This window comes from Rhineura floridana, chromosome 7, assembly GCF_030035675.1.
Source record: "Rhineura floridana isolate rRhiFlo1 chromosome 7, rRhiFlo1.hap2, whole genome shotgun sequence".
In the NCBI taxonomy this organism is placed as follows: domain Eukaryota; kingdom Metazoa; phylum Chordata; class Lepidosauria; order Squamata; family Rhineuridae; genus Rhineura; species Rhineura floridana.
In genome coordinates this window covers 115,094,264-115,166,352 of record NC_084486.1, presented here as the reverse complement: position 1 = coordinate 115,166,352, position 72,089 = coordinate 115,094,264, and the positions used below count along the sequence as shown (strand labels likewise).

At 40.8% G+C, this 72,089-nt stretch overlaps 1 long non-coding RNA gene across 1 annotated transcript; it reads left to right on the top strand.

Annotated features, from left to right (window-relative positions):
* Nucleotides 1–32,164: 32,164 nt before the first annotated feature.
* Nucleotides 32,165–39,413, top strand: LOC133388506 (uncharacterized). The gene is made up of 3 exons (XR_009763838.1): nucleotides 32,165–32,382; nucleotides 37,323–37,431; nucleotides 38,808–39,413. It is a non-coding gene; the product is annotated as an uncharacterized LOC133388506 (long non-coding RNA).
* The last annotated feature ends 32,676 nt before the right edge of the window (nucleotides 39,414–72,089 follow it).

Sequence of the window (72,089 nt, the reverse complement as noted above, 5' to 3'; positions counted from 1 at the left end):
TGTCCATGGGCTTTGAATTCCTTCCCATAGATTCATATCTGGAGTCTGTGGCTTGGCTCACTTCCTTGGGTTACCTACTTTGTAGCTCTTTGCTGTGGATTTACTAATATTACTTTGGCCTACCAGTAGTGTAGTGGCAGATTCAGAAGTGCAGAGTCCCTTCACGATAGTCACAGCCACCCACCCCGTTTTTTGCTGGTGGATTGAGAATGAGATCCTTGTTAATGCTTTCTCCCACAACAACAGACATCCCTAGGAGCCAAAAAGTATGAGAGTATTAGCTACTGAAAGAGTCTTCTCAGTGACTGGCTCACCTCCTTTTACTCTGATTGGCTTCAATCAGCAGGAAAGGCAAGGAAGCATGTTAGAAGACTCTCCTCAGTGGCTAACACGCTCCCCTTTCATGCTGATTGGCTTGTAGGATGCCAGAGATATAGGGACCCTGCTGGGATCCTGCTCCAGAAAAAGTTTGGGGTTGAAGCCCCCCCCAAGCCCCCCAGAACTATACCCCTGGGGCCTACACCCTCTCGGCCTCAGTGTTTCTCATTGTATAAAGGATTAATGTTTTATACAATGTCTACTAAAGGCTGAATTCCTTAATAATATGCTACAGATATATGATCTGATGTGCAATCTGCAACTGAGCTCCCCTCTTCCAGTATGTATTTTTAGTTCTTATTTTGTGCTTGTGACATACACTCTGTTCCGTGATAGGTTGATTTGGGTCAGGATGGAGAATAATACATTTTTTTAAAAAGCAGCAAGCAACAGAGTGGTCTTAATTATAAACAAAGGAGAGATCTCAATTATTCTGCAATATGCAAAAATTAGTGAGGAATTGACAGAAACAATTAATTGGGCTGTGTAATTGGGTTTATAGCATAAACACCAGTCAAGTGTGAGCCAATCCAGGTTTTACTTTTCAGCAGGTATTACTAATGTAACAATAATGCATAGTACTTTAGAACATTTCAGAGATATTGGGTTGTATTGAATCCTAGTTCTGCTCAGAGTAGACTCATTGAAATGAATGGGCATGACTAACTTAGGTGCATTAATTTCAGTGGTTCTACTCTGTGTAGAATGTAGTTGGATGCCATCTATTATCTTGTAATTTTTTACAATGACCCTTCAAAAGCAGCTTAGTATATTTCAGGTTGTGTGTGTGAGAGAGAGACTTGTTTAATAAAGGAATCCAGTCTGGGTCTGAAGAGCACTGGGGCAGTGTGGAATGGTGTTGCATCTGAAGATCTGCTGGCTTATGACAGCCAGGGCAAAAGGCTGGGACCTTTTGGTAAACCAGTTCTAGGCTGGCATAGCTGAAGGGCCTGAGGATCATGCTCATCAGGGGATCCATGGGGCTTTAGATCTAGCAGTTCCAAAACTTCTCACGCTGTTCCTGCCCAGAAACACCCTGTTTCAAGGCTTTCTGCTTCCTATAACTAATGTTAGTTCTCCACCCAAGGAAGCAATGCTGGGCCCTATGCTGGGGCCATTCCATGCAACTGGCAAGACTCCTCTCCACTGATGTAGGAGGCGGTAAGCTGACTATGCACCTAGGGAATGGATGAAATGGTCAATTTTGGTTTCTCTCACTTTTTCATTTTTCTAATCTTAACCACCACATTTCTGCATCTGTTTGCATTTTAAAAAGTCCTCATGAAAATTCATCAGCAGTATGCTGTGCATTTCTCTTAATATATATATGTATTTTATACACAATTTTGGTTAATATGGGATCAAAATTGAAGGGATCCCCGGGCAGTAGCTAGACCCCATTGCAAGGTCAGAAACCTGTTGTTTTTTCCTGCTTATCTGAAAATCTCATAAATTGACATTTCAGGTCTCCTAACTCCAATATAACCTGATGTTGAAGCAAGATTTCTGTGACTATCAGAACACAAAGAGGGAGATATGGGGCAGAGCTCCACTCTCTCCCACCCCCTTCCTGATTGGTCACTGGGCCATGTGACCTCCCCCCTCCCTTTAGGGCTCTACCACCTTTGAAGAAAGGAGGGGTGGAAGCAAACGTGTTCTCATTGAGAGTGGAAACAGCAATGGGGTTAACACTAGACTATGCTGCAGGGTTGTTGTAAAGCACTTTTAAGTCCTGGCCACCTTGTCAACTGCGTTTAAAGATGTTTTCAAAGTTTTTTTAAAATATGTTTGTAAGATTTTTGTTTTAAGATGTTTTTAAATATGTTTTGTTTTAATATGTTTTGAAGTCTTTTGTTTTTAAGTGTTTTTAAGTGTTTTTAGTGTGTTTTTACTGCTCTGGGCTCCTTCTGGGAGGAAGGACAGGATATACATTTAATAAATAAATAATAAATAATATAATGCACACTTTCTCAACCTTTGGGTCCCAGGTGTTGCTAGACTACAATTCCCATAATTTCTGACCATTGGCCATACTGGCTGGGACTGATGGGAGTTGCTGTCCAACAATATATGGGAACCCAAAGATTGGAAAAGGCTGATATAATGCATTTGTATATGTTACTTTCATTAATATATGCGAGCATATATTTTATTTTTATGCACGTTTGCCCCTAATATTCTCATTTCTTTACACTTTGTTGAAGGACCACATCATAAAATTCAGATAAATGTGAACTTTGAAGGATAGCTGTGGATCCCACATTGTTTCAGGAAGTGCAGATTATAGAGATTCACATTAAAATATGAACTGAACCACATTTCCCCTCCATCTTTACCATCAAACCCTATTCATAGGCTCGCCATAAGTCGGGATTGACTTGAAGGCAGTCGATTTCCATTTTCAAACATGATTGCACAGAAATAAATCCCACTGAACTAATTCTTTTTACAAATGATCAATCCCACTGTCCCTTCTCCTCCCTCCTATCCCCTTTTCTGCCCCTTCCCTCCCCCTTCCTTTGCCCATCCCCCTCCCTCTCCCCTTCCAATCCCCTTCTTCCCCCTCCCCTCCCTCCTCCCCATGGTCAGTTTTACCTATCTTAAGCATGATTGCATGGAAGTAAATACCATTGAACTCTATAAGGATGCAAATGATCAAACCTGCCCTCCCCTGCCCCTTCTTTTGCCCCCTCCAATCCACTCCTTCCCCTTCCCTTCCCCCTCCTCCCCCCATGGTCAGTTTTACCTATCCTAACCATGATTGCATAGAAGTAAATCCCATTGAACTCAATAAACATGCAAATGATCAGACCTGTTTTTCCCCTTCTTCCCCTCTCCTCTCCCTTCCTCCTCCCCTCCGCTCCCTCTTCCTTCCTCCTCCCCTGCCCACTCCAGCCCTCTCTCCCTCCCTCCCCCTGGTCAGTTTTACCTATCCTAAGCATGGTTGCATGAGAGTAAATCCCATTGAACTCAATAAGCATGCAAATTATCAATCCATTCTCAGCAAACTTGCACAGGGTCCCATTTTTTACCTCCCAGATTAAAAAACAGGGAAATTCACTAATAGGCAAAAGACCTTGTAGTTTAAGAACATACCTATAGCCCACAGATATTTCTATCAAACTTTAAAAAGCAGGGAAACTGGGCAGCTATAGTGAATGCACCATGGGAGCAGGAGACCTGACCTCCTCTCTGAGATACTGCACTGCCCTACAAATTGGTCAAAATGCAAACACAATTTGGTTCGGTCTTTCACAATCCAATCCACTTGCTGTGTAGCTTGGAAGAATTTGGTAACATGTGCCTCTGAGCATATGGTGAGTGGTGGCAACACCTGCACTCAGCCCAAATAATAGAACACATGTGCTGTGCTGATCTTGTTTAAGCAGGGAGGAAACAACATGATTAAGTCAGTTGATATAGTTCAGATGGTCACTTTAAATATGTCTGATTTACTTTGCAATTTTAGTGAAGTTTCCTATAGGAATGTCCCTCCGTGGCACAGAGTGGTAAGCGGCGGTAACGCAGCCTAAGCTCTGCTCACGCTCGGAGTTCGATTCCAATGGAAGGAGGAAGTCACATCTCCGGTAAAAGGGGTCGAGGTACACTCAGCCTTCCATCCATCTGTGGTCGGTAAAATGAGTACCCGGCATATGCTGGGGGGTAAAGAAAGGCCGAGGAAGGAACTGGCAATCCCACCCCATATATACGGTCTGCCTAGTAAACGTCACAAGACGTCACCCTAAGAGTCGGAAACGACTCGCACTATAAGTGCGGGGACACTTTTACCTTTTTTCCTATAGGAAATCATTTTCTTTTGTTTCTACTTCTGTGATTGTGTAAGTACAGCAACACTTTGCAAAATTTACACTAAAAAAACTGCAAAAACTGTGGAATAATGGCACTGGCTATTCTGCAGAACAGTCTCCAGTGGACATCAGGAGTGTCTCAATTTGCACAAAATAAAACAGTGGGAGGTGAAATATATTCTAGCAAAATTCTAGGTGTGCTCTATGTTTTTAATTGACCTTGCCCACCTTGCCTTAAATGAAGTGGTTTAAATATAGCAGGCTGAAAACAAGCATCCTCTTTTTTCCAACAGCTAGCGCCATTGCTGAAGTAGCAACATGTAATCAGTCTGATTTTACATCAGACTGCAGTTTCAGATTCAACTATTAATGCACCCAAAATAGAAATAGAACATAACCTCCAATTTGAAACACAAAAGGCTGTCTTCACCATCATATCACCAGGTCCTTGAATGAGTGGTTGTGGGCCAGCTCCAGACACTCTTGGATGAGACCGATTATCTGGATCCATTTCAGTCGGGTTTCAGGCCTGGTTTTGGCACAGAAACAGCCTTGGTCACCCTGTATGATGACCTTTGTCAGGAGAGAGACAGGGGGAGTGTGACTCTATTGAGTCTCCTTGATCTCTCAGCGGCTTTTGATACCATCAACCATGGTATCCTTCTGGGGAGACTGGCTGAATTGGGAGTGGGAGGGACTGCATGGCGGTGGTTCCACTCCTACTTGGCAGGTCGGCTCCAGAAGGTGGTGCTTGGGGAACATTGCTTGGCACCCTGGACTCTCCAGTATGGGGCTCCGCAGGGGTCTGTCCCCCATGCTGTTCAACATCTACATGAAACTGTTGGGTGCGGTCATCCGGAGCCTTGGAGTGCATTGCCATCAGTATGCTGATGACACGCAGCTCTATTTTTCCTTTTCATCTTCTTCAGGTGAGGCTGTCAATGTGCTGAACCAGTGCCTGGCTGCGACAATGGACTGGATGAGGGCTAATAAACTGAGGCTCAATCCAGACAAGACTGAGATGCTGCTAGTGGGTGGTTCTTCTGACCAGATGGTGGATGTCCAACCTGTCCTGGATGGGGTTGCACTCCCCCTGAAGGAGCAGGTTCGTAGCTTGGGGGTTCTCCTAGAATCATCTCTGTCACTTGAGGCTCAGGTAGCCTCAGTGGCACGGAGAGCCTTCTACCAACTTCGGTTGGTGGCCCAACTACGTCCCTATCTAGACAGGGATAACCTGGCCTCAGTTGTCCATGCTCTGGTAACCTCTAAATTAGATTACTGCAATGCACTCTACATGGGGCTGCCTTTGAAGATGATTCAGAAACTGCAGCTTGTGCAAAATGCAGCAGCCAGATTGGTAAAAGGGACCAGACGGTCCAAACATATAAAACCGATGCTGGCCCACTTGCACTGGCTGCCTTTATGTTTCCGAGCTCGATTCAAGGTGCTGGTTTTGACCTATAAAGCCTTACACGGCTTGGGACCACAATACCTGATGGAACGCCTTTCCCGATACGAACCCACCCGTACACTACATTCAAGATCAAAGGCCCTCCTCCGGGTGCCTACTCCAAGGGAAATTTGGAGAATGGCAACAAGGGAGAGGGCCTTCTCAGTGGTGGCCCCCAAATAATAGAACGACTTTTCTGATGAGGTGCGCCTGGCGCCAACACTGTTATCTTTTTGGCGCCAGGTCAAGACTTTCCTCTTCTCCCAGGCATTTTAGCATGTGTTTTATATTGTTTTAAATTTTTAAATTGTGTTTTAAATTGTTTTTTAAAAGATGTATTTTAAATTGTATTTGTTTTTAGTTACTGTAAACCGCCCAGAGATCTTCGGCTATGGGGCGGTATACAAGTATAATAAATAAATAAATATGACATTGACCAATAAAAAGGCTTTGAAATTAATAAAAATAAATTTGACACAGATTTCTAGGATGAATAATGAGGGAAATAAAATTTTCTAGATTAAATTCTCTGTAGAAACAGTAGTGACACAGCAAAGAAGCAAAGTAAAAAGAACACCAACACACATACAAAAAATATAATTCTCCATCTTTGGAGATGTCAGGTGTTGCTCAGAAGCACATGTTACCAAATTCTTCCAAGCTGCACAGGAACTGGATTGGACTGTCAAAGCCCAACCCAAATTGTGTTTGCATTTTGACAAATGTGTAGAGCAGTAGAATATCTCAGAGAGGAGGTCAGTTCTCCTGCTCCCCTGATGCATTCACTAGAGCTGCCCAATTTCCCTGCTTTTTAAAGTCTGATAGAAATATCTGTGGGCTATAGGTATGTTCTTCCCCCTCTAGGATGCACACCTTAACATGGTGAGGGGGTTTGAGAGTGTTGAAGAAGCTGAGAGCAATGCCATCAGGAGTCTAAGCTAAGAAGCTAGACTCCTAGCAGGGGCACCCAAGGCGGAATGGTCAAAGCTGAAACACCAGACTAAGATGCATCCAAAGTCAGAGTAAACCACCTCTGAATATCTCTTGCCACGAAAACCCTATGAACAGAGTATCCAAAATGCAACACAAGATAGTGCTGGAAGATGAGACCCCCAGGTCAGAAGGCACTCACCGAGCTACTGGGGAAGAACAAAGGACAAGTACGAGTAGCACTGTGACTAATGACTCAGCTGGGTCAAAGCCAAAAGGAAGCCCAGAGGCTGATGTGCACAGAGGCGAAAGGAGAGTCTGGAGTTGTACAATTTACACAAAGGAACATGGAATGTGAGAAGCATGAACCAGAGAAAGTTAGATATTGTCAAGCAAGAAATGGAACATATCAACATTACAATATTTGGAGTGAGTGAATTAAAGTGAATGGGAATGGGACAAAATACAATTTTAATAACATCCCAGAAGAATATAAAGATCAAATAAGGAACAGGTTTGAGACTTCAAACTTAGTTGACAGAGAACCAGAAGAACTATGGAGTGAAGTCAGAGACATTATCAGGGAAGAATGCAAAAACACAATACCTCCCGTTAAAAAGAGAGAAAGACCTCAATGGATGACTGAAGAAACTCTTAAAATGGTTAAAGAGAGAAGGAAGACAAAAGCAAACGGAGACAGAAGCACAGTCAGAACCCTAAATGCAACAATACAATGACCAGTATGTAGGGACAAAGCAAACTATTACAATAGTTATTGTATAGAAATAGAAAAGGACAACAAAATGGGAAGAACAAGAGCCCTATTCCAAAATATTAGAGAAATGAAAGGGAAATTTAAACCAAGAGTAGGGATGTTGAATAATCAACAGGGGAACACACTGACTGACCAACATTAAATAAAAGGAAGATGGAAACAATACACTGAAGAACTCTATAAAAGAGATGCAAGGATGACAGATTCATTGATAGAGGAACCATATGATGAAGAACCAGAAATTTTAGAATGTGAGGTGAAAGCTGCTCTTAAAATACTTGGAAGAAACAAGTCACCAGGAACAGATGACATACCAATAGAGTTGCTACAAACTACTGAGACGGAATCTGTCCAAATTTTGACAAATATTTGTCAAGAAATATGGAAAACTAAACAATGTCCCACAGACTGGAAGTGTTCAATATACATCCCAATTCCAAAGAAAGGCAATCCCAGGGAATGCAGTAATTATCGAACTATTGCCTTAATATCCCATGCAAGTAAAGTAATGCTCAAGATTCTACAACAAAGGCTCTTACCATATACGGAGCAAGAAATGCCAGATGTCCAAGCTGGATTTAGAAAGGGAAGAGGCACCAGAGACCATATCGCAAACATACGTTGGATAATGGAATGGACCAAGGAAATCCAGAAGGAAATCACCCTGTGTCGAGAGGCAGAGCTGGGGTCCCGGGGGTCCCGGGGAGTTGGGAGAAGAGGATTCAGATGGATGGCAGAGGGAAGGGGGAGGAACTTTCCCCCTTTGGAGTGAAGACGAAACAGAGGAAATGCCAGTGATAGGGTCACCTAGCAACGGGGAGCCTGAGAGCTCTGGAGTTTCAGAATCCTCCCTGGACATTCCCACGCCCCCCTTCTCCGCAGCTCAGAGCAAGAGGGAGGGCTGCCCACAGCAGAAAAGCGGCGAGACAGTTTACCAGGCAGTTTACCATCAGCTCCTCCCCTATCCCCCATAGTGGAATCGGAAACTTCAGAAGAGGAGGGGGTGATGCTTTCCCCCTCACCGCGCACACGCAGACAGCTGAAAAGGCAGGAGAGAAGGGGGGGAAGGCGGGCAGTACCTGAGGGGCAGTTAAGGAGGAGCGAAAGGTTGCGCACCCATTTGGCCCCTTCTTAAAGAACAGGCGGGAAGCAGCCCCTTGCTCTGTCAACTTTCTCCCAATGCCGCAGGACCTGTATCCCTGTATTGCTTCATGAGAAGACGCAGTCTTTGCTTGGACATTACCCTAATAAAACACGAATTACTTACAACCTCTGGTCTGGTTCCTGAGTCTCACCCTGGGCCTGACACCCTGTGCTTTATAGATTACAGCAAAGCGTTTGACTGTGTAGATTATGAAAAACTATGGAATGCTTTAAAAGAAACAGGGGTGCCACAGCATCTGATTGTCCTGATGCACAACCTATACACTGGACAAGAGGCTACTGTAAGGACAGAATATAGAGAAACCTATTGTTTCCCCATTGGAAAGGGTGTGAGACAGGGATGTATTTTATCACCCTATTTGTTTAATCTATATGCCGACCATATATGGAAAGCGGGATTGGACCAAGGTGAAGGATGTGTGAAAATTGGAGGGAGAAATATCAATACTTTAAGATATGCAGATGATATCATATTACTAGCAGAAACCAGTAATGATCTGAAACAAATGCTGATGAAAGTTAAAGAGGAAAGCACAAAAGCAGGACTACAGCTGAACGTCAAGAAGACTAAAGTAATGACAACAGAAGATTTATGTAACTTTAAAGTTGATAATGAGGACATTGAACTTGTCAAGGATTATCAATACCTCGGCACAGTCATTAACCAAAATGAAGACAATAGTCAAGAGATCAGAAGAAGGCTAGGACTGGGGAAGGCAGCTATGAGAGAACTAGAAAAGGTCCTCAAATGCAAAGATGTATCACTGAACACTAAAGTCAGGATCATTCAGACCATGATATTCCCGATCTCTATGTATGGATGTGAAAATTGAACAGTTAAAAAGGCAGATAAGAGAAAGATCAACTCATTTTAAATGTGGTGTTGGAGTAGAGCTTGGCGCATACCATGGACGGCGAAAAAGACAAATGATTGGGTGTGAGAACAAATTAAAGCAGAACTGTCACTAGAAGCTAAAATGATGAAACTGAGGTTATCATACTTTAGACACATAATGAGAAGACATGATTCACTAGAAAAGACAGTAATGCTTGGAAAAACAAAAGGGAGTAGAAAAAGAGGAAGACCAAACAAGAGATGGATTGATTCCCTAAAGGAAGACCTGAACTTACAAGATCTGAACAGGGTGGTTCATGACAGATGCTCTTGGAGGTCACTGATTCATAGGGTCGCCATAAGTCAAAATCGACTTGAAGGCACATAACAACAACAACATAGGTATGTGCTTAAACCGTAAGGTTTTTTGCCTTTTAGTGAATATAATAGGTGGCTATGAAGCTTTTGCATTAAACTGTTATGAGAAATTCTGGCCTTGGCTAATGTGCTTTCAGTAATGTGATTTGGGTGGGGAGGACAGAGATAGAGAATGGGCATGGGTCCATTATGCAGTTGCATCTGGGAAATAGCCAGCTTCCTCTGTACTCTTGCTATTGTGGAAGGGAAAGAAAAGAGGTGATGTCAATCTGCAACTGTGTTCATCTTGCGTTGTATTTATAGCTGCATGTCAGAGAAACACCTGAGAATTGAATAAACATCCCTCCATCATAAATCAGCCAGTAAACTGAAAGAGATAGCCATACCCAGCTTTGTGGAAAATATTATGTCTGTACCTGCCACATTGTGGAAAATAGGGTTCTGTTTTAAATAATAAGTTACAGTGTACCAAATACATATACCACACATCATGTTTGAGCTGAGGATGCATGGTAATGTATGTTCCTCTGTGAAAATGGGATCTCCGGGGTGGGCTAATTTTTCTGTGATTGTTTATTGTTTCTGATTGCCCTACATAGTTTTACGCCTGCATTAGTGTTGACTGCATTGTATTTTATTCTGTAATTATATTGTATTTTATTGAATTTTAATATGTGGCTTCGGCCAGATAGGTGACACAAAAATTAAATTTATTATTATTATTATTATTAAAGATTGCCTGGATTCTACATCCTATGGTCTAAGAAAACTGGCTCCTAATTCCAATAGCAAGCTAGCCAGTTATGGTATGCTCTCTCTCTCTCTCTCTCACACACACACACATACACTCTCCATTTTCTAGTCACATTACAAACAGCCTGAACCAGTTCGGATTCCAGAGTGTAACACTGATGAGCACTTACTGAAATTAAACTTTGGTACTAGTTTTTCTCTCTTACAGTCCAATCCTACTCATGTCTACTCAGAAGTAAATCCCACTGAGTTCAATGGTATTTACTCCCAGGTAAGTGAATATAGGACTGCAACTAGAGATGGGGGAGAAATTTGATCAGTTCACACTTTCTGGAACAACATAAGAACCAAAATACAGCCATCCTTCCAAATTTTCACTTACCTGAATTTTGTGATGCAGTTCTCCAACCGAGTAACGTTTACAAAAATGCATATATTATGGGAACGTGAACATAAAAATGAATATTAGTTAAAATACAAAATGTGTTATATTACTAGAAGTTGCTTGTAAAAATGTGTACATTAATCAAAACTGCATACAAAAATGTGTTTATTAGGAGAAATTTGCCCTAAAATGCTGAAGAATTTTCATGAGGATTTTTTTTTTAAAAAAAATTGCAGATTGCTACAGAAATGTGAACTGAATTTAAGACTGGAAAATAAGAAAATGAGAGAACCAAAATTGACAGATCTGTTCATCCATAACTGTAGCTTTAGCTGTGCAAGTGATCTAGCACATAAACCAAGCTGGCAGATATATTTAATTTCTCTTCTGTAGAAAAGGAACAGCTAATATTTTGTTTCAACCCATCCTTATAGAGGAGAAGTCATAATATCTGGTAAACATGCATAATGTCTGGTATCTAATAATCTTCCTCACAAGGCCTAGTAGAGTAGGATGTGGTGATAGCTCATTCAAGGAGACGAATAGTTTGATTTCCTGTATTCACAGGCAAAGCCTTGGCCTTGAAGACAGTTTCCTAGTTTGAGCCTCCTTATGTCTGTGAAGCCATGGTTTGGGGCATCACCGGTGCATACATTAATCACCACTGAATTACAGGATGGCAGCAGGGAAGGCCCAGCAAGTTGTCCTACTGGGACAGAACACTTTCGACAGGCTGTTTCTCTGCCAGCATGGAAAACTTTCTGGATAGTCACCAGCATTACTTTTGTCTTGTAGTTCATTACAACATCATTCTGAAATACCATAGACTTTGTAAAAATTATTGCATTCTTTTCCAAAAACCAAGAATTTTATACTCTGTGATTGATTTAAAGTAACAATAAAAGCGCATGCTAAATTTAAAACACTGTTCCGAGACCTCCTGTTGCTGTTTTTTAGATGACAGACTCCATTTGGTGCTGACTGTCCTTCCTTCTTTAAAACAAACATAATCCTCACACTTTTAAACTTTTAAAAGTCAGGTAGAAAGACTTTTTGGCAGGGTGAGCAACTTGGGTTATGGGATATAATTATCTCAGTTTCCTCCTCTTAAATCTAATTGGGGAAAAAATAGAAATAAGAATTGTAATGAAACAGTAGTTGAATTAGGACATAAATCAGGCAAATATCCATGGACATTCATTATGCAAAACTAAGCTATCTTAAAATTCTGCTTATGCACATTCATTATGCATACATACAACATACACTTCTCCTATGAAATATATTCACTGAACTAATAATTGCTTAGGTAGGGATGGGAGAATAATTTGTTTGGTCTTTGTTTTGCAGTGATCCGACCCAATCCGACACTCCCAATCTTGCTTGCAGATCAGAATCCATTTCCCAGTAAGCAGTTCTCTGGATTTTGCAATCCACTTTTGATGCAAAAAAGTGTACACATAAATATTTATCCTGTAAAAGATGCATACAAAATGCATGTTCAGCTGGAGAATACATTGCAGTGTATGTCTTTGTACTTAAAAGCAAACATTTCATGTAAAAAGTGTGCATGGAATGTGTACAATGGGACAAAAGAGATGGAAATGCACACAAGGGGATGGAATGGGACAGAATGTTAGGTAAGGGGAAGAAACGGGATGAAATTGACCTATGACTGAGTGCCAGCAAGTCTGAAATGGAACAGAGTTAACTGCTCAATCTATCCTTAGCCTCAGGTTTGAAAATGATTCCGGGGACTCTTCAGGTGAAAGTAAATGTTGCAGAAAAGATAGGTTTGCTTCCCCAGATGACAACCCCATGTTGAGGTCCAGTCTTAAATTCCATTAATTCTGGTACAACAAAACTCGACACCATTATGCTTTAACAATTCCCCAACCCTGCCACACAATAATATGGAGCTATAACAGATAACTGCACAGTGTAAAGATATCAGGCCACAAAGTAGGTTGTGCTAGTAAAAGTGGAAGGAGCAATGAGTGTGACTCTTATCTTTGTACAGTAGGCTACATTCAGAAAAGTCAGGGGTTTGTACATGCACACATATTTCTCCACACACACACCCATCAAATCAAGCAAGATGAATTCAGGACATGTTCTAGCCATGAGGAAGCACTTGAGGATGGCATGGAGCAGGGTCACTGAGGGATGTGGCCTAGTGGGACAGTCCTGAGGGCTGGAATGAGAGTCCAGGAGGGGCGTATTTGGCCCCTGGGCCTGAGGCACACCACCTCTGATGTAGAGTGTGTTCTATCAGTCTTGAAAATAAGGCTCTCATCCCAATTACTAGATCACAAAAAAAAATTAATCTCTTGTTTGTCACATATGCCAATGCTTGCTTGCGTTTTTAAAATACCAGGAGCTTCTGCCCTTGTATGATTCACACACCTAACAGAATAGGAACCCCAGGCATCCCCACCTCCTCACCAACTTGCCCCCAGTGCCTCCAGATGTTGCCATGTGGCAGGTGCCGCTGGCCTGCATGTGCTCCTCAGGCACTCTCCTAACCTCACCCACCAGCCTTGCCTGTTCCTCGGCAGCTTGTCCAGCCTTCTGCCCCCTGCTTCCACCCCCTCACCTTGCCCCTTGCCACCTCACCTAGCCTAGCCCCTATGCCTAGCCTAGCCTCTGTGCCTAGCCTAGCCTAGACTCACTCATCTCCCTCCCTCGCCTCTTGCCAGCTTGCCACCACGGCCCTGTTGTTATGTGATTGTTGTGTGACGGCAGCCCAAGAAAAATCCTATATGTATGGAAGCACAACTCTTTGCCAAGAAATGAGTGGCTGTTTAACAAGCCCATTGTATACAGCTAGGTTCATAGGGTGTGAAGTGTGTGTTTAAAAATGTGTTTTATTAACTAAATTTGACTAGGCAATGTTGAGGGCCTTTATGTCCTCTTAAAGGGGAGGGGTGTTGTATTAATTAAATATAAACAATTAAATGAGACACCCCCAAAATGCATTTAACAATTCTGCAAACTAAATCTAACAAGATTAATAATTCAGTGTAGTTGCAACTCTAAGGTATACACAGCTTTTTCATACTAAATTATTTATGCTGGTTCACACATTAAATGGTACATTCACACCATGACTTACTTTAAAACACCAAAATAGTTTTTCCTTCTCCTACAACCAAGTGTGAAATGAATGATGCAAAGGATATGTTTATCAAGGTTTCCCCCCCCCCAAAAAAAAGAAATCGTTGACTGAGGCTCTGTGCCTTTAAAATCAATGAATGAAATGGCAGGGCTAGACTGGGAAAAGGTAGAAAACATCTAGAAAAGTTATTCTAATGAGTCAAATGCAGACATTTATTTTGATACCCTTTAGCTTGTTATTAAAGAGTAATTATGTCTCATAAAAGACAAAGACATTAATCATGAAAATGTAGCAACAAAGCTTCAGTTCTGATCCGTATAGTCCAATGGCATTGCAGTATACCATTTCGATTGCCTACATTACAAGAAAATAAATATCATATGAGGATCTGGCAGCTTCTAAAACCCAATCTTGCCATGGCCATTACATTTTTTTACTCAGATTCAGAAAAAAAGAGTACAAAATTCACAATTACTGTGCAATCCTGTACATGTCTATTCAGACTTAAGCCCCACTGACTTCAATGGAATTAACTCCCAGGCAAGTGTGTACAGTTGCAGATTTAGTGTGTCAGTTTTGGAGGGCACATTAACTTAGGACTGTGTACTTTTAAGGGGGAAGTGGCAACTTCTACACACTGCTCTTCAGAACTGATATGCTATACATAGATTTTATTTTCCCCATTACTACATACCTTGCAAAGTGTAACACAACTATATAAACTGATTTTAGCTGAAGATGAAAATATATCTTTCTACCCCCCAACCAAGTAAACTGACAAAATAATTCATGCTAGCTCATTCCTCAGAATTCCACTTAGGCTCCATCTGTATAATTTTGTTGTGATGTGACAGCGACTTCCTCATAGCCTGGTTCTCCCCTGCTGTCCTGAACCATAACGGAAAAGTAAATATCTTTTTCATAATGTTATGGGATATTTATGTTTTCTTTTCTTCTGTTTATATCCTGCCTTCCTTTCATTATGGAACCCAAGGGGGCTTACAAATACGTCTCAGGTGGTCAGACTTCTTGGCACTCACCAGATCCAGACCGGCTTTTATCAGCGGGGGGGGTGGCCTCATGTGTCTTCAGATGACACCTTAGGGTAATTATGACACTTGTGTCCCAGAGATTCATGAGGAACCAAAGGCTGCTGAATTTATTTATTTATTTATTTATTTATTAGATGTATATCCCACCCTTCCTCCCAGTAGGAGCCCAGGGTGGCAAACAAAAGCACTAAAAACACTTTAAAACATCATAAAAACAGACTTCAAGATATATTAAAACAAAACATCTTTAAAAACATTTTTTTAAAAAGCTTTAAAAACATCTTTTTAAAAAAAGGTTTAAAAATATATTAATTCCAACACAGAGACAGACTGGGAAAAGATCTTATACTGAAAACACTTGTTGAAGGAGGAAGGTCTTCAGTAAGTGCCGAAAAGATAACAGAGATGGTGTCTGTCTTTTATTTAAGGGGAGGGAATTCCAAAGGATAGGTGCCACAACACTAAAGGTCCATTTCCTGTGTTGTGCAGAACGGATCCCCTGATAAGATGATATCTTCAGACAGCTCTCACCTGCAGTGTTTGACTGGGTATGTAAGGGATAAGACGGTCTTTCAGGTATCTTGGTCCCACGTTGTATAAGGCTTTACACACCAAAACTAGAACCTTGAACTTAGCCTGGTAGCTAATAGATAGCCAGTGCAATTCTTTCCACATTGAGGGGACATGTTGGCCATGCCCTGCCCCAGTGAACAGTTTTGCCACTGCATTTTGCACCAGCTGCAGCTTCCACACCAACCTCAAGGGTAGCCCCAATAGAGTGCATTACAGTAATCCACCCTGGAGCTTATCAGTTCATGGACAACAGTGGTCAGGCTATCCCAGTCCAGAAATGGCTGCAGCTGTCTTACCAGGCGAAGCTAATATAAGGCACTCATAGCCACTGAGGTCACCTGAGCCTCTAATGACAAAGATGGATTTAGGAGCACCCCAGGACTACGGACCTGCTCTTTCAGAGGGAGCACAACCCCATCCAAAGCAGGAAATTGACAAATTATCCAAACTCAGGAACCACCAATCCACAGCGTTCCCATCTTGCTAGGATTCAGACTCAGTTTATTGGCCCTCATCCAGCCCACTACCGAGTCCAGGCACCAGACCAGGGCTTCCATGGCCTCTCCCGATTCAGATTTTACAGAGAAATAGAGCTGGGTATCATCAGCATACTGCTGACACCTTGCCCCAAAGCTCCTGATGACTGCTCCCAAGGGCTTCTGTGATGTTCCTGCTTATAGTGTAAATATGGTAAGTGCTGTTTATATAGAAGACATATGGTAAGTGGAGTGAAAGAGGAGGGGGAGTACATGAGCAGTAGAATGCTGGATGATTGGCTGAGCATTTGAATAGCTGGGAGTATAAATGGAAGAATGACAGTTGAACCTGGGTGGATGTTGGGAGTGTGGAGAAAGAGGTGTTTGAGGGTGGAGGTCAGGAGTGTGGAGAAAGAGGGAGTTGGAGTTCTGATTATTTATTTATTTATTTATTAGATTTTTATACCGCCCGACTAGCAACAGCTCTCTGGGCTGTGAACAACAGAAATACAATAAAATCACACAGTATAATACAGCAAAACATATAAAAATAAAACAATCTAAAACAATTACAGTGAATATAAAATTAAATGAACTTAAATTAAAATTTAATAATAATAAGTCAAGTACAAAACAGGAATAGATGAAACCATATGCTTGTGAAACATTCTGAAACTAATCTTGTTATTTCTGATATTTAATAAATACTTATTTGGTTTATCAAAGGCCTGATCCTTGGCTGGGGGATATACATACCAGAAGGGAGGGCAAGGTAATTACCAAGGCTGAACAGAAACAGTATCTAATGGTGGCAGCGGTGAAGGGAGGAATAATAACAATTCAAGTATCCAGAGCAACCCAGAGTTGTATGCGTTATCTATAAAGATACAAGGGGGTTGGGAACAGCATAAGCACGCAGTCACAAAAGTAACCAGCTAGAGAGAGACTCAGGCAAAGTCTCTGGGAGTATTGGTTATGGGACGTGACTAGTGGTGCTGCCTAGCAGGGGGATCTAGTGAGATCTGTGCTAGAGCGGAGTGAGAAACCATATAAAGGATGGTCCGGACTGGTGGTATCCCTGGTGGTGCCTAGTGAAAGGCAGTAGCCACAAGCAGGTGGGAACCTGACAGGGAGAACCAGGGGAGGGCGTCACATGTGGTGGCTGTAGCGGTGGGATACGAACAATAGAGAGTCCCTAAAAGTGGTGTGGCTAAAAGAAATAACAAATAAAGATTACTTGTGAGAGTGACTGGCAAAGAGTGTGTGGCAAAGTGCGAGTGAACTCCTAAAAACATGGCTGAATATATAAAGATGAAAAGAGAGGAGCTGGTGGAGAAGTGCATAACATTTAATTTACCTGACGAGGGTAAACGGGTAGATGAATTGTGAGTAGCATTGATAGCATTCACATCTGTTCAACAAAAACAACCTGTTGGAGAAGAGAAACCAGAAGGGTACTCAAGCAATCCCGCTTATATAGAGTATTTGAGAGAGAAGTTAAAGTTGGAAACTGAGAGATTGAGGATGGAAGGTGCAGAGAAGGAAAAACAGCGGGAGTTGGAAATTGAGAGAATGAGAATGGATACTGAAAGGATGAGAATGGGGTTTGAGGAGAGGGAGAAGCAACGAGCATTGGATGCTGAGATACAGGTGGAAAAGTTAAAATTTGAAAGAGAGAAGTTTCATTCTGATGAAACAAGAAAGGACAGAAATGAAACCAAAGTAAAGGTTACACCAAAAGATTTTGCGGTGTTTGAACCTGGACAAGACCCACAGATTTACCTCAACACCTTCGAAAAGGCAGCTCAGATGTGGGGGCTACCGGAGGATAAATATATGCAATATTTATCAAATCTGATCAAAGGGGAATTGGCAGAGGTATACCAATATTTCCCCTCAGACAGGCCCGTCACATATGCCAAGTTTAAAGAGGCAGTGTACAAAAGATTCAGACTGGGACCTGACTAGTTTAGGAAGTTATTTCGAAACTGTCAGATCCAAGCAGGGAGGTCTTTTGTTGAACTGGGAGCAAAATTGATGGACATATTTGGAAAGTGGATGGGAAGTGCCAAAGCTCAGTCAGTGGAAGAGGTGAAAAGCCTCATGATACTGGATCAATTATTCCATCAGTTACCACCAGAAATAAGGCTCCTTGTCAAAGACCGATCCCCTACATCTGTTCAAGAGGCCGCAGAGTTGGCAGATCACTTTGCCTCCAATAGAACTGGCTGGGTGGGGAAAACATCAAGAGAGTTTAAACCCAGACCATATAATGGTGGCAGAAAGGATGTGGTACCACAGCGAGTGAGTCCTCTAATAAAGTCTGAAGGGCACAGGACACCCCAGAGTGGATCTGTGTACCCTAAAATGGAGGAGAAATTATGTTATAAATGTGGTAGACCGGGGCACCTATGTTTTCAATGTGAGGTTGCCAACCCCATTGGTAATCCTGCTCAGGGAAGGGCAGTGAAAACAGAACCAAGGGAGTTAGAAACGAAGAAGGTTCAGTTCTGCCAGATAAACTGGACAAATGTAAAAGACTTTGATTCGAGTCTGAGGGAAGAAGTGAGTGTGCAAGGGGCAAATTATTGGGCATTGCTTGATACTGGTGCCGCTCAGACGTTACTGAGGCCAGATTTGATAAAATCTGAGGAAATATTACCTCAGGAAACGGTGACAATCCAAGGAGTGAGGGGTGAACCAGAAAGCATACCCATGGCCCTGATAAAATTAAAGTGGAGAGGAAAGGAGGAAATATGTAAAGTAGGTATTAATGCCCAGCAACAAGAACCAGTGATACTGGGAAGAGATGTTATGGGGGCACAAGGAAAAATATACGTGGTGACCAGACAACAACTTGGCAAAGCAACAGAAACCATGTTAACAGAGGCCGAAGAAAACAGGGTGGAACCTGTTATCGAGCCTAAGGTCGCCATAGCAACCCCTGGCAGGCCTGCTAAAAGAGACAAACTGTATCAAATGGTCTCTAGTGAAGAGGCAGAGCAGTTCAGGGAAGAGCTGGATAAGGATGCAAGTTTGAAGCAAATGAAGGACCAAGCCGTTACACAAAAGATTCCCTTTACTGACAATCTGAGGAATCAAATTGTGTGTGAGAATGGGATTTTATATAGACTGTGGATGCCTGCTGAGAGAGAGAATGAATGTGAACCAGTGAAACAATTGATGGTACCTAGCAAATACAGAGCCAGATTGCTAGAGGTAGCCCATGATGTCCCATGTGCAGGGCATCTTGGAATAAAGACCAAGAAAAGATTGGCTGCACACTATTATTGGCCAAATATTTCTAAAAACGTAAAACAATATTGTTTATCTTGTGACATATGCCAAAAGGTGGGGAAAAGTGGAGTAAAGACAAAAGCACCATTGAAGCCCCTTCCTATAATAGGACAACCCTTTTATAGAGTGGGAATAGATTTGGTGGGCCCTTTTTCCACACCCATAAGGCATGGCAAGAAATATCTATTGGTGGTGGTGGATTTTGCCACCAGATACCCAGACGCTGAAGCACTAAGATCCGTGGAAGCCCCTGTAGTGGCAGAGGCTTTATTAAAAATCTTTATGAGACTGGGTTTCCCTCATGAAGTGTTGACGGATCAAGGCAGTGTATTCATGGGAGAAGTGATGCAATGTATGTGGAAGTGTTGTGGTCTAAAACATTTAAAGACAACTACTTACCATCCAGCAACCATTATCTCTACCATAGATCTGTGTAAAGGATTTTGGCAGATGGAATTAGACGAGCAATCCAGAGCCAAAATTGCCTTCAGTACACCAGATGGGTTATATGAGTTTGTGACTTTACCCATGGGACTAAGGAACTCACCAAGTTCTTTTCAGAGACTAATTAATACTGTGTTGCGAGGCATGTCAGATTTCGCAGTGGCCTATATAGATGATGTGGCCATTTTCAGCAAGTCGGTGCCTGAGCATGTCGAACACCTGACAGCAGTATTAGAGGCATTTAAGAAAGCAGGGCTAACAATAAAAGCCAAGAAATGCCAGTTTGGGTTGAATGAAGTGATCTATTTAGGACATAAGGTGGGGAGTGGGAAAATAACCCCCTTATGGAGCAAAGTTGAGGCAATACAATCGTGGCCCATCCCCTTAACTAAGAAACAAATTAGGGCATTTTTAGGTGTGGCTGGTTTTTACCGTAAATTTGTAAAAGATTTTGGGGAAATCGCAACCCCCTTGCATGAGCTAACAAGGAAAAAGTGTGCTGAGCGTGTGGTGTGGACGGATGAATGTCAAAAGGCTTTTGACCTTCTGAAGCAAGCCTTGTGCCAAGGGCCTGTATTAATAGCACCAGATTACGAGCAACCATTCATCGTGGCTACGGATGCGTCAGAGCTAGTGCTGGGAGTCGTCTTGCTACAAGAGAGAGGAGGCACCAGACATCCAGTGGCGTAACTTAGTCGCAAGCTGACATCGAGGGAGAAGAATTATTCGTCGGTCCAAAAGGAGTGCCTAGCCGTCGTGTAGGGACTGAGCAATTTGCGCCCATACGTGTGGGGACGAAGATTTACAGTGACGGCGGATCATTGAGCATTGTTATGGTTACAGACTATGAAAAATCATAACACTATGCTGCAGAGGTGGTCCTGGGCTCTACAAGATTACCAGGTGGACTTCAAGTTCATAAAAGGCAAGGACAATATATTGGCCGATGGACTTTCAAGGCAGGTGGCTGGGACTGCAGTGATGTGACCCAGACGTGGGTGCAAAAAAGACATTTTCCCCAAAGAGACTTGTTTTTTATTGTTAACGCGTCACATGAATCCTAGAGCAGGAATAATACTTTGCTGTTATTTTAAGGGGGGGGGAAATGTGATGTTCCTGCTTATAGTGTAAATATGGTAAGTGCTGTTTATATAGAAGACATATGGTAAGTGGAGTTAAAGAGGAGGGGGGAGTACATGAGCAGTAGAATGCTGGATGATTGGCTGAGTGTTTGAATGGCTGGGAGTATAAATGGAAGAATGACAGTTGAATCTGGGTGGATGTTGGGAGTGTGGAGAAAGAGGTGTTTGAGGGTGGAGGTCAGGAGTGTGGAGAAAGAGGGAGTTGGAGTTCTGATTAATAATAAGTCAAGTACAAAACAGGGATAGATGAAACCATATGCTTATGTATAATTATAAAACTAATCTTGTTATTTCTGATATTTAATAAATACTTGGTTTACCAAATGCCTGATCCTTGGCTGGGGGATATACATACCAGAAGAGAGGGCAAGGTAATTACCAAGGCTGAACAGAAACAGTATCTAATGGTGGCAGCGGTGAAGGGAGGAATAATAACAATTCAAGTATCCAGAGCAACCCAGAGTTGTATGCGTTATCTATAAAGATACAAGGGGGTTGGGAACAGCATAAGCACGCAGTCACAAAAGTAACCAGCTAGAGAGAGACTCAGGCAAAGTCTCTGGGAGTATTGGTTATAGGACGTGACTGGTGGTGCTGCCTAGCAGGGGGATCTAGTGAGATCTGTGCTAGAGCGGAGTGAGAAACCATATAAAGGACGGTCCGGACTGGTGGTATCCCTGGTGGTGCCTAGTGAAAGGCAGTAGCCACAAGCAGGTGGGAACCTGACAGGGAGAACCAGGGGAGGGCGTCACAGCTTCATAGAGATGTTAAACAGCATGGGGGACAAGATGGTACCCTGTGGCACCCCACAGCACAACTGCCAGGGGGCCGAAAGACAATCACCCAATGCTATTCTCTGAAAATGACCTTGGAGATAGGATCGGAGCCACTGTAAAACAGTGCCTCCAATACTCATCTCACCAAGTTGGCCCAGAAGGATACCATAGTCAATGGTATCAAAGTCCGCCAAGAGATCAGGTAAGAATAATAGAGTTGCACTTCCCCCGTCCTTCTCCTTATAAAGATCATCCATCAGGGTGACCAAGGCTGATTGAGTCTCATAACCAGGCCTGAATCCAGTCTGGAATGGGTCAAGATAATCTGTTTCATTCAAGAGTACTTGCAGTCACTGCGCCATAACCCTCTCAATCGCTTTATCTAAGAAGGGGGTGGTAGTTGTTGCAAACCAATGGGTCCAGGGTGGGCTTTTTCAGGAGCAGCTGTATCACCGCCTCTTTTAGGGCTGCCGGAACCACTCCCTCCCGCAATGATGTGTTTACTGCAAATTGAACTGGCTTTTCATGCTCCTCTGTGGTTCAGAGTTGTAGCTAGTTAGCATGTAGAATTATAGGAAGTATTATACAGATAGATAGATCACCTTGGTTTATGTAAACAAAGGCTGAGGTAAAGTTGCTCACTCTACTTTGGAGAAAGCTTTCATGAAAAAGTACTCTTCTTTTCTGACAATTTTTCAGCACAGCTTCTGACACTGAATGGTTGTCCATCAATTTACACTGCCCCCTTTTCCTGCCTCTTTCAATGGTTTTGTTTGCCTTCAGTGACATTTTCAGATAGCCAACTCTGGCAATTGTGGTGTCATGATGTCATTTTATTCAGTATATGATCTTTGATTGGCCGGGATCACCTATTAACTGGCTGGGAAGTGGCTATTTTTTCAATTGCCTTTGCCCTCAGTGATGTCATCATCAAGCCAAACCTATGTAGCATAGTAACAGAGGGAATGGCTTTATACTGAATACGACCATTTGCCCATATAGCTCAGTACTGACAGACAGTAGTTTTTCAGAATATCAGACAGCAATCCTTCCCATTTCTACCTGGAGATGCCAGGGATCAAACATGGGACTTTTTTAATACAACGCATGTATTCTAACTTTCTAGGCCATCCTGAATAAATGTTGACCCAAGTATATGCCAACATACATTTCTTTACTGAAGAGCATCAAGGAATTTATAATTGTTAGGTAATACATTGGGGTTCTATTTTTCAGATCCTGGCATTAAACAATAGTGGTTCTGTTCTGTTTTGCATCTGTCTCCAACACAGTATAATCCTCCAACTTTAATAGTCGCTTCTTGTATTCAGTGCCTAATGTTTAGGCTGACTGGGCATTCCAAATGAGCCTATTCAAAGAATTGTTAATGTTCAAGTCATAAAGCTAACAGTCTGTTTTATAGCAAAAGGCACAGAGAAAGCTGTTTCATGGTTCATCTGCTTTTGTACAAGGAAGATTTTTTTCAGTCAATGCAAATCTGTATACTGTATTTTTAAAAACTGGGTTAAATGTGTTTATGTCGCATCTGCGCTATACATTTAAAGCAGTATACCACTTTAAACAGCTATGCCTTCCCCCGAAGAATCCTAGGAACTGTAGTTTGTTAAGGGTGCTGAGAGTTGTTAGGAGACCCCAATTCCCCTTCCAGAACTACAATTTCCAGAGTGGTTTAGCAATCAATTCCACTTCCCAGTGAACTCTGGGAATTGTAGTTTTGAGGCAGGACTTTTTTTAGCTATGTTGTTCTATGCATTGTTGAATGAGGTTCACTTGGAACTGTCACTGTCGGCCTTTCAATGATTAGCGAAGAACAGACTGTTCATGAATGCTTTTGGCATAAGTGGAACCTGATAACTGTTCAGACCGATTGGTTGATTTAGACTGATGTTTCACTGTCTGTAATGGTTGTTGAATAACTTGATTCTCTTGATATCTGTTGGTTTTTTTAAAAAATATTCAATTATAATGCATATTAACTGCTTTGGGGTCTTTTAGATTGAAATATGGGATATGAATACTTGGAAAAAACAAATATATATGTTAAGGGGAATGTAAATTGATGGGTGAATGTGCATAACAACAAACCATTGTGCACGTTCTGTAGGCCTCATGGAAAATGTACACATAATAAACTGATGAAGAGGGAATTGTGCACATTGTCAAGCTACAGGCAGAGCATTTAAATAGTATCAAGTTCTTGGCTTTTCTCATGAGTCTACCTTCATTTTTTATATATTTACCAAGGCCAGTACTGTACTGCAGGATATTTGGATTCTTACTCATAGTTACTTCACTTTTCTGCAAACCTTCTTTATAAATAAATACTGTTGTGTTTGGAAGGTACTTATTTTTGTCCACTATATTCTTTGCTTGTTCAATACATGCATGACTGGAAGTCCTTTCTAAACAAAAAGTAAATTATATGCTGTCACTGGAAAAAGGCTGAATTCCGTGGAAAAGGCTCCCAAATAACAGAGTGAGAATGACCACAATATATTTTGTAAATCACTTTTCTAGATGCAAAAATGGTACTTTTGCTTTCTGGAACAAACTGTTCAGCTAAAGTAAGCACACATGCATCACAGGAAAAAACAAATCTCAGTGGAGGCCAAGAAATACATTTAAGAGAATACCATATCTAAACCTGTTGCTGCTGCCCTTAATTTGCTTATATAATATCCTGAAAGTGGAATTGAGCATGTAACCAAAACTAGGACTGGTTTCACACTGCACTTTATTCCATTATTCCAATGATTATTCCAGCCTGATAATTTGTGCATTGCATTTGATATTTCACATAACATAAAAGCTAGTTCCAGAAATCTAGTGGAAGTTTAGTGCTCATTTTCATGATAAATGATTCCAGAAATTATCCGTTTGTGAGCTTGGGACCCTGGAACATCATGGGAGTTTTGTGCTAACTGCAGCTACTCACATGATAGCCATCCCAGGACCCAATGCGTTCCCTCTTTTTATGCTTGCACCATTTTTTTTGCCCAGTGAAAATTGTACCAGTACACTGTTGTAGGCACAGGTAGCAGCTTCTCCTTCCTCTTTCTCCCACGCACCCCATTTCCAGACACTAAATTGCACAGTGAATTATGTGGGAAATGCAGTGCTCATGTGTATAACGGATGAGGGATGAAAACAAGACATTGTTCCTTGAAGCGGTGTGAAAAACATTTGTGTGAAATGCCAGTATATCGGCTGAAAAAGCCACTGTTCCTTAATGCAACAGGTACAGCAGTGTGAAAGGAATTTTAGAAATTAGGACAGAAGCGCTACCATTTTAATCTGCAAAACTGTCGCAATAAGTCCCGTGTGTGAAAGCAGCCTGGCAGATGTGAATAATGAATATAAACACCATGTGAAGAACATGAATGCTTTCAATGGCCCATACCATGCATCTTCTTTTATCTTTATATGTATATATGAGTGTCCACTAGGGATGGGGAGAAATCCAATTCAGCAGGTAATATAAACTTTCAGAAACAATATGTGAACCAAAACATAGCCATTCTTCAAGATTTGCACTTCTGTGGATTTTTCAGTGCAGTTCTCCAGCATGTAACATGTACAAAAATGCATATACTGGGTGCATAGAAATGTATATATTAGTGAAAATAACATACAAAATGTTATTATATTAGGGAAAATTCTTTTGCAAAAATAATAGGAGATATTTACACTAAATTTCAGGAGAACTTTAAAAAAATCACACAGATATGGAAATGTGAAGAACTGAAGATTGGAAAAATGAGAAACGGAGAGAAACTCACATTGTCAGATATGCCCATCCGTAGTGTCTGCTTTGTTCTAGCAAAAAGATGATGTCTCAGTTACTAGTGGCTGCTAATGACTAATTTTTGCTGAATAGGGAGCCCAGTGCACACTTATTGGCAGGTTTCTGTTGAAAGCGGCCAAAGTGAGGCAATTTGCTCAGCACAATACAGATATACTGATGGTAAATCTGGCCACAGCAGTACCCTATTCAAATATAGCACAATGGTGTCACTGGTCTATTCTGGGCACCACAAGCAGTGCATTTGCAGTTATGTTTTGTCAATCACTTGAGAGGTTCACACTTGTGGGACTTTTATAATATTGTGTGTGTAATACTGCTGTCTTGATCTCAGACAACAGATGCCTACCAGTAAGAGCACAGGCATGGGGAAGAAATTTGATTCAGTTTGCATTTAACACCAAATCTATCAAATTTGCCCTCTCTAAAACAAAACGAAAACTGAAACACAGCCATACTTCACAGTTCTCAATTATTTTAATTTTGTGGTGTAGTTCTCCAACCAATATTTACAAAAATGTATATATTAGGGGAAAGTGTGAATAAAATGAATTAATGCAGATAACATACAAAATGCATTATATTAGGAGGAAAAGCTTGCAAAAGTGTGTACATTACTCAAAACTGCATGTAAAAATGTCATGAGGAGAAATTTGCACTAAAATGCTGCAGAATTTTGATGAGGATTTTTTTTAAAAAAAATTGCAAATCACTGCAGAAATGTGGAGAATTGAATTTAAGATTGGAAAAATGAGAAACTGAGAGAACCGAAATTGGCAGTTCCTTCTGTCCATAGTTACCATTAATCAGTGCCTGCCCTTGACTGCTTTTCACCATATCTCACCACAGCTGATGATAATATTTTACAATATGGTGAAAAAAAAGTATTCTCTATACTGTTCCCATCCAGCATCCTAGTATACTTCACTGATTATGATGGACCTACATAAACTAGTCTCTTGTTCCAGAGTATGAAAGCTATGGCAGCTTTCTTGTACAAGTCTCAAAATGAGGTTAATGGAGCTATACATTAGATACAGGAACAAAGCATGCCATGCCATCCTGCTCGCCACATCCTCACACTGCCAATGGTAGTTTGCAGATGCTTAGAAATTATATGTGGGAAATTCAACATAGTTGTGTGGTTTCACTGGCAGCAATAAGCTATGTTTCACATATGTTTATGATATGGGTTGGTTTGCATAGGATCAAAGCTGGTTAAGGAAGGAATCCAATGGCCATCTCATACTGTTCTAGAAAATAACATTATTCTGTGCAGCAGTGAATGGTGGCTGTAGCTGGAGAGAGGAATGGAGAAAGTTTCCATTTCTGACAAAATGTTGCTCAGCCTTCCAAAAATCTCAGTGATCAAGTTTTTTATTCATTCAATAAATCAATCAGTTGTATATTTTATGTGGCTTTAAGGGCAGTTAGCAGAATTGTGCTCAGTCAAAAAACAAAAATATTGCAGTTATTCGTCCCAATACAAGAACTCTAAAACAGCCTAGATGCTTCACTTGTGGTAATTGTGTGCATGTGTGAGTGCTACAAACAGAAAATGTGTGAGCAGTTGTTAAAGTGAGAGCCAGTGTGGTGCAGTGTTTAGAGTATCGGACTGGGACCTAGGAGACCTGCTTGGCCATGAAGTTCACTGGGTGAGCTTTGGACCAGTCCTGTTTCTCAGCCTAACCTACCTAACAGAGCTGTGGTGAAGATAAAATGGAGAGGGGGATAATCAAATTTGTATGCCACCTTGAGCTTCTTGTAGGAAAGGTGGGATATAAATGTAATTAACAAAATAATAATAATAATTTTAAAAAATCAAATGTATATTTAATCCATAGTAGATATGACAGTCAAATTGCAGACTTGGGAAATACAAGTACATTCACAATGCAATCCTGTTCACAACTGCTCAGAATTAAGTCCCAGTGATTTCAGCGAGGCTAACTCTGAGGTGGGTGGGTACAGGGCTTCAGTCTCAGTGTCGTGTTTGAAAATACCCTTATATATTTTTTTAGAGAGGCAAAAGTTTGTTTTTCACTGCTTGTTCTGTTTTTATTACTTTTGGAAATGAGCACATAAAATTTGCATGATTTTTTAAATCACCCAATGCTTTATTCATGTTCGCAATGGAAACATTTGAATTTCAAACTTTATTAAACTGGGGAAGTAGCATCTGTCATTATATAGTGCTCTATAATATGGCAAACATGATCATAGGCTTCTAAAATACCTTTAAACATACACCACGTAGAACCCTATAGATTAACCTCTGCCTAATTTACGGTCCGCTGCAGTTTAACATCTTGTTCCTTGTTATTGTACTTGTGCTAATCCCAGAGGACAGGTCTGGTTCCAGGAACTTGAAAGATTTGTAGCCTGGGTTTAACACTGAGAGTTGAATCTTCTTTGCCAGCTACACTAAGTGGAATATTTGATATTTAAATGTACCAATGAACAATAGCCATGTCACTTCTCAAAGAGGTTTCTCTACTAAAAAACAAGAAAACAACCCTAAAAAACAAGAAAAGTTAAGAGCAGCATTATTGGAAAACAGGATCAATACACTTCCAAAGTGCTATTTATCACCCCCTCCCCCCAAAAAAGTCAGAGAGTAGGATTGTCACTCTCCCAAGAACAGGGCAGCACAGCTATTACTTGTATGTATATTTACATAAATGCATGCAAATTTTAATTTTCCCTAAAAAGCATATGGCAGCAGTCCCAAGCTAGTGCCCTCCAGATGGTGTTGGACTCCCCTCAGCCCCAGTCAGCATGACCAATAGTTAGGGATTATGAGAGTTGCCAACAACATCTGGAGAGCACCAACTTGGCTACCCCTGGCATTTGGGAAATGAATCGAGGCCAACTCTCCATACAACTCTAATTTTCAGTATTTTAGGGCATGATGAATGGAGTGTTGACCAGAATACTTCAGCAATAGATTTTGAGATTTTTTTTAAAAAAGTGTTTTTTATTTATGTCTCACCTTTTCTCCACCTTTATCCTTGTCCTCCTTTAGTCATACATCAACCTTGTGAGGTGAGTTGGGCTGAGAAGTCATCCAGTAAGCTTCATGGCCAAGTGGGGATTGGAAGCTGGGTGTCCTAAGTCCCATTCTGACACTCTAATGAATATACCACACTGACTCTTTGATTCCAGAGGAGACTTAGAGAGGCATTCTGAGAAACAATTTTTCTGCATGATGGGGAATACATGAGGCTCTGCAAAGGACTTTCTCAAGGAAAATGGCACACTGACACAAAATCCACATGGATTTTTTTTTAAAAGGAACTTATACATTGCAGTAGAGCAGGACAAACATTTCCCACCCCCTTTCCTCCTCAAAATGACTGAAGATGTAGGCAATATTATGGGAAACAGAGTTAAGTCAGCTTGCTGAGTCTTGGAAGTAACAAAATTTCCAATGACTGGCCACCAAAAAGGAGGCCGATACGGTGAGAGAAGAATTTGGCAGCATTATCTAAAGCCACAATCCAGATGTAGCATCTGCCCTAAGCCAGTGGAAACCTTAAACAGACTCTTGGTTAGACAGCCATTTCCCAACAACAGCAGCAGTGGTCAAGAAGGGCTGTATGGGCCCAGAATGAGTGCCAGCCATGATCAGTGAGATACAAGAGAGGTTTGTTTGGCCTGCTGTTTGTTTGCATGTTGAAAAAACATAACAGGAACACAGAGTCAGATGGAATAATCCCCTAAAACAAATTTCTTGGTACTTTTGCAAACCAACTGTGAAACTCAGTGTGCTACCTAGGTCTATCTATCATACACATTATACCTTCAGACCAAACTGATTTTCTAGCCCCACTTGGGCAGGCAGGTGTACATTTCATTACAGACACAGTGTTAGCATACAATATCCATGGACAGCTGCTGGGCCCCAGCAAAGCCTACCACTGACATTGGCCCTGAGTCCCGTGTGTTGGGTGGCTGTGAAATGCCTCCAGAATAGCATCACTTGCACTGGCAGTCACCATGTTAAATGCCCACAATATCTTGAAGTAACATTCCATCAGAGGCATTGTGGGTAATTAAAAGGGGGGACTTGTAGCTAGTCACTGGGAAGTCAGTTTTGCTGCTTCCCTTCACACCAGCATCAGGTAATATTGCCAGGCACACCTACCAATGTAAGAGAGGGTGTACAAGAGGGCATTTTGCTGGAACCCCCTCAGACCTGGAACCAGCACTGGTTAAAGACACCTAATATACCATCAGAGGCCACTGATAATTACAGGATGCACAAGTAAGCTTAGGGAGGCTTTTAATAACAAATGACCATGCCTCACAAAGCAGTATTGTTAACAGAGTCATTAAGAAATGCAAGATAACTGGTTTTTTTAAAGATTCTGGTGATAGTCACCATTAAGGCAGTAAGACAAGCTTTTCCCCCAGCACAGTGCATGGAAAATGTTGTGCTTTCTAGTCAATAATCCCTTGATCCATTCTACATCAAGGGAAAGGACCAGTATGAATATGGTGAGAGGAAGGGATATATTTCCTCTTTGGAGCATTTTGCTTGCTACAAACAGGAGGATCTATCTGAGAAACAACTCCAAAGTCACCAATTATCTTTGTCTTAAGTTGCCAGTTGTGATATATTCAGCATTTCCTGCACTATGTCAACTGGTCCTTATAGTTCCCATCAGAACTTCAAGGACTATAATTTACCGCAACGGTGGGGAAGATGAAGGGCTATGAAAGCAATTTCTTTGGCAGGTAACAGGGTTTCCATACAAATTGCATGCTTAGTGCAATACGTAATCCTTCCCAAAGTCATATTTCTCCTCTAAATACTAGTTTGCCACACACACATGAACGCATGCACGCTCGGAAGTTGGATGAAAACCAATACATTTTCATTTCCTGGATGTAAGAAAACAGAGCTGAGCTTTGAAATGCCATTAGGATGCAATGCGCTCTCTTGTATTAACTCTTGAAAATGGAGAAGAAGCCCTGCAAAGTCAAGCCTATTTCATTGTAATACAAAAGTGACAGCGCTGTGACCTTTCTGTGTCATTTTTCATCCAATTTTGCCCTACCGCATGAAGAAATGTGACATTTTGGAAGGAGAGCCCAGTGTGGTTAAACTGATGGAGGTTTTGTGTTTGCCTGGCTTATCCTTAGACATCTGTTGTCAATGAAAAGGGGATCAGAAAGTCACCAAATTACTACTGTGGACCCCACAAGTTCTTTGTTACTTGTGTAAATTTTTTCTCATATGTGCTATTGTGTTATACATCATTATTGCATTATTTCAGTGCTTCTCTGTCCCTCTCTCTTTAAAGTATCAAGAGTTGCATTTCTGGCTCCTGGGGAAAAAAGGCAGTGATCAAAGCTGACCCAATAACTATATGTACAAATAAGGACTTTTTACACCTGCATAGACTTTCACTTCCAAAGCTGAAATTTGTGTGCTCTGGTTTGGGCAAGAAGATGTTGAAGATTTGATCATCATAAAGCAGAACCCGGGGAACCAGGAATAATGTGGTATCAGGGGTGAGAAATCTGTGGCCCTCCAGGTGTTGTTGGACTACAGATTCCATCACCCTGAACATTTGCCATGCTGGCAAGGGCTGATGGGAATTGGAGTCCAACAGCTTCTGAAGGGTTTCAGGTTCCCCATCGTTTTTTAAAAAAATAAAAAATAAAACAAAACAATGGGTATCAATATACATAACCTGGCTTGGGAGTTCTGATTTCAATACCACAATTGGTAATTGCTGTTTAAATGCTGTTAATTATCTCAGAATGTAGTCAACTTATGTGTACCATAGAGTGAATTATGGCACTCTGCTTCAAGAGAACCAACAACTTCAAGGTAAGTTATGTTGCAATGAAATATTCTGATAATTTACCCAGTTCTGCAATGAGGCTGTATTATATATGTAATGAGCTTGGAAATAAGACTGGCCATGCCGTTCCCAACACTGGAATTTTGAAGTGTGCAAAACTTTTTCTGCCACAGCACACATTTCCTTACCAGCATCACCATAATACTTTGCTTGTAGAGTTTCAGTAGCTGCTAGAAAGAAGCAAAGAACATCCAAAGAACTAGAGATTCAAGCAGTGGTGGAGTCAGTGGCAAGCAGTCAATGAAATGGCCCACTGGTGGGAGCCATCAGCCATTATTGTGAGGTGATCATGGTAAGAGGGATCTTCACAGTCTGACCGGTCAGGAGACAGAGGTGTCTCAGTCAGCACTGTGCAAGCATGTGGTCACTGATGGGCTAACCATCTCTTCTCATGTCAGTGCTCTGTAATAAAGCCAGGAGCAGCTAGCAAGTCAGCAATCACATGCTTGCATTATGCTAATAAAGGACTTCCATTATTACCTCCTGTTTTTTTTTTAACTGGACCCTCCCCCTCCCCCATCCTTATTCAGCTGTGGCTGATATTTCCCACTAGTGAATTGCTTCATTGGCTAATTCTGAGTGGAAAAGGGTGCATGAAAAATCCTGTGCCTCTGGAGTTTGAAGGTAAAGTATGAACACATGAGCAATACTAGCATCACAGCACAGAAGGACTAATAAGACACACAGAGGACATAGAGTGAGCTGATAACCATAGGGAGCAGCTGGCTAGCCTAATGGGGGTAATGAATGTTAGCACCACATCTGGTGCATTTGGATCAAAGTATAGTTCAATCAATTTTATGTACATTTGAATCAATCTTTAATTCAGAATCGGGGAAGTTCAGAGCAAGCCAGAAGAACATCAGCCCAACAACTTACTTTTGAGAAAGAGAAATATAAATCCTACACTCCAGGAAAGGAAGTAACAGCCCTGAGCATATTTTCCAGGTACATATATGGTCTTCTGCTCTAGCCAGTCTTCTCTGTTGCTGTTTAATTCCTCAGCCTTCTCAAATTTGCATGCTTGCTTGCTTGGGGGGATGTGGGACTGATTGGGAATGAGATGTGCACTTCTCCCATTTTTAAAATGATCTTTCTTGGAAAAGCTACAAAAGACTCAAAGTAGGGCTATTTTTAGCATTCTCCAAGAAAGCTTGATGGTGATAGTGTGAACGAATGGATTCCAAAAGGAGCCAAGGAGAGTTTGGCCATAAGTACTTTAACCAAGCATCCAACTTCCACTTGCCTTGAGTTTAATGGAAGTGGGTAGCATTATTGCAGGGGGCACCACGGCATGTATTCTGAAACTCCAACCCCCCCAAGATTGATTTATATTTTTATTAGATTTTATGTGTCCATGGTATTAAGAAAAGCTAGAAATGGCTCTTCCCATTCCTTGAATGGGGTGAATTATGGAAGAAACACATGACTTGTTTGTTAGTGCATGATGGGCTATAAAAGGTGGCCTGACCCTCAAGTGTTTTCTCTTCTTCCTTTGCAGCATCCTGCCCTCCCAACCTTAGGGCAGTATGGGTTTTTCCAGTTGCTGTGCAGGGCTGAGCAGGAATTCTTGGGGTGCATCTTAACTGGTGTGCCTTTATTTGTCTGCTCCAGTCTGTTCTAAATTTGATTGATTTATGGTGATTGATTTATGGGTTTGATTTGGCTATTTGGTTAATTGCAATGTGGGCAGGTAAGTGGCTTGAAACACTAGTAAGCACCCTGAGGTACACTTGGGTGGAGGGCACTTTACTAATCCCATGCCATTACTGACTGGCTTGGTAAGGGGAGCTTGGTCTGGGGCTCTTGGGGCCTGGCATATGTCACCTGCTGAATGTTAAACAGAGAAGTGGGAACAGTTGGCATCAATCAGGTCACGCACACCCAATGAGTTTCCTTAATGGCGAGGGAAACTTTGCTTGCCAACACACTAGCTTTGGTAATGGAACTTATCTGGGGTGGTTTGGTCCACCACAGCAGGCAGGAGGTCTTTCTCACTTCCTGCAGCACAGGTTATGACTGCTGGCACCTATTTGCTAAGACTGGTGCATATCCTCCTTTTTATATTTAATAAATATAAACCTTATACCATCTACTGTCTCATCAAGTCTTCAGTCCAGATGTGGGGCAATTAGTGTTTGCATGGTATTGAGATTATCTTTTGGAACAGAGATTTCAGACTAAAAAATTAGACACTAGAGTCTGGGACTTCACAGCTTCCAAAAAGCTGTGGAAAGATGGGGAGTAGGAAATCAGTTAAGTCTACTTGATTGTTAGAGCTGGATGCTACATTCAGGATAAATTTATAGGATCTGCCAAGATGTTCCAACATCTGCCATTGGTTCAGAATTCATTATGGAACTTGACTTCACTGCATCATGCACCCTTAGTTCCTGGCACAGATTTATGCCAGGTGTAGTGAAAAAAATTATGAAAAACATAAAACTCACCTGCAGCATGCTTGGTATGACATGGCTTTCAATTTATCAGGCCCTGTCATATCTTGGTACTTTAGTTTTCCTAAAATGATAAAAGTAAGGATGCTTTTGCTTTGCTGCTTTCTGTTTTGTTTTTAAAAGTTTACTAATTCAATGAAAACCAAAACAGTTTCCCCCTGTTTAAATAATTAATTTAATTGATTTTATCAATTGTATGCTTTGTGTAATTTTTATGCACATCACTTAGAAACTTCAGTGACTAAGTGTTATATAAATAGCTGAAATAAATACATTAATAAAATAAAATAAATGCCATATATATACTTTAACCAAGACGATGTGCAATAGATTTTCATTTAAAAGAGTCTTACTTCTAGGTAGGGATGGGAGAGAAACTTTATTTAGTTTGCATTTAAAGCTGAAACTGTCAGATTTGCACTTTTTGAAACAATATGAGAACAGAAACACAGCCATCCTTTGAAATTCACACTTATCCAAATTTTGTGATGCAGTTCTACAACCAAACAATGTTTATTAAAATATATACATTAGGGGGAAATGTGCTTAAAAATGAATATATTAGTGAAAATAACATACAAAAATGCATTATATTAGGGGAAATTGCTTCCAAAATGTGTACATTAGTCAAAACTGCACACAAAACGTGTTTATTGGGAATGCTAAAGAATTTTAATGAGGATTTTTTTTAAAAAAAGGCAAATTGCTACAGAAATGCAGAGAAATGAATTTAAGATTGGGAAACCAAGAAACTGGGAAATCTACATATCTTTGAATTCCTACTCCTAGGATAAGAATTAGAAACAAGTAGATCTAACATGCAAGAGAGACCTTGAACATAAAGTAAATGACTGTAGAATGGGAAAAGAGGAAGATGGGCTGTCTCAAGAACCGGCCATGTAGTAAATGTATGGCATAAATCTAGAACCAAAGCGGTGGGGGCAGGGGGAACCTTGCTTTTGCAGCATTGATTTTCAGTGATGAAAAGAGAATTTGGATCAATGGATTTATATATATATTTCCATTATTTGATGATATCTAATTATATTTTTCTCTAGCCTTTCCTCTGGGAAATTCAGGATGGCATTTCAGTCTCATGATAAACTAGAGAAAATGATTTGACTCCAAAACTGTGGTTTGCTCCAGGCCACACTGTGACCTTCATAGGAAAGAAGAGGTTAAAAATTAAGATTCCCAATATATAATAGCCATAGCACCAAACTATCTCAATAATCAAACGATAAAAAGGGACCCGATCAAAAAACACCAATCATTAATATTATCAAAGACATTATGGATCTGAAAGTTTATTGAAATCCAACAATTATCCTTCCAACACCCTCTTGAGGCTTGTAATATGCCATAGTAAAGAACTGTGCAGTAGAATTGTGCAGACTATGAAGCTGTGATCTGACCCATAGGAGGACATACATCTTTTCCCTATTAGGTCATTTCCCACAAGACTAGAACAGATGTGAGAAGTATCCTTTGAAGCAGATAGGAGATGGTAAGCAGCACCTGATCATGTTGGGTCTAGGTCATTACACATCTAATAAATAATTGAGGAGTCCTCCTTTGAAGTTGTACAGAGGAAGGTCAGCTGACCTGGACCAGCTGTGGCCCTTGGTCAGCTGACTTACTCAGGTTTTCAGCAGCCACATTAAAAGTCAGGCTGGGCATTCCAGGCAGGGGGTTGCCAACCCTGCTTTGATATGGATATTGTTGCAGGGAACCCCTAGTCAAGCCTTACCAACAGCACAAACCTAACAATATCTACTCAGAAGTAAGTCCTGTTGAGTTCTATGGGGCTTATTGGAAATTGACTGCCTTCAAGTCGATTCTGACTTATGGCAACCCTACAAATACGGTTTTCATGGTAAGCAGTATTCAGAGGTGGTTTACTATGGCCTTCCTCTGAGGCTGAGAGGCAGTGACTGGCCCAAGGTCACCCAGTGAGCTTCATGGCTGTGTGGGGATTCGAACCCTGGTCTCCCAGGTCGTAGTCCAACATCTTAACCACTACCCCACACTGGCTCTTTTTAAGTGTGTTTAGAATTGCAGCCTTCAGGGGCATCCATCTTTACTCCAGAGTGCTCCCCTCTAACATCTCCATCATGCTAAGCTTTCTTCCTACAATGGCCTTCTGGTGACTGGCCTGACCTGAGAGCACTCAAACCTTCTTGCCAGAAGCAAGTAGTCTAGATTAAATGTTCCTTACCCAGGCTCTCTAAACGGGTGAGAAGGAATGATCCCGGCCCCTCATCTAGACCTGGAAATACCCTCATTTAACTAGTTTCTATCTTATTTTCCAGGTTTTTTTTCTTTGAGTGGTATGCTCCAGTTAACTGTGGTTAATGCTTAATGTATCATGCTTAATGACATTGCTAGGGCCTGCCCCCTATGACATCAATAGAGCCCACCCCTATGACATCAGTAGGGCCCACCCCTGAAATCTCAGGGTTTGGGATGCTTCTGACCTGGCAACCCTAAGCCTGGCTGAGCCAGGACCCAGTCAGCTTAGCCAGAGATCAACCATATCCTAACTCCCTTCAGCCTGGCGTAAAACCCTGTAGAACTGAGACCTAATGCCATTTATGTATTTCTCCCCACTTTTTCCAATGACTGATTACAAAGGGAAGGAATTACAGTAGCATAGAAAGAGCTTGCAAAGAGGTAGCATAGTAATTTTACCCATGGTCAGATCTCTGGATTCAGAAATGTATTTGAATATAAGGTTCTGGACACAGGTGGAATCTGTGCATTACTGATTTATGAGTGACTCTTACATCTTCAATACTTAGAAAATTAATGTGCAAAATGCTGCTTTATAAATGTATTGTTTAGAGTAAAAATCTATAACTACAAGCCAGAGTCCAATGTGCACGTGACTGCTTCCATCTTTCTTTATGGAGGGGAAACTGCATTTGCATATGTTTTGTGTGCACAAACCTGTATCTTACAGAAAAGTGAATAGGAAGCCCCTAGACGTTTGTGTGTGTGTATATGAGTGTGTGTATGTGCATGTATAGGGAGTTCATCAGTATCTCAGAGTCTGAAAGTTAGCCTTGATAGAGCTATAAACCTTGTCTTAAATATTTGAGTAAGATTTTAATTTAAATAGCTTTATATTTTATAAGATTAGATAAAATTGTAATTGCATGTAAATTATACTGTATTGCATTACTGGCTGGGTCATCTGGCACACCCAGAGTGTGCTGGAGAGACTGATCTGGCCTCTACATCAAGAAGTCCCCATCATGTATTTTTTTTAAGCTGGTTCACTCCATCTACCTGGATACCTTCAAACACCTACCTTCTTGTGTAACTTGCTCTGATATAGATTTATGTACACTTTTGTAATCCATCTTTGGCACATAGGATGACCATACGTGGAGTAATTATTAATACATCCTTTATCTTTGGCATGCACAGCTCAGTAGAAGTATGCATGTGTTGCATGTAGAAGAACCTTGCCTACGGCCTTGGAGATCTACTGCCAGGAAAGATAACAGTACTGTGCTTGACGGACAGTATGGAACAGGTACAAATTAGTAAAATTCTCCTTTGGACAGATGTTCCCTAATGTCTGAGAACACATGGGAACATTGTAGGTGAGGTTCCCATTTTTGCTGACCCAAATATTTTGGAGGCACATTCTGTCTTCATACAAAACTGAGAGAGTTGCATTCAAATGCAAAGGTCATACAGATAAAATGCAGTGCAAGATTCAGTGTGAAATTTCAGCTGCTGTGAGATAAGTTATGAGCTGTGAAGAAGCAAGCCAATATTGTTTTGATTACAAATGACTGAGGTGAGATGTGTCTTTGTGATGGAATCTACCTTCATCTTTGGAGCTGCATATTATCCAATATTATTTGGAGCATCATTTTAAACACCCTTGAGACTTTATCATCACCAGTGTTCTGGTTTTGAAGCTACTGGTATTTTATTATCAGAAGACAAAAAAAGAGAGGTAGAAAAGGGAAGATATATCAAAGCACTGAACTATTTCCCCACTGAAATGGCAGTGCTGTGGAACTATTGTGGCCACCAAACTTGGCTTTAAAGGGCTGATATGGGTAGTTTGGATCATGCTAAAGGAGTGCAAAGGTGTCATGGCCCCGTCAGAGGACTCCTCAGATGAGGACGACTCGGGAGTAACAGCAGCAGACCCAGGAGCAGCAGGAGACATGGAGGAGCCTCCTGAGAATCCAGCTCCTTCTGCCCCTCAGCTGCAGAGCACCCCAGGGACAGCAGAGGCCCTACAGCCAGACACAGACAGTGAACAGGATACTCCCCCCTCACCTGCAGAATGTAGACAGCAGAAGGTCAGGCAGAAGAGAGGCAGGCCTGTCTCCTTAAGGCCCAAACGCTGAGGGCTCACACCTGCTGTCCATCCTGCTCTTTATAAGGCATACCTTGGCTGCAGCCTGTTGCTGACTGCAACGTCAGGCGTGGCTTTGTGTAGACCTAGTTTCCCTGCAGCATCTCTTTGACTGACCTCCTTGGCAATTGATCCCGGACCTCCACTGACCTCGCTTCTGGACTTCTGACTCAGCAAGTACGCTTCGGATAGGCCTGGCAGATTTACAACCTGACTGCTGGCTAAGGACTTTCCTTCCCTGCCAAAGACCCAGGAATTTCCAGCCCCCCCTGACACTGCTGATGCAGTGTAGAGCTGACAAAAGGGTTGGTGGTGGCAGGAGGGAGCAGCAAGTGCAATTTACTGCTTGGCTGCTCAACAGGGAGCAAGCTGTATTCAATCCAGTAAGAACTAGTAAACAGGCAGTATTTCAGACAGGATCTGCTATGTGGGAGGGAGTTATCCTTTAGTCTGATTAATCAAGATAACAAATTAATGTTGGTCTGTTATTTGTTTCATTTTCTTTCATATATATATCTCATCCCGTGGCCTAGTCTGCATGTTTTCCAGAGCTGTGTAGATGTCACTGCGTCCATGGGTGCTTCCATGAATTAGACAATGTGCATTGCTGGTGGCACACTCCAGAATGGATTGGATGTCATGAATGGAGATGAATCTGTCATGTACACCACCAGGAGGGTCAAAGTTACTGTTTTACTATGCAATGTATAAGACAGAAGGGTGTCTTCTAGTTCTCAATTGTCCCACCATCTTCTCTTGCTGGTGTGCAAAATCTGCTTGCTCACAAATGAAATATTGACAAACGGATTCAAAAGGCCTTGTTATTATGCTTTACTGTACTACAGATTTAGCACCTCTGCAATAAAAAAGTAGGACAGCTTATGCATAGAGCAGAACCACATAGTGAATCTTTAACTGGATGGTATCATTTTAGGCTGTGGAGGAAGGGAGGGGTTACCTGTGCTTCCTTCCAGCTCCAAAATAAATACAAAAATAGCAGTACCGGAGAGGATAGTGAGATGAAACCTTCTCCCTAAAATGGGGGAGCAGATAGTCTCTTCCCCTTCAGTCTGAAGCTCAGGAATAACTTTATCCCTTGATTGCATATAATGTATAAATTTGGCTGGAGAGCCTAATAAAAATCTATGCACATGCCTTCCTCACCACAATGTTTTCTGTTCTCTGTGGGATGAAATTATTCTGCTGTTCATTTTAAGGAACACATAACTCTCCAGGATTGCTAAGTAATTTTGCACTAGCCCTGGAATGGGTGATAACTAAAATGAAAAATTGTAGTATTTTTCAAATTCATTCATCCAGTTTAAGCATTACATCTCTTTGACAAATGCACATGTTTGTGTCTTTGGGGCATAGTAATCTCCATCTGATATGTTTTGGAAGTGCTTAATTCACCAGTTGGTAGCTTGTGCCTCTGGAATTTAGCATCTGTGGTGTTAATAATATACAGCTTAATCCTATGCCTGCCTTCTTAGAAGCAATGGTGGTACAGTTCAATCAGACTTCATTTCAGTTAAGTGTGAATACGACTGTAACCTAAGAGTTCTAACTTAATACACATAAGGCAATTGGAATGTAATAACTGAAAGATAATAGCCACGATCCAAGGATAATGCATGCATGCACATTTATGTGTGCATACACACACACCTCCCATTTTCCTTTCCTGATGCCACCATGAATAGTGAAGTTCATATTCAGCAACTAACAAAGTCAATTTCTTTTAGAAACAGGTGTTGCAAGCTCATCAGAGGACCTTTGAGTACAATGCACATAAGTCCCTCAACTCTGTCTTCTTAAGCTATCATACGAGATAAGGCAGGGATGGGAAACTTCTGGCCCTGGGCCAAATATGGCCCTCCAAGCCTCTCTATTTGGCCCTCAGAAGTCTCCCTAGAACACACCCTTCATGGAGTCTGATTTGAACCCCAAATGTTTTTTCCTGGCTAAAATACGTCATTGAACTGTGATCATGCTGCTTGCTTGTCTGGATGGAGGACACATAGAGTTGTGCGTTTGTAGAAACTAGCCTACTGTACAAAAATAAAGCTTACATTTGCTGATCTGCTCAGTTTGGCCTCTGGCCCTGCCCACCACTGCCATGTTAAGAACATAAAGCCATAAGAAGAGCCTGCTGACTCAGGGCAGTGGCCCATCGAGTCCAGCATCCTGTTCTCACAGTGGCCAACCAGATGCCTGTGGGAAACCCATTAGTAGGATATGAGCGCAAGAGCACTCTCTGCTCCTGCAATTTCCAGCAACTGGAAGCATACTACTTCTAACTGTGCAGGAAGCGCATAGCCATTGAAGCTACTAGCCTTTGATACCATTATCCTCCATGAATTTGTCTAATCCTCTTTTAAAGCTAACCAAGTTGGGGGCTATCACTGCCTCCTCTGGGAGTGAGTTCCATGGCTTAATGATGTGCTGTGTGAAGAAGTACTTTCATTTATCTGTCCTGAATCTTCCAGCATTCGGCTTCATTGGATGTCCACAAGTTCTAGTGTTATGAGAGAGGGAGAAAAACTTCTCCATCCACTCTCTTCATGCTATGCATAATTTTATACACTTCTATCATGTTGGCTCTGGCTTGCCTTTTCTCTAAACTAAATAGCCCCAAATGCTGCAACCTTTCCTCATAGGGGAGTTGCTCCACCCCTTTATCATTTTGGTTGCCCTTTTCTGAGCCTTTTCCAGGTCTACAATATCCTTTTTGAGGTAAGGCAACCAGAACTGTACACAGTATTCCAAATGCAGCCACACCATCCATTTATATAATGGCATTATGAAATCAGCAGTTTTATTTTCAGTTTCTTTCCTAATGATCCCTGGCATGGAATTTGCCTTTTTCACAGCTACCACTCACTGAGTCGACATCTTCATTGAGCTATCCACTACGACCCCAAGTTCTCATTCCTGGTCAGTCACTGCCAGTTCAGACCCCATAAGCATATATGTGAAATTAAGATATTTTGCTGAAACATGCATCACTTTACACTTGCTCACATTAAATTGCATTTGTCATTTTACCACCCATTTATTCAATTTGGAGAGGTCCTTTCGGAGCTCTTCACAATCTCTTTTTGATTTAATGACCCTGAAAGTTATTATCATCAGCAAACCTGGCCCTATCAGTACTCATCTCTAACTCTAGATCATTTATGAACAAGTTAAAAACCACAGGTCCTAATCTCAATCATTACAGGGCTGGCGCCAGAGGGTGGCCAGGTCGGGCCCTGGCCCCTGCAGCCCAGAGGGGCCCCTGAAGGGGCCCTTCTTAAGATGGGAGGGTAGTGCTCCCATTCAGCAATCCGTGGCAGTGTCGGCTCCCAACCTTGCTGCGGATCACGTAGAGGAAACTGCCAGACACCACACTAATACAGTCAGTGTTGGCTATGGTAAGCCTGCACACACACCCCACCAACCTACACTGTGCACACCTGCCTGCCATCAACCAAGATGAGTTGATGGGCTGATGCCCCCACCGCCATCTTGGTTGATGGCAGGCATGCACACACAGCATGCATGTCATTCACAGGGATAGGTGGGATGTGTGGTCAGGCTTTTTAGCCCTGTACTGCCTGTATGTCTCCTTGGGAGACTACACATTTTTATATCCCTCCATTGGGAGAACTGTCCATTTATTCCTACTCTCTGTTTCCTGCTACTTAACCAATTCCTGATCCACAAGAGGACCCCTCTACTTACTGCATGACTGCGAAGCTTACTCAGCAGACTTTGGTGAGGTACTTTGTCAAAAGCTTTTTGAAAGTCCAAGTACATTGTGTCAGCCAGATTGCCTCTTATCCATATGCTTGTTGACATGCTCAAAGAACTCTAATAGGTTGGTGAGACAAGACAAATCTTGCAGAAACCATGCTGGCTCTGCTTCAGCAAGACTTGTTCTTTTATATGCTGAGTTTTTAAATCTGTAATAATGTTTTCCACCAGTTTCCCTGGGACAGATGTTCAGCTCACCAACCTGTAATTGTCAGGATTCCCCTTGGATCCTTTTTAAAAAATTGGTGTTACATTAGCCACTTTTTAGTCTTCAGGTATGGAAGCTGATCTGAAGGACAAGCTGCATATTTCTGTTAGAAGATTAGTAATTTCACACTTAAGTTCTTTGAGAACTGTCAGGTGGATGCTATCCGGACCTGGCAATTTGTCAATTTTCATTTTGTCCAATAGGCCTAGAACTTCATCTCTCATCACCACTATCTGCCTTAGTTCCTCTGACTCCTTTCCTGCAAAAAAAGCATTCAGCATCTCTGCAATCTTCTTATCCCTCTTTAGCACATACTGCATTTGACTCCCTTGTCATCCACTACTTCCCTAGATGACCCCCTACTACTAACATATTTAAGGTTTTTGTTATTGTTTGTGTTTTTAGCAATGTGCTCCTCAAAATCTTTTTTGGCATCACATATTATCTGTTTGCACTTCTTTTGCCAAAGTTTGTGTTCCTGTTTGTTCTCCTGATTTGGACAAAACATCAGTTTTTTGAAGAAAACTTTCTTGCCTCTAATAGCATCTTTGACTCTGCTTGTTAACCATGCTGGCATCCTCTTGGCCATAGTGGTACCTTTCCTGATCTGCACTATACATTCCATTTGAGCTTCTAATTTTGTGTTTTTTAAACAACCCCCAAGCATTTTGGAGTGATTTGACCTTTTTGATTTTGCCTTTTGATTTCCTTTTTACAAATCCCCTCATATTGCCTTTGGAAGGTTGCCCAAAAGGGCCTTGGACTAAAAAGGATTCCCTACCCCTGAGATCAGGGAATGCAGTCAACAAGTCAGTCCACCATTTTTGGCAGTATGTATCTTAAAGCTTAATCTTATACATATCTGCTCAGAAATAAGTCCTATTGTTCAATGACACTCCCAGGTAGATGTGTATAGGATTGCTGCCACAGGGGTAGAATTTGTAGGCAGTCATGTCCCCCATATGAAACTTGGTTAATAGTGCTATTTAGACCAATTGATGTATAGTACAGACTTAAATTGGTTTAAGAGTGATGTCATCTTCTCAGCGAGTTCTATGATTATAGTTCTATGTAGAAAAAATGGGCATCTCTAAAACCACGGTGGCTAACCTGAGGCCCTCCAGATGTTGTTGGACTCCAGCTCCCATCAACCACAATCATCATGGCCAATAGACAGGGATTATGGGAGTTGTAGTCCAGCAATGTCTGAAGTAGGTCATAGGTTAGCAACTCCTGCTCTAAAATAATTATCTTCAAACTACAAGTCTCAGGATACTTTGGGGGAAGGCATAGCATTTAAAGTGATATCACACTAAAACAGGTTTGAGTTTAGATGGGTCCTTTATGCAACTTTTGTATTATAATGATGTCACTATTCTTTGATTTGTAATGATAATTTTACTTTCTGTTTTTCATTTCGTGTTTGAATGCATAAGAATTCAAATAACCACCCTGATATTTTACTTTTATGAATAACAGCAAACAATTAAATAACGTTTTCTTTTTAAGAAAAGAAGGGGCTCAAAACTGAGTTCATACACATAAATACTTATTAAACTCAAATTTACTTTCAAACAAGAGTGTAGTAAGGGAGAACTGGGAAGGACTGCAGCTCTGGGACTTTTTTTTTCAGAGCAAGAACGATTATATCATCTGCTAGAGTGCCAGGGTAACTGACAGACCTTCCTTGCTCTGGTAAATGAATAAGGTGATAACACAGCTTCCAAGTTTGTTTGTGACAGATTAGCATGGAGGAAGTCAGAGAATGAAGAAAATAATGAAGGAGAGGCTGGGTGCTTCTTTCCTTTTCTTTGATAGGGTTCCTATTTTGTGATAGCAATTTAAATGGTAATACTTCTTTGCAAGATTGTCTCAATTTCTAATTAAAAGCTAAATGTTCATTGCATTTTAACTGGCTGAAGATCTTTTGTTAAAGCTCAATGTGTTTTACAAGTTGAACCTATGCAGTCAGAAGTAAGCACCCCTGAGTTCAATGGCGCTTACTCCCGCACTGTCCAACCCAAAGACGACGGAACCAGACTGAGATTAGATGTGATCTGTTTCTTGTTTTATTAATGTGATGGTCATATCCAAAGAGGTGCTCTTCATAAACCTGTCTACCCTGACTCACTACTTTCCCTAGCTATCCTACCTAAGCAGTCTGTGCTGCGTGTGGGGAGAGTTGACTCAGTACTAGAGTCTTGAGAGGCACCTGCTTAAGTAGGGAAAGTCTTCATGCGTAAACAACAGCTCTGACAGAGTTCCACCGTCTGAAAATCTCTCTTCTTGTGCCTTCTTGCACGGGGTGAGGGAGGGCAAGCCTCAGACGGCCCATCCAACAGCAGAGCTTCGCTAGATGACAATGCGGGCTCTGAAAGTGGGATGCTGATTGGTGGGGAAGCATTTGAAGTGCCAGGTGGGGATTCCTGCATGGGCGGGGTTGGCATAAGTGAAGGGTTGCTTCCCAATAGTTTAGGTGGGGGACTTGCAGGCAGGGGTGGAACTGCCTCAATGGGGGTGCTGGCCACAGGAGTCTGAGGGCTGTCAGAGCCCTCCCTTCCTCCAATGCCCCCAGGAAACTCATCCTCCTCTGACTCCTTTTCCTGATCTAACTCTCCCTGAGCCTGGGGTGCAACACGTACTATGCATGGGATTGTAGTCAAGCTGATCCTAATAAACTGGGTATTATGTACTTCTGCACACACAAACACAAACAGGCATATATAAAACAATACATCAGCACAGTTGCTTATATTTTTAGACTCTTTTTTGGGGCGTGGCTATGGGGACTGTTATGACTGAGCCACTCCACTCCAAAATTTAGCACTATGGCACTGTTTCACAGAACTTCTCCTTCCATTGTTTTAGAACAGTAACTCATTAAGAAACTAAATGCAAGCACCATTAAGAGGAAACAATCTGGCCAATGCTGGCCAATCTCCATCAGTTCATGCCCCAGCTCTCCTTTCCTTAACAGGTAAAGAATAATAGCTTTACTGCAACACATTGCAGCTAAATGAAAATTAAAATTTTGGTTACATGCTTTGAGACAACGGCAGAAATTCTAAGTGAATAATTGTCTCTGCTGCTATCTCCTTTTGCTTATAATCAAATACTTCCCACAATATTTGGTAGGAGACCAAGCTGCCTCTAGAGAAAAGGGATAAAGCTACATTAGCTATTTTATTAACTAGGGTTAGAATTCATGTTGGGGAATTGAATTTCCCATAAATATTAAAACAATGTGCAAAAACTCTTCGCTGTGTTACAAAATATTATTTCAAACACTTAGCATTTTTAGTTTATCAAGGAAGAAAGGAAGAACGAAAGTTTGCAGCATCACATATAAGCTAATAAATGGCACTTCTGTGTAAACTCTTGCCTTGATAAATTACTAACATCATGCTTGGGTAATCACTTTTAATGAAAGAAAATGTCCCTGTGAGTTAAATGATCATTGAGAAGTTGATATGGTGCAAATAGTGTACTCCCAGTCGATCTCATTTTTGAGTTATTGTCAAGACGGGCCCTGAGCAACTCTTTAGTGCTATTTGGCTATCATGTTGGTACAGTGATGTTTATTTCAGCTAGTGAAATTCAGATCTGAAGACAGTATTGCATTATTTACCAGCTTTCTCTGGCAGTGGAAAGAGGTGAAATTTGGACAAGTGTGCAGGTGCATACCTTAAATTTGTGTTCCTGTAATTTCAGGGATTCTTGCACCACAATGCTCTAACATTATCTAAGTAGGGTGCTTGGGGTTTTCATACAAGGTACAGGGACCTGTGGACCCTGCTTCATATTGGATTTCAGAATTCAAGGTCATGTGATCCATCACATTTTACCTCACGTTGACATAGTCTTTTGGGTGGAGCAATGACTGGACTCACTGGGCCCTAAATTAGTGCCAGCAGCATGTCAAGTAGGGATTTTATATGTGCACCACCAGCAGTCAAAGAAGGCAGTGGTAGAACGATCAGCCAGACTAGCTATGGAAGCATCCCTACCATAATAGGTCAGGTCAGATTGGATGATTCTCCTAGTTCCCTCGGTGCTGGTATGCTTGCTGCCTATAGATCCTTTTCCTTTCTCAGCTCTCAACTATAGCTCAGTGGTAAGAGTACATGCTTTACATGCAGAAGGTGCCAGGTTCAATCCTCAGCATTTCCAGTGCAAATGATCCGGTTGGAGGTGATAGGAAAGGCCTCTTCATTCTTGAGGCCCTGAACAGTCACTGCTAGGCAGAGTAGGCAAAACTGGATTAGGTGAACCAGTGCTCTGACTTGGGATAAGGCAGTTTTGTATGAAATATGATGCACATTAATTAGTTATGCTATGCATCAACTGCATTTCCATTATTATTGCACATCACTGTACTTTATGCGTATAGGGTTGTGCCAACAAACAGCTGACACCACTGTGAATAAAATGCCTTTAGGATCACAGGTAGGCGAGCCATTGGAGATAATTGGAACTGTTAGGAAGAGCAAGAGAGATTAACAAACAACATTCATGTCCCATTGCCCAAGATTCTAATAAGTCTTCTCATCTAATCTGTTCATGTTACAATCATCATAATCGTTATGGTTTATTTTTTATGCCACCTTTCCATAATAATCTATGCTGAAGGTAGCTCACAACATGAAAAAAAATGTTATATAATTCACAGCAGAATTAAATTTTGGTCCAATCAGAAGCCCCTAAACAACACCCCAGAGTGATGGTGTCAATCTGTGAACTTTCATATTTATATAGGAAGGAAGAATTTTATATATGTTTTAACAGTTAACAAATGTTAGATAATTTAGTCCTTATTTTGAAAATAATTCGGTATGGGCAACTCATGCTGTTTTATATATTAATATGTCATACTTTTTTAAAAAGAAAAAAGAAAGAAAATATTGTTGGCATATTTCAGAAGGGGACTCAGTACACCACAAATATTTTTCTTACAGCAGATGGGCTGGAATATAGGACATTTACAATGCAACTGGGATGAAAAAATTATAGCTTCCTATTGATTTTATGCCATCCTTTCTGAGCCGTGTTTGAACAGATGTGTTTATGGAAGGAAGTACATTTACTAACGCTAGGTTTTGGCTGAATATTTCAGAAGATGAAACTATAAATGCTACTACTAGTCAGTGTAGATTGTGAGAGGCACACAAACAAATATTCCATATACAAAACCCTTGATTATTTAATGTAGTCTAATATATACTTAAATGTTGCAGATTTTCTAAAATAATTCTTTGATTTCCCTCCTCCCCACCCCACTTGCACATCATGAAAGCCAAACTTTTGTTTTATTAGTTATTTGATTAATGAGCTAAGGCTTAAGAGAATGTATTTCACGTTCAAGTCATGAAATTAGCTGCTACCATGGCATCTCAAACAATAAACACACCAGCACAAATGTTGTGTAGGTTTGCTAGGTCATTTCATAAGTTTCCAATGATTGAATCCATCACATATTTTTCATTATTGGCTCTGGAGGATGCTTTTGCAATTAATGCCTCTAGCTGAAATACACATTTGGTCTGTCTGTAAATGTGTGCAGTGGTTCTTAGAGAAACCCTTATATTAAAGTTCTGATTCACAGTAATTTCACTCTGTAAGGGGTGTGTGTGTGTCTGTGTGTAGCAAATGGGACAAGTATTTCCCACAATCTCGTGTGCTGATATTAAGCAAAAATGTAAAATTTAAAACAGCCTTTTAGCTCAGCGGCTATTCTATAGTAGAGATGCATGGAAGTATTGAATTAGAACTGATTTGAGAGATTTGATTTTTCCATTTTGACATGAATAAAGACAATTGCTGTGCACCGCCCAGAGAGCCTTCGGGCTTTGGGCGGTATAAAAATTGAACAAAATAAATAAATGGTTTCCTGTCCCATTACAACTTAGCACCATCATCCTAGTATTGCTACCAGCTATTACTGCTGTTTCATTGACATTGTTTCAAATTACATTTCTTTGCCGTGTAATCCCACTGATACCTAAGTCTTGAAACTATGAACCTCATTTATTTGGTCAGGCTGAGAGGCAGTGACTGGCCCAAGGTCACCCAGTGAGTTTCATGGCTGACTGGGAATTTGAACCCTGGTCTTACAGGTCATAGTTCTATGCCCTAGCCATTACAGCACACTGGCTCTCAGTATGATACTGCTTTAATGGTACAGTGAAGATAGGACCTAAGGCAGTCTTACTATCAGGTTTATTTATAAACTACACACAAATGGCACATGACTAAAAATTAATAGGAGGGAAAAAGCAAGCTTAGGCTAGGTGTAGGAATGGAAGGATTGGCACATTTTGGTTCTCTCTGTTTCTCATTTTTCCAATCTTAAATTCAGTTCTTCATATTTCTCCAGCAATTTCCATTTGCAGCCCGTAGCTGGGAAATGAAGATGCAAAACAAGATAAAGTATGGGTAAATCAAGGGCCATGTTTATTTAAATAAAGCCAATTAAGTGCTTGATTGTATAACAAATAATCTGCAGAGAAAAGTGCGGGACTGAACTCTTACCCAATCGGGCGAGGACACCCTGCTGTGGAAAAGGGTATGGTCCAAGCCCAAGCCCCATCCCTGGGCCCCATCCCCGCAGGGTGCTTAGCCTTCCTGCTCCACTCCCCCCAGGGCCATACAACTCTGAGGAGGTGTTACAGGTTAGCCCCCAAGGTGAACCTTATTCTGTCAACAGGCCTCACAACCTGGAAGGCAAGCCTCAGATCACACCTTTCAACTTAAAGGGTGCCTAAGGATGCTCACCTACCCTGTGAAATTCCCGCACATATCTGCCACAAAAGAGGCCAAACTAAATGAAGCCCAAGCACATGCCACAAAATGGTGGCCATGCCAAAAGAAGGCCCAGGCTAGTTTACCCAAGCTGCCAGGGCTGGTGCCAGGCATGCCAGAGCCCTTGAGCCTCAGCCTGCCCTGGGCCCCAGCACCTAAACACACGCATGCACATGGCTCCTGCATGTTCCACCTACCTCTCCTGCATCCTGCTGCTGCGCACGCAGGGCTGCCATCAACCAAGATGGCAGCAGAGGCTTTTCTAAGAGGCTGATACTCCCACTGCCATCTTGGGTTGATGGCACGCATGCGTGGTATGCCACACACAAGCACGTGCACATTCCTACAATCAACCAATATGGCAGTAGGTGCATCAGCCCCTTAAAGAAGCCTCCGCTGCCATCTTGGCTGATGGCAGCCTTGTGCATGTAGTGCACGCAGTGGCAGCAAACAGGAGAGAGATAGGTGGAGCGAGCAAACGGGTGGACAGCAGGGATCCTGCTGTGGGTCATGGAAGGGGAATGCTACTCCCCCACCCTAACAAGTTCAGGGCCTGACCTGGTTGCCCTTTGGCGCCAGTCCTGCAAGTTGCTAAAATTGTGCCTGTGCATGAGTCTGCCCAAACAGCCACTTCACCTTGAGCCAAGCTCAAAATTCACCCCCTCAGCCACAAGTTGGGGCCAGGCCACACTAGGCCACTAAACGGCTGCCGCACCAAACCAACTGCCACACATGAGGTCTCCAGACACCTGGAATCAGCCCTGTGCATCCAGCAAGGCCCAGAGAGCTAATGCTAGTCGGGCAGTATATAAATCTAATAAAATAAAATAAATAAAAATAAATAAATAATAGGCCATCCAGATCTGCCCTCCAAACCCCTAGCCCCTGACTCTAAACCTCACAGGTCCAAAAAACCCGCCAATGCCACCACGAAATCCGTGTCACCGCTGCTGCTGCTCCCACACTAGGGGAGCCTCTCTCTCTCCTCCACTTGGCACACTGCTGGCCCAACCAAGCACCTGTGACCAGCAACCTGCTTCCATGTCACACAAGGCCAGAAAGAGTCCAAGGGAAGGCAGAGCAGGGCTTAAATACCCACCCCCTGCATAACATGACATGTTAGGCACACTACAATGGGGGGGGCTTTGAAGACCTCAGGGTCTGTCGATGGGCGGGATTTTTTTTAAAAAACCTCATGAAAATTCTTCAGCTTTTTAGTGCAAATGAAACCTAATAAACACATTTTTGCAATTTTTAATTGTGCATTCACTTTTGCAAGCATATATGCATTTTTGTAAACATTGCTTGGATGGTGAACTGCATCACAAAATTGGAATAAGTGCAAATTTTGAAGGATGGATGTGTTTCAGCGCTCATATTGTTTTGAAAAGTGTGAATTTAATAGGTTTGGCTTTAAATGCAAACTAAATAAAATTTCTCTCCAATCTCTAGGTAGGTCGTCACATATGCATTTTCAAGCAAGAGGAAATGCATCACCAAAGAAATGGAGGGGGGGATAGGGTTCATATTTGCATAACATTTGTGTATGCTAATGTATATATACAGATATAAATTTAGAAATTATTACCACTGAAGATGTTGAAAAAGGCTGTTTCAAATACCAAATGTCTCAGTCCATTAAGCAGGCAGGCCAGAAGAACTCCATTTCCCAGACTGCCCTAGCAGGAATGGACATAGGGATCCTCTGCAAAGATATCCATATCCAAGAAGGATATGGATGAATGCTCGATGTTGTATATAACCTCCCCACAGAAAAATCAGAATGAATGCTCAAGAGACCAGACATAGTGTAACTTCCACATAAGCTTTGTGCAAGCAAACCAGAATGAATGCTCAATAAACAGATTGTCTGTAGGACAGATTGTCTGATGGCCTGGAGAGTTGGTACAGGGGCAGGTCATTTAGAATCACAACTGAATTTGGAAAGATCTGAGCATGTCTCACAATGGCTTGTTTTCCTAATCAGAGGGATTCAATTCTGAATCCCCCAATTCCAAATTTTGACACACCACTCATTATAAAACCGCACCCCCAGTTTCTGATATGAGAAGCAATATAATCTACAAGGTACCTTAGATAAGAAAGTTCAATTCAAAAGGCAAATTGCAAATGAAAATTGACATTACTGGTGGGCATATACAACTTCCCCTAGGTTAATGCAGTGCAAAGAGAGCCACTCTAAGTTATGTGTGAACATCTTTTGAACTGAATGGCTAGACAGAAAAAATAAAGTTATATCCTTTACTCAAGTTTATTTAACTTGAATGATTTTTTTAAAAAACATTAGAACACGATGGTCGTGGGACTAGACTGACTGATTTTTCAAACTAACCATAAAGGATTAAGATGTTTCAGTGCTAGTGTGTAGACTTGAATTTAAAAGATAGCAATGATACTTCACTGCAGTCTCATCATTTCTGTAATGCTAGTTTTTTAAGTTGCTTTTTTATAATTTTGACAGAAACCCTGAGATTTTCATAGGCAGTGACAAAATAACTGATTATTATAGCCCTTTCCAGGCATTATCATCATAATGTAGGAAGCTTCCTTATATACTAACTCAAATGGTTGGTCCATCAAGCTCAGCAGTGCTCCAGGGGTTCAGGCAGAGGACTCTCCCAGCCTACCTAGAGATGTCAAGGATTGAACCTGGAACCTTCTGCAAGCAAAGAAGGTGCTCTGCTATTGAGCTGTGACTCTTCTACTTTGTATACCTGGATAATGGGAAGTGGGGCTACACCATTGGCCCTGGCCCCAACATCATGTACGCCACTGGCTGTGTCCCCTCATAAATATCTGCAAGAGAATGCCCTTTCACGTTCAGATGAATGCACACTGGCACCTCTTTGCAGAGTTTTGTGCTAAATGCTTGGATGTTGAGGGGTGGGACCAGTGGCACACATGATATTGAGGGTTGGGCTATGGTGTGGCACCACTGGAAAAAGAAAGGCTAGTATGGGTAACAAAACTAATACTACACCAAAGACTTCATGCTATTGTTGTTGATCCCCCCCTTCACTTTATCTCTTTTATTAACTCCTCCATGGATGGCATTCACCCTCTAGGCCAGCCTTTCCCAACCAGTGTGCCTCCAGATGTTGTTGGACCACAACTCCCATCAGCCTCAGCCAGCATTGCCAATGGTCAGGAAAGATGGGAATTGTGGTCCAACAACATCTGGAGGCACACTGGTTGGGAAAGGCTGCTCTAGGCCATCAGGATTTCTTTTGGAAAAGCTCACTAACCGTAATCTATGGGCAGATCCACACCATACTTTTAAAGCACATCCAATGCACATTTAAAGTGCATGACTTCCCCAAAGAACCATGGGAGCTGTAGATTGTTACAGTTGCTGGGAATTTATAGCTCTGTGAGGGGAAAACCATAGTTCCCAGGATTCTTTGGGAGAAGTCATGTGATTTAAATGTGCATTGGATGTGCTTTAAATGAATGGTATGAATCTGACCAACAATCCCTTTAATACCCTATGTAATTATAATTATCCTTTTCCTTCTCCCTCTAGTTGGAGAGGTTGCCAACCTTTTTGGACCAGAGGGCACATTTCAAAATTTGAGAGAATGCTGGGGGCACCAGTCACAAAATGGCTCCTATAGGGGTGATGACATAACACAAAATTAGAGAGTAGTCACAGTGGAGCTTTCCCCATAATTGTATTTCCAAACTAGAAAAGGCTTGACCTGTTGAATTTCTATCTGCCATACAGCTGTTAAAGGCACAAGAACCCTGTTTTTCTCCAATGCCAACCCTAAACCAAAGCCTAAGCTGCCATCCTATACCCACTTACCTGGACTTATAAGACCCATTACACACTTCTGAGTAGACATATATACCATTATACTATAAGTTAACTATACAGTGAATTCTTAATGAATCCCTGGTCTTTAGTTCCTGCAAAGCAGGAGACATGCCTAAGTTTTCACATTTGCCTTTTTGGGCGAGGGGGTTGTTTAACATCCACTCACACTTATTGTGTATCAGTATTTGCAGAAAATAATTTCTAGACACCACCTGATCTCAGGTGAACCCAGCACAGGAAACATTCTTAATGGCTGCTAGATGAAAAAGAAGAGCAAACTATGGAGATGACAAGTACAAGGAAAACAGACAGAAGAAGGAAAAGTAAACTAAAAGGGAGGGGGAAATAGCAGCTCTCTGGCCCAAGGATTCCTATTGTCTGGTGTCCAAATAACTCACTTATCAATCACAACTCTGACTTCATTTATTAGCTAATAACACTGACAGAGAAGAGCAGCTAGACTGGTTTACAGAAGGGTACCTGCACATTTTGCTCTGTAATTAGAGACTTACTTTTATAAATACAAATGAAAGCCCAGATTCTAGGCTACCTGCTGGGAGCACCACTGAAGGCCTTTGCAGGTGACATGATGTCCATGGGCAACAGGTTGGTGACCCCTGCTCTAGTGAAGTTGTATGTGGGAGAAAGTATGCGTACTGAGAGTGACCGGATATGGTGTTCTGGTTTTGACAATTATGCCTTTTCTTTTCTTTTCTTTTCTTTTCTTAATATACTCTTGGTGTTCTTGTTTATTAAAATTCAACAAGTAAAGGATTTTTTAAAAACACACACACAATATTATCCTATATTTCAGTAGATGCTTTCAAGCTGTCTTTATTTATTATACATAGATTTTTCTTTTTCCTTTGGAAAAAGCAGAGTGTCTTACATGAGTCTCCTACTGGTCTTCCACCAGTGCTAATGTTGCTCATAGACAGAAAACCTCTTCAGTGTGAATTTTTTAAAAAAAGATTTTGCAATAAACAAAAAGTTTATTTAGCCAACAAAGGGGGAGTTTTATATTGCAATCAAATCTTATTAATGTGGTTTCTCAATGCTTGAATCTGAGGCCTTTAAATAAATTGCTAGTTTAATCCTTTCATTTGGGTGAACTGTAATTCCGAGTTCCCTATTTAAATTTCTCAGTTTATGATTATAGAGGTCATCTTTTGAGAGCTAATTAAATTCTTTATAGTTTCATAGAACAGTAGTGAGTATTCACTGTCTCTGGAACAGCTGAACTGGAAATGTGAATGCTGCATTTGAACTGATTTATTGTCTTTTTAATGGTATGTTATCACAGCCCTCTTAAATTTTTACAGTCTAGGGTACTCCTAGGTTAATTCTGCTGATAATGAAAAGTGCAGCACATGATGGGAAGAGTTTGCAAAGCCCATTCACTGTAACAGAAGACTCAATTAATCTTGGGGATTAAGAATTTCTAAATATTATATACACCAACATTTCCTAATTTCAAAAATGTGGTGCTACGATTTTACCACCTATGAGAAGGAAAATTCCAGAAATTGGATGCCACAGTCTTCCTTCAATTTTTTTAAAATTAAGAACATATAAAGGAAAACTGATTGCATGGATGAGTGTTTGATACTCAACTGAATAGAATTTGTGCCAAGTCACATTCAGTCCCTCGGATGTGCATCACTTGTGCAGTTGTTAACTATGACATTAGAGATACACATGACAGCGGGTGATTTTACATACCATGACTATGATGAGAGCAACCACTTAGAAGTCTGAAGGTGGCTATAATCGTGGTGTTCCAAGATAAGGAAAGGATGGAAGGGCTGTAGCTCACTGACAGACCATCTGCTTTGCATGCAGAAGGTCTCCATTTCAATCCATGGCATCTCCAGATACGACTGAGAAATACTTCTGTATAACATCCTAGAGAGTCACTGCCAGCCAAATATAGCAAATATTGACCTAAATGACCAGTGGTCTGCGTAAGGCAGCTTCTTATGTTCCTATGAAGCTTCCATTGTTTCATGCTAAAATAAACTATTGATTATGGGTTTTTATCGCTTTATAAATTAATGCCTCTAGGATGCACATCTTAAAGTGATGAGGGGGTTTGAGAGTGCTGAAGAAGGACAGAAGAACTGTAAGGACAGAATATGGAGAAACCGATTGGTTCCCAATCAGAAAGGGTGTGAGACAGGGGTGTATTTCATCACCCTATTTGTTTAAACTGTACGCAGAACATATCATATGGAAAGCAGGATTGGACCAAGATGAAGGAAGTGTGAAAATTGGAGGAAGAAATATCAATAATTTAAGATATGCAGACAATACCATACTACTAGCAGAAACCACTAACGATTTGAAACGAATGCTGATGAAAGTTAAAGAGGAAAGCACAAAAGCAGGAATACAGCTGAACATCAAGAAGCCTGAAGTAATGACAACAGATTTATGTAACTTTAAAGTTGACGATGAGGACATTGAACTTGTCAAGGATTATCAATACCTCGGCACAGTCATTACCCAACATGCAGACAATAGTCAAGAAATCAGAAGAAGGCTAGGACTGGGGAGGGCAGCTATGAGAGAACTAGAAGAGGTCCTCAAATTCAAAGATGTATCACTGAACACTAAAGTCAGGATCATTCAGACCATGGTATTTCCGATCTCCATGTCTCGATGTGAAAGTTGTACAGTGAAAAAAGCAGATAAGAGAAAAATCAACTCATTTGAAATGTGGTGTTGGAGGAGAGTTTTGCAGATACTATGGATCGCGAAAAAGATAAATAATTGGGTGTTGGAACAAATTAAACCAGAACTATCACTAGAAGCTAAAATGATGAAACTGAGGTTATCATACTTTGGACGCATCATGAGAAGACATGATTCACTAGAAAAGACAATAATACTGGGAAAAACAGCAGGGAGTAGAAAAAGAGGAAGGCCAAAAAAGAGATGGATTGATTCCATAAAGGAAGCCACAGACCTGAATTTCCAAGGTCTGAACAGGGTGGTTCATGACAGATGCTACTGGAGGTCACTGATTCATAGGGTCACCATAAGTTGTAATAGACCTAAAGGCACATAACAACAAGAAGTTAATGCCCGATTTCAAATTTATCTTCCAGGCCTAATCTCAGATGAGTAAGAGTTGGCTGTGCTTACTCAATGGTATGAGGAAGATTCTCTGTATGCATCTAGGAGTATGTTTCCTTTTTGTTACATCACAATCCTGTACTGTACTCAAAACATTCAAATATTATTTTGAAGTAAAGTTCAAATTAAGCTAAATTGGTTTCCTCACTGTAGTGTAATGTTCAACCAATACAGATGATGCAGAGTTTTGTTTCAATACCTCTTAGGCTTGACATGATGGAAGAGTGGTGACCATTCCCAGTTGTGAAGAAAAATCAGAAGCCTGGCAGTCTGAAATGATAGGAGTGAGATGTTTGTGCTATCTATCCTGCTGCAGATTTTTGGAATGGGAATAGGGACCAATGAAGGATATTCATTTGCTCTGAGTTAGGAATGGAGGAGAAATTTGAATGAATTCTCATTTAAAGCTGAATCTATTAAACTCACACTTTCCAAAACAATATGAGAACCGAAAAACAGCCATCCTTCGAAATTTGCACTTATCTGAATTTTGCAGTGCAGTTTGCCAACCGAAGAATGTTTATAAACATGCATATATTAAGGGAACTGTGATGCGTCCTTCCCTGGCTCTCCCTGTCAGGTTCCTACCTGCTCGTGGTTACTGCCTGTCTCTAGGCACCACCAGGGACTCCACCAGTCCGGACCGCACTCTCTTATGGTTTACCTATCCCCGCTCTAGCACAGATCTCAACAGATCCCCCTGCTAGGCAACCACCAGTAACATCCCAATACTAGTATTCCCAGAGACTCTGAATACTGGTATTGTTATTCTCTTCACCGCTGCCACCATTTGTTACAGTTCCCCTTCAGCCTTGGTCATTACCTTACCCTCCCTTCTGGTCTGTGAAACCCCAGCCAAGGATCAGGCCTTTGGTAAACCAAATTAAGTATTTATTACAGATAACAAAGCTAACAAGATTAACAAGATTTCATCTTAAGGCACATAAGCATATGGTTTTACTCAATACTAATCCGAACTCCACCTCCCTCCTTCTTCACGCTCTCCTGGCAAACAACTCTCTCAAACCCCACCAAGCAATCCACTCTTTCTCTTCTCCCCCCCAGATTCCACTCTCACTCTTCCTTTTATACATTCAGCCATTTTAAACACTCAGCCAATCATCTCGCATTCTACTGCCCATTCACTCCCCCTCTTTCACTCCACTTACCATGTATCTTCTAAAACAACAACACTTACCATATATACATTAATATAGGAACATCACAGGAACGTGTGAATAAAAATTTATATATTCGTGGAAATAACATACAATAATGCATTATATTAGGAGAAATTGCTTTGTGAGATCGTCTGCTTGCACAAAAGAGCTGAACAATCTGTGCAGATTGAGGACAGGGCAGCAGATATCACTCTCTCTTCCAAGCACTACATCTTCACAGATTCCAAACATCTTCAAATGGCTACCGTAGAATGATTTTGGAACAGTATTTGTAAGACAACAGTAGCTCCATAACCAGTAGTGACTGGTGCCCACCGAGACCGATAGTGCAGAAGGCAGAGAGGCCAACAGTAGGCAGAGCCAAAGCCAATGACATGTAGAGCCAACTAATTCTAGCTTTGCCCTCCTTCTCCTCCCTGCTGAGTTCTGCAAGGAGCAACACTGAGACTAAGGAGGTGGACAGCCAGTGCTACTCCCTTGGACTGGTTGCACAAACGAAGGCAGCCTGGGGCTGGCTGGCTAAGGGCAGGCTGAGGTTTGTGGGGCAGTGTTGCATTAGTTCTAATGGACCAGCCTCCACTGTCCATAACCATATTTTTGGTTGATTAAGTGACAAACCTTATTATTTTGTCCTCATTGTAGTCTCTGGAAGCTTTGATGCAGAAGACAGGACTTGTTTAACTACTGTTCTGTGCAGTGCACAGGTATGTTTAAAATGTCAGAATAATGATGTGCAACATTATGTTTATACCATTTGACCTTTGGGTTATAAAATATAAGAAGGGATTTATGGTCTTTCCCAGAACTCTGTTACATAGTTCAACATAATATTCTAAATCAGCATGGATTAACAAGGCAAAATGTGCCTTTGATCATCCTAACTATAATGACAAGCATTCAAATTAATTAAGCAGTTCGAAGTCCAGTGCTAGCTTGTGTTTTTTCTGTGTTTTTATATAGTATAGTGCTTCATGTCTATGACAAGTTTGATTTATGAGAGAATTTCAGCTATCTACAGGCTTTCATAGGTCTGTGTGTATACTTTTTTTTTTTAAAAAAAGAAGAGATATGAAGGTGAAAGAACTAAAATGTCAGTGTAGCTCACATGCAAGAACATGGATAAAGAAGAAGGCAGCAGCAGAATGGAGATAAAGAACTGTGGAGGTGAAAGATGACAACGTGTGTGTGTGTGTGTGTGTGTATGAGTATGTGAATACTGTGTTTGCACTTGGCACACAAAGTGGCCTCCGCCACCCTCTCTGGCTACTGTGCTGCATTTGCAGTATTTTAACTTTTTTGCATTTCAGGGGAAAATGTTTGCTTGAGTGAGTGTCCCTTAGTTGGTGGCAGGGCAGGGTCCGGGAGGTGGTTAAGTGAGAGAGATTATGCTGGCTGGCTGAGTGGGGGGGTTTGCACTTGGTTTGGCATGCAAAGATCTGAGTAGTGGCCTCAGCTTCCCTCCCCACCACCCTTACCAGCGGAGAGACCACCATTGCTATCTTATGGATAAAAAGAATTATTCTGCTACCTCTGTATATGTTTGTTTATTTTTAATGTTGTTTTAGGCTACTTAGATGTGCAGCAGCCAAGGCCAGCACCTTGTAGGCATTTTTTTAAAAAAGTAACTAAAATGTAATTGTAGTGATTACTTTTGAGAAAAAGTAATCAGTTACTTTCAGAGCAATGCAGTTGTAATAGTAATTACTACTTTTTGGGCCATGTAATTGTAACTGTAATTTATTACTTTTAAAAAGTAATCTTCCAAGCTCTGTCCTTGATTCTAGCAACTCAAGACACCAAATACTTGTCTCCAAGCTTTTAGTAATCTTGCTGCAATATTTGATGGGTTTAGGAGTTTATGGTTCCCATCAAAGATGCGTCCCTGTATTTTCTCCTCATCCAGTTGCGTTGTGGAGACTTCTGTGATGTTCTTGGTCGGTTTGGGAAATTTCAGATAGAGATGTAATAGCCATAGAATAGTAGATTTGGAGGGGACCTCAAAGACATCTAGCCAAACCCGCTGCCATTGAGGCCATTCTTTCTGGTAGTTCTGCTGCATGTAATGTTCTCTTTCAGGTGCTGTGTAAGAAGGAGCAGACTCACACACACTGAGACTGCTGAGTAGCATAGAATGCTTTGTTTGGAACATCTTATATGGCTCTGTTATCACTAAGGCCAGCTAGTGACATTAACTGTAACTGCACTTTATCACTTCCAAATGCCACATATTACAAGCCATGCTGTGTACCGCAGTAGAAGCCCCTGCTGGTTGGTGATGGTCATATTATCTGTGCAGGTACCTATCAGACTTTCTCTTCTGGGTGGCAGTAGGAGTTTGCTGGGAATGGTCATGTTGCAGTTAGTCAGACACCTGGTTTGGACAGTATTCCAGCTCACGGGAATCACAAGTATCAAAGCTGAACTCTAGTTTTGGTGAAATTTGGCTGCATATCTATCTGAGGAAACAATAATGCTTTTCTGCTGGAGTAGCTCTGGAAATGAGAAACAGAGCAAGTTAGCTAGGCATTTAGCAAAGAACATATACTTTGTCTGTGATAACAGCTACTTTCATCCTGAGATATAATTCCCTTTGTCTCACTGCCCACTTATACGTCACAATAACATTTCTCCCTAACTAGATAATGACACAGAGTTTTGTAGCTATAAGCATACCAGTAAAAGCACAGGGTGGAGATCACTGTCTTCTAATTACAGAGCCAGCAGAGCAAACATTCTTGTATGAATGTCAGACTGACCATGTTCACTGCTTTTCTTTGCTTATAAGGGAATGCCTGATTAATGTAGGGCCTGCTTTTAGCATTTTTGTGTGTTCCCTATCAAAATGGCTTCCACCCTAACCCATCCTGCTTATGTCTTCATTTGTTAAACAGCCTCCCTCTTCTTCACTCCCACTGCTGTGGTCCCTACTTCAACTCCTTTTCCATTGTGCCTCCCTGTGAGTTGTGGCCTTTCTTCACAGGGAGTTGTTACCCACCTCAGTTTATGTCAAACTCCATTTTTTTCACCACATACTACTCTTTTGTGCTGGTAGGGATGGAAGAATCTGTCATTTTCAGTTCTCTCAATTTCTCATTTTTCCAATCTTAAATTTGGTTCTCTGCATTCTTGAAGCAATTTCTGATTTTTTTTTTTTTTAAATAACCTCCGGAAATTTTTTCAGCATTTTAGTGCGAATTTCTGTTAATAAAAACATTTTGTATGCAGTTTAGTATACACATTTTTGCTAGCAATGTTTTCCTAGTATAATGCATTTTTGTATGTTATTATCACTAATATATTCATTTTATATGCATTCTCCCCTAATATATGCCTTTTAAAAAAACAATGTTTAGTTGGAGAATTGCATCACAAAATTCATGAAGCATGGTTATGTTTCGGTTCTCATGTTGTTTTGGAAAGTGTTAATTTGATAGATTCAAGTTTAAATGCATACTGAATCAAATTGCTTCCCATTCCCCGTCTTTGATTCTTGACTTTTCTCTGTCTGCATACAGCATTAGGCCTTTTGCCTGTCTTTCAGTAGAACCTTTGTCTCCATGGATTAAAAAGAAGAAGAAGAAGCTCTTTCAGATTTAGGCAGACCAGTTAGGTGCATGGCTTGGGTAAAAAACACAGAAGAAATTCCATTTTGTAGTATTTGTTATTTATTTATTTATTGATGTCCTGCTCTTTCTCCTGAAGGAAGCCAGGGTAGCAACTATAAAACAAATAAAACATCCAAAAACAATTTCAGTACAGATGCTGGATTGTTTCTCTATCTTGAGCAGTGGATTTTTGTGTGTGCAAAATATACAGGATTCTTTCCAGTGCTGCTGTTCCACTTATGCAGCCAACTTCTACTTGCACAACAGAATTTCACCCCTCCTTTCCCTTAAAGCCCTTTGTGCACCCTCAACATCTGCCCCAGAGGGTTGAGGCCCCCTCCAGAGCAGATTTTTGAGAGCACAAGGGGGGAGGAAAGGAAGGGGAAGTCCTGTTGTACAAGCAGAGCTCCATGCATATAGTGTTGGATATATCTCTCAGTTGCTCATTTTAATTTGAAGGAGCCCATTTCTAGCATAAGAAATTCAGTGTTATCAATTACACACCTGATGTAAAGGCCTTGCATGTTTTTCAATTGTGTGTTTTTATCTCACAGACCTAACTTGGAATCATCCAATGGCAAGGTGACTGTTTCCCTATGCTCAGCTCTCATGCCACATTGTAATTTGTAAATGTTCAGCATTACACAGGACATGCAAATCATGTGGGTTCTTACCAGGGTTGCACCATTGGCTCTGATAATGTTGTGATTGCCCAAATGATTCAAGTTACCCTTGGAACATAGAACTGGTTCACATTCAAGCAGAGGGGAGCAAAAGACCCCATTATTTATTCATTTTAATTATTGTTTATCCTGCTTTTCAGACAGAAAAGGCTCCAGAGCAGTTAACAAATCATACACACACAAACAAAAAACAATAGCCCTTGCCCCTCAGGCTTACAATCTAAAAAGAGAGACTACAAAAGGAAAATGGATTAGGAGGAGGAAATAAACTCAGATTCAAGATCTAAGTTGTTGTTGTTTTGTTATTATTATTACATTTATTTCTACCCCGCCTTTTGGCCAAAAGGTTCTCAAGGCGGCTTATAAAAAAATAGGCACAAGTATAAAAATACATCAATGAAGGCAATACAATTTACAAAAATTAAATAACAAATAACATTATTAAAAAAAACAGCATTTACAACTTATACTCCTGCAGATGTTACTGGACTGGATTGGATGTATGCATTGTCACCTATTCCCACAAAGCCATCCACCCTCCCCCCAGCCCAGTGAAGCTTTAGAGGAGAGGACTACCCCACAAAATGGTAAGTTACAACGAGTTTGCAAAAAGATAACAAGTAAAAAGGGCTATAGCCCCACAGTGTCAGAAAATCTGATTTCACAATATTGAAGAATATCATAGCTGGTGTGTTACAAGAGGATTTTTTAAAAGTTTGTACATAATAGCTTCATTTATGCCAATAATGAGGTGCACAAAGCTTTTTATTTGTTATTCAAAACTAAATTATCAGTCTAAGATTTTCCATTCTCAGATAGACCACTTACTGTTAAAATCACTGTGTTCATTCATTTCAGTTATGTGGTATGTCTCAGCACCATCAAGAAAAGGGAAGTGGTATCATTTTGACTTGACCCAATTTTTATTTTCTTAAGTGGAATTCAAAAGCCACATAAACCAAAACAGATACAATCTGAATTCAAAAAGAACGAAGTTGTACTAAATGGATATAATAATGTTTAAGTCATTTGTGGATCATTCTTGAAACCTAGCTTAAACTTCATATGGAGAACCACATTCCTATAAAATTTCTAAAAACATGAACAAACATACAGAGGGAAAAATGATGTCTGTGGAGTTCATGATTTTGTGACCTTTTAACTATTTGGCTAGAGAGTAGAACAGAGAAATGTAACTTTATGTAATATGGATCACGCAGAAACATTTTTTTCCAGTTGGAAAGGCTTTAAGAGAGGATTAGGCAAATATATGGATTATAAGGTTATCTGTGGGTAGTAGCCATGATAGCTATATTCTGCCTCCACGGCCCAAGCCAGTATGCTTCTGAATACCAGTTGCTGGAAACTGGGTGTGTGTGTGAGTGCTCTTGTGCTCAGGTCCTGGTTGCAGGCTTCCAATGGGCATCTGGTTGGCCACTGTCAGAACAGGATGCTAGATTAGTTGGGCCATTGGCCTGATCCAGCAAGTTCTTCTTGTGTTCTTATTGCAGACTAAGGAACCATAGAGGTCACCTGGTTGCAATCATCTATACTGTTCTTATGTCCTTAAAGAATGATTTCATCATGTAGTCTCTTTCAACTGAAGCCCTATTCTCCATGTATATGCAGTTTTTATAAATTGTCTTCTGTATCCTTGATTTAGTTATTAATATAATCCTTTGATTTGATAGTATTCTGCATGTCAGCTCATCTGATTTCACCGTAACTGGTCTTCTTTCCTGTTAAAAAACATACTTTGGCTGGCCTGATGATCCTCTGTGACTCAGGATACAAAACTTCCCACCATTACCTCTGGGAGCTTTCCTGCAAGTCAACAAAAAATTGTCCTTCCTCTTCCCCTTTCTCAGTATTAGTTGACTTTATATCTCTGGAGATAAGCTTAAATAGTTTTGCTCCTACTGCTATAAGCACCAAACCTTTGGAAAGATCTGTGATTTCTGAATCCAAGGAATGCCCCAAAGCTTTCCCAGGATCCTTTGCTTTTCAGAAGAAATATCAGACTAAGTGACACAGAGCTGTGTTAAAAGATCTTCAAAAGACTAACAACAAGGTTGAGTTCTTTTTTTCTCCTTTTTTTTCTTTTTTAGGACAGCAAGGAAATAAACACAAAGGCCCTGGAAACTACATTGGATAGGCTAGACAATCATATTTCCAAATTTATTTTATAGCAAAAAAATCAAGAATTGGCTAATATGCTCAGATTTTGTTTCAGAAAGGCTCAACATACTTTTCTGGTAAATTTATTGACAATAATGGCTTGCTCATTTTTATTTTAAAGAACAAGTAAGGTTAATTTCTAAGTAACGACTTGCTTTCTATGTTAGAACAAGCTACTTTTTTGGAATCACAAACATCTGCTGGTTTCAAAAATGCCTTGTCCTACCAGTATGCACATCTGAAAATGTACACCACATCAAACATGTACCACTGTCCCTAATTAAACTTAGCTGTGAAACACAGTTGCTGCTCCAGATGTAATTCGTATCTTATCTTCCGTCTTGTTTTGTACCTAGGTCGCTTTAACACACACATACACACACACACACACATCCCAACCCACCTGAAATGTGGGCTGCTTTTGTGTGAAATTAATTTACTCTGGAAACATACTTCACAACTGTGAAATGATCAAGTGGATGGAACAACTCCCCTATGAGGAAAGGTTGCAACATTTGGGGCTCTTTAGTTTACAGAAAAGGCAAGTAAGAAGTGAAATGCATTTGGGGCTCTCTTTAGTTTTGGGAAAAGGTAAGAGGTGATATGATAGAAGTTTATAAAAATCTGCATGGCATGGAGATGTGGCTAGAGAAAAGTTTTTCTCCCTCTGTCATAACACTAGAACTTGTGGACAACCAATGAAGCTGAATGTTGGAAGATTCAGGACTGACAAAAGAAAGTACTTCATGCAGCACGTAAACTACGGAATTCACTCCCACAGAAGGCAATGATGACCACCAACCTGGAGGGCTTTAAAAGAGGACCAGGCCTATACATGGAGGATAAGGCTATCAATGGCTACTAGCCATGATGGCTATGCTGTGCCTCCATGGTCGGAGGCAGCGTACTTCCAAATACTAGTAGCTGAAAACCTCAAGAGGGGAAAGTGTACTTGCACCAAGGTCCTGCTTATGGGCTACCCATAGGCTCTTGTGTTCTTACACTTTAGAATCACTGGTATTTTTATTTTTCCTTTTGTCCATTATTGGAGCATTCTCCATTTTTTTTAAAAATGAAAGGATAGCACAGACAAATTAGTCTGTTCAGAGACATGGCAGGCCATTGCACACTTCAGAGTGGTTTGCTCAGGGTTGGGAGGATTGGGGTTTGTGGGGTGTGCTGGAAATGGTTGATCATGTTATATGGAAGTGGTTGTTCCCAATTTTTTTTTCTCCATGGAAAAAAAATACTGTAACACAGTTATGTGTGGAAATGCCCTCAGACACTCTGGTGGCAGTAAAACCCATAGCTGGATTCCTTTGGGGCATCTGTCTCTGTTCTTGGTGAGCAAATCTTGGTGGGCCACGTAATGATTTTTCTGCCTGTTGTAGCAATTGTAGTGTGCTGTGCTAAATGCTGTATGAGTTTTAGTTGTGTTTTTACAGGCATGCAGTGGACCACCTGAATGATGTTCACAGACCACCGTTTGGAAACCCCTGTTACATGGGATTGTTTGTGGAATGTGGAAGAGAAAGAGCCTCTACATCATAAGTTCAATTATTTGGGTCTTACAGACTTGTCTATAGGAGTGAAGCATGGTAACGCTGTTGCCGATAGGTGGTGGTAATAGAGCCTTTCATAGCCTTGCTAAGCCATTAAACCTGAGAAGAATTTTTGGTTGATATGTTGTGTACTTTTTTGAGTACAGCATTGTATAAGGTTTTCTCTGCTAATACTACATTGTGTGTTGTTGAAGTATTACTGTTTTTACTTTTGCTTGCCCAATAAGGCCTATGCAAATGCACCCTAGTCCAGCTGCGGTCTAAATGTTTAGGAGGAGCTGGATTTAATTTTTATATTTTTATCTGGAACTCTGGAACTCTTGTATAAGGCACATAGTAGTTGACATGAATTATGCTTACTACAAAATTCACTAACAGGAAAAAATGCCTTGCGGTTTAAGGACGTACCTACAGCCAACACATATTTCTATCAAACTTCAAAAAGGGAAATAGGGCAGTTTAGTGAATGCACCAGGGGAGCAGGAGACCTGACCTCCTCTCTGAGATATTGTACTGCCCTACAAATTTGTAAAAATGTAAACACAATTTGGATTTGTCTTTTACAGTCTGATCCACTTCCTGTGTAGCTTGGAAGAATTTGGTAACATGTGCCTCTATGCATATGATAAGTGGTGGCAACACCTGCAATCAGGACTGCATCTCCAAAGATGGACAATTACACTTTATGTATCCTTGTTGGTGTTCTTACTTTGTTTCTTTCCTTTGTCACTAATGTTTCTACAGAGAATCTTAGAAAATTATATTTCTCTTACTATTCATCCTAGAAATATGTGTGAAATTTATTTTTATTAATTTCAAAGACTTTTTATTGCTCAGTGTCATGTCATGGTGAAGACAGCCTTTTGTGTTTCAAACTGGAGGTTATGTCCTGTTTCTATTTTGGGTGCATTAACAGTTGAATCTGAAAATACAGTCTGATGTAAAATCAGACTGATTATAATATGTTGCTACTTAAACAATGAATCTAGCTGTTGGAAAAAACAAACTTGGCCTGCCCAAGATGCATGTGTTCAGCCTGCTATGCTTAAAGCACTGCATTTACGGGAGGGTGGGCACAGTAAATTGAAAACATAGAGCACACCTAAAATTTTGCTAGAATATATTTCACCTCCCACTGTTTTATCTTGAGCAAACTGAGACACTCCTCATGTCCACTGGAGACTATTCTGCAGAATAGTCAGTGCCATTATTCCACAATTGTTTTGGGAGGGTTTTTTAGTGTAAATTATGCAAAGTGTTGCTGTACTTCACATATTCACAGAAACAGAAGCAAAAGAAAATGATTTACTATAGCAAACTTCACTAAAATTACAAAGTAAATCATACATATCTATTTATCATAGAATTCAATGTCAAATTTCTTAAATTAATTAAATATCAGCCATGCATTTTTTTAACTTTTAAACTGCAGAAGATGGTCAGAGCATGGGGAAAGGTCAGTAATAGGATTACAGGTACTCTGTGAACATGGCTGCTTTTTAATTAATTTCAACAAATTATAAGACCCCTGAAAGAAAAGTTGGTTCTTACTGAGCATGCCCTGAGCTATCATAGAGTCCAATGTAAAATTTCTTAAATTAATTAAAAATCAACCATGCTTTTTAAAAAAACGTTTAAACTGCAGAAAATGAAGGTCTTTCAACAAAGAGGACTGGATTTCCCCCCCCTCTTGTTTTACACTTTGAACTCTAGATTCTCTCTGAGTGTTTTGTGTATCACCATGAAAACTTAGGGGGTTGTTAAGCATGCATTACTGAGTTCAGGACTATATGTTTTATTTTATTTTATTTATTATTTGATTATATCCAGCCCTTCCTCCCAGCAGAGTTTTGTAAGGTTTTGTTTTGAAATGAGCTTATGAGATCAGAATGGCATGGGGGGTATTTTCAATTTAACATTGCAGTATGTGAAAAATCTGTGCTGACTATAGTATAAGGCCACTCTTGTGGCTGTATAATCCTAATGCACTGATTCAAATAGAATCAAATCAAATCAAATAGGGGCTACTGGACAACATTTCTATGTGGACACGCAGGGGCTGTAACATTTGGAATCTGCTTACCATGTGTAGAGAGGTTTTTTTGCCAGTGTCACACATTCCAGGCTGCTGGTCTCACCAATCTGATGTATTGGCACAATCCATGCAGTAAGTGGATCCCAGATATTTCAGTCTCTCCTGCTAACTATTTTTCAGTGATCTCCTTGTGAGGCAATAATGTTTGTGGCTGTAGAATAAATGATTACAGCTGCTACTGCTACTTATTTGCAAAGAAACATTCAGTTGATAATGTTTAGCATATCATGCTACTTAACTTGTGTCAGAAGAGCATAAAACAATGAGCTGCTATAGTAACAGAGAGAAGCAATAGGGATTTAGCTGTCATCTGATTAAACCATGCCAGTTTGGGAACTGAAAAGAGTAATGGTTTTAATGGTATGTTTTGCAGTGCAATCATACACAGTTTTACTCAGAAATAAGTCCCAAATCAGTGTGCATAAGATTTGAACCTGAGTTTCCAACTCACTGTTGTTTTTATGATGCCTCTGTGGTCTCTAGAGTCTAAAAAGGGATTCTAGGATTTTCAGAAAGACAAACAAATGGGCAGGCAGTGTGCAAAGTGAGCATTACACACACCACAAGAAAAATACAGACTGATTCAAGATGATGATTTTGATGACCCATTCCATCTTTGACCTTTATTGTTCTCCTTTATAATTATTGTAGTTTTCTGTGCATCTTTTATTATGCTATAAAAACACACAAACAAGTTCAGAAAATGTTGTGTTAGAAGACAACAGTTTAAAAGTTAAAAAAATGCCTGGCCGATTTTTAATTAATTCAAGAAGTGTTACATGGAACTCAACGATGTGAGGCATGCTCAGTAAGAACCAACTGTCAGTGTTCTAAAAGCCAGACTCACAGCTGCTGGGCTTTCCTAATCAGGGGGCCACACCCATACCACACCTTTATTTCACTTTAGACAGTCATGGCTTCCCCCAAAGAAACCTGGGAAATGTAGTTTGTGAAGGGTGCTGAGGGGAGACTCCTATTCCCCTGACAGAGCTCCAGTGGCCAGAGTAGTTTAACAGTCATCTGTTCTGACTGAATCTCTGCGAGGGGAACAGGGCCTCTCCTAGCTACTCTCAGCACCTTTCACTAACTACACTTCCCAGGAATCTTTGGGAGAAGCCATGACTGTCTAAAGTGAAATAAAGGCACATGTTACCAAATTCTTCCAAGCTACACAGGAAGTGGATTGGACTGTGAAAGAACAACCCAAATTGTGTTTGACTTTGAGAAATTTGTAGGGTAGTACAATGTCTCAGAGAGGAGGTCAGGTCTCATGCTCCCCTGATGCATTCACTATAGCTGCCCAATTCCCCTGCTTTGTAAAGTTTGATAGAAATATCTGTGGGCTATAGGTACGTTCTTAAACCACAGGGTTTTTTGCCTGTTAGTGAATATTTTTCGTTCTATTATAATTACATTAAATTACTAACTGTTCAGTTATCTGTATTTTTAGCAATCATTTACAAACACACACACTCTCTCTCCTATCTCATTTGAAGTATTCATATTAATCTGGTTATCAAACCAAACTGAAAAGTAAAACACTCTTCCTAGAATCTATATCAGGTGGGGAACCTTTGGCCCATCAGGTGTCTTGGGACTCCACTTCCCATCAGCCAGATGCTGTTGGAGATCACTGGTTCATAGGGTTGCTATAAGTTGTAGGACTTGAAGGCACATAACAACAACATGTGCCCACATTTATGCACACCTGTAGATGCTTGCTGGAGGGGCAGGTGTGTTTGTGTATGTGCATGTACAAATCTGTCTTCTGCTCCACTTTCATTCCCTAAGTACACGCTAACCATGTTATCAGTTCTAATGATCATCTGAAGGTCTAAAAGCATTAACCACCCTCCTCAACCTATTCACCTTTTTGTCTTCTAGCATCCCCTCCACTACCACATTGCTGCTTCTTGATGATGATGATGATTTTAAAAAGGCTCAGCAGGCTGGCTGAGGCTGGGGTCCACATACTGCAGCTGAAGTGTATTTATTCATTTAATTATTATTGCATTTATATCCCACCTTTCCTCCAAGTTTCTCAAGGTGGTGCACATGGTCCCCCCTCTTTCCATTTGAGATAAGTCAGGCTGAGATACTATGTCTGGCTCAAGGTCACCCAGTGAGCATCATGGCTGTGTGGAGATTTGAACTTGGATCTTAGTCCAACACTGTAACCCACTGGTTTGGGGAGACAGGACTGTACATCTTCAGACTGTGGGGGGGAGGGGGATCCCAATTTGATTGGACCATTGCTTTTAGAAAAGAAAGCAACACCTCCCTGTCTTCAGGGAGCTTTTTATGGAAAGGGATATTTGGAGATGTGATTTTGCCACATACCATTTTTTCAATGAACAGAGACTAAAATTACAATTAGCGTGAGGGGGATCACAAAATGTTTTGAGCTTACAAAGGGGCCCCCATACTCTTAAAGGTTGGGAACCACTGGTCTACATTATATCCATTTCCTTTTTAAAATGTTAAATAAAAGGCAACAGATAGTATCAGAAAGTGAAATGATGTGATAGAGGTAAAAAAAGGGATTAGTTCAACAGTGTGTGAATCAAATTTGTGTTTTTGGCTCACAGGAGGCTACAGTCTCTCTTAAATTTCTCAGAACCGACCAAGTATCACTCAGCCCACCTGCATCTCCTCTGTTTAAAGAACATCCACTTTATTGTGGACAATTTTGGTTGCAGTAGAAGCATTGCAATCTCCTGGTCTGCTTCACAGCTTGTAGTCTGGAGATGTGACAGCAATTCCCCCTCTACCTGTTCATATACTTCTATTCTTCTTAGTGAACAACTTTTGTCCACTACTGAGGGGAAAAAGACAGAGAAACAAATATTTTGATTTGTTTATTCTTTGTTGCTTGTGAGTTTGAAATTAAAGATGAATAAAAGACACTGTTTTTATGCTTTTATTTTTAATTTTTATCTTTTGAATCCTTTTAGTATCACTCCGCTATATATCTATGCATATCTATGCATGTATGTATGTTTGTATGTGTGTGTATATATATATATATATATATATATGCATATTATATTTTATGTATTTTAATTGTACTTTATGTATTTTAATTTACTGTCATGTTTTGTGTTTTTATTGTGTACAATTTTATTAAGTATGTGTGTGATTTTATTGTAAGCCGCCCTGAGTGCCCTATTGTAGGGTAGAAGGGCGGGATAGAAATATTTTAAACAAATAAATAAATATTGTCAGAGCTGAGGCAAGGGATAAAGATAGGATTAAGCAGCCAACATAGAAATAATTGGAATGAGAGAGATGGGGTCTGATTATTTCTGTTTTGGAATACTGGGTAGTTGTTCTGAAACAAATTTTTATGCAGGTTTTGATATTATTTACCAGGCATGTGATTTCATCCTGAATTATGTCCAGTGAATTCTTCTAGTATTTTGGAACTGTCAGTACAATGGAAGAATGTGGCAAGTAGATATGACCCAAGCTAAGCCTATTTGTAGTCTGTGGACATAGCAGTTGCTTGTGGAGAGTTGACAAAGGGCAGAAGGTGGACAATTGTGTATGCTGAGTTGTAAAACAGCAATTGCACAGATAGTTTGCTGGGAGTGCAACACTACAACTAATTTCCTCAGCTCTGCTTTCCAACTATCATTGCAAATGCTCCTGCTTTCTTGCTGTGATCTGCCTTTTTATAAGGAAGTCCCGCTAGAGCACATAGGAAAGACCACATGGAAATGTTGGGCCCAGAAGTGGCACCTTGGTTGCAAATGGTCCAATTAAAAATAATGTCCTGGGCTGGAATGGGTGACTCTGTCAATTTCAGTTTCAATTTTTTCAAATCTTAAATTCAGTTCACCACATTTCCTTATCAGTTTGCAATTTTTTTAAAAAAATCACCAACATTTCAGTGTGAGTTCAGTGTATGCAATTTTATATACTTATAAAATGTGTACTCTTTGATCCACAGCTAGCATTCATCAAATATACATCACTTAGTCAGGGCCACTGAGACCAGGTTCGGGCCCCGGTGAAAATCCCCCCCCCCAGCAAAGGTAGACTGGCTAAAAACCTTTACACTTTAATCTTTTATATCATTATTATTCTCTTTGAAATTTACAGATTTTACAGTGGATGTCAAAAACAATCAACAAATAATGATACTACCAAGATAGACAAAAACATATGCAACATAGTCAGGCCCCGGGTCCCCTTCCAGACTGCTGGACTCCACTAATTTGTAGCAGCATCCCCCCCCCTTGTTGGCCCTGCACTTAGTCACGCTTCCTGTACATGGTTATTCACTATTAACATGATGCTATATTGGTGAAGTGTGCCATTTCAACTGTTTTTTCACCTATTTTATCAATACATCCTCAGGATTTTTATTTATGAGTCTTTTCAATTCAAGGTAAGTTTTATTTTGACAAGGCAATGCTTATGGGCTGTTTCATCCTCAGCCTATGTAAAATCCAGCTTCATGATTGACTGAACTCTGAGAAGGAGGGCTGGTAATTAGTCTGTCATTATGTGGGTGAAGGTGTTTCTGCTTTTTAATTTGCAAAAAGGTCAAGATCTGATGAATGCAGGAAAACCTTTTTTCGAGATGGCTAGGGTAACTCATCAGGATAACGGCCCTTGTCATTCTTAGTGAACATGTTGATATTAACCCTTTATATGTCACATTTCAAATGATCAGCATGTGCCACATAACTGTATGCAATACTGAGCTAGTCAGACCGGTGATCC